Source organism: Cynocephalus volans, chromosome 1, assembly GCF_027409185.1.
Source record: "Cynocephalus volans isolate mCynVol1 chromosome 1, mCynVol1.pri, whole genome shotgun sequence".
NCBI lineage: Eukaryota > Metazoa > Chordata > Mammalia > Dermoptera > Cynocephalidae > Cynocephalus > Cynocephalus volans.
This window is the reverse complement of record NC_084460.1, coordinates 113,387,038-113,459,126: the sequence shown is the minus strand read 5'-3', so window position 1 is coordinate 113,459,126 and position 72,089 is coordinate 113,387,038. Positions and strand designations below refer to the sequence as shown.

At 37.3% G+C, this 72,089-nt stretch overlaps 1 protein-coding gene across 1 annotated transcript; it reads left to right on the top strand.

Moving 5' to 3' along the window:
* Positions 1 to 29,945: 29,945 nt before the first annotated feature.
* On the top strand, positions 29,946 to 43,933 carry CLDN1 (claudin 1). The gene is made up of 4 exons (XM_063098041.1): positions 29,946 to 30,379; positions 39,075 to 39,239; positions 41,653 to 41,737; positions 43,420 to 43,933. The coding sequence occupies exons 1-4, from the start codon at positions 30,157 to 30,159 to the stop codon at positions 43,580 to 43,582; spliced, it is 636 nt and encodes a 211-aa protein (XP_062954111.1). The 5' UTR covers positions 29,946 to 30,156; the 3' UTR covers positions 43,583 to 43,933.
* The last annotated feature ends 28,156 nt before the right edge of the window (positions 43,934 to 72,089 follow it).

Sequence of the window (72,089 nt, the reverse complement as noted above, 5' to 3'; positions counted from 1 at the left end):
TTTCTTACAAAGTAAATCATGTTGTATATGTTAGTATTAACATTGGGTTTTAAATAAGACTGGGGAAGGGCTATCTAATCATTTTGGATAAACATGCCTTTGGTTTACCACAGGTCGGTAATTTGCCAAAGTGTTATTTGTGCCTGGCAGTTCAAAAGTTTTCCATCAGCACACACATTACTCTGAAAATCTACAGATTCGTCCAGACATGAGGTACCAATGCTCCATGAATACATACATTTTGTTACAAACAGGAATCATGTAAATTTGAAGGCTATTATTAAAGTATTTAGATCTTATCATGCTTATTATAGCAGTATTTTACCAGCAATTAAAGCAGGACAGCCTGAAAAAAAAAAAAAAAGAGAGAGAGAGAGACATATTCAAGCTTGTCGTTTGTTAACCCCATAAAATGCAGTTATACAAATAACCTAAAGACATAATTATTAATACATGGTTTATACTTGTTTGCTATAAGAACCTGAAAAGAAAATAGATTACGCATGTTCAGCCCACCAAAACAATGGTTTTTATTCTTTACAGCAAAAATATTGATTTTCCTTTTGATTTCTTTTAGACTCAGTTCAGTTTTTAATGACCCTGAATCTCTTCATGTGAAAGCCCCTACAAGCCAAAAATTAAGCACTCTTCACATATACGTTAGATAGAAAAGTAAAAAACAAACAAACAAACAAACAAACAAACAAACAAAACCCCACAAATGAGAAATCTAAGCATGGACTTGGAAATTGCTCCGTATTTTTTTCTATACCTAGGCTACAGCAATAGTTATGTTACTATTTACCTTTAATATGGGTGATCTGGCATTGACAGTGTGCGTATCATTGGAACCTTAATGAAGGTGAACATTGCATTAAAATGCTCTATAGTAGTTCTCACAGGATTGTGAGAAAATTTTTCTTTTTAAGAATTATAACGACATAAACATTTATTATTAGAATTACTAAAGAATGACATGTAAAGCCCATAAATTACATGTTTTTCTAATCTGAGAACTGATGTTTTCTCTTAAATGCTTAAGTTTAAATCATCCTAGAAAAAAGGTGGAACTTTCTTCAAAATTATTTCTCAAGTAGTTTTTATTAGAAAGTTTTCAATAAATAAATAAATAAACAGAGCCCATACATAACATATTGCTTTTATATTTTCAAATCAAAAGTTTAAAGAGAAAGGACTAGGACTTGGAGATTTTCAACAAGTCAATAATTGCTAAGCATTTGGCTAAAGTGAGGATAAAGAAGGATCACAGAAATCAATATTTTGGTAGAAATTAAAATATCAAAACAACAAAGTTAAAGGTGTCAACAACTAAAAACAAATGATTCTTAGTCTAGCCATGACAAACCCTATTTATCACAGACATTTAATTATCTCTGAAAGTGCATAATGACAGTGTGAGAAAGACCAGATTACTAGGAGTTTATTGTGTGTAAGTAAATCTAACACAAAGGAGTTCTAAAAATAACTTCGTAATGTTTTATATATGCTTGAGATTCTTTTAGTTTCCTTTCTTTAGGTAAATATAATAGTGCCAAAAAAGACCTTTAGAACCATGTGGATTTATTTAACAACTACTGTGACATCTTCTGTGAGCCAGACCGCTTGTTAGGCACCTGTTGTGTTAAGCAGATCTCTTTAAGGTGTATAGAAACCCAATTATTCTGAGCAAAAGAGATTTTATGAGCTCTCACGAAAAGGTAGAGATATCAGAAATGGACAGGGAGAGGATAGCTTTATCTCAGGGACATCAAAAGTCAGAATATTAAACCTTTTAGGATTTTCAATCTCTTCTCTCTGCTTCTCCCTATCTATTGTATTCATTCTCTAATGGCAGAAAATCCAAAAGCCTGACACGTGGTTTCAAGCAGTCCTATGCTTACATTCCCCACAATCTCACAAGCAAAGAGAACCAAATTCTTTTCTGTTGGCACTACTTGAAAAGAGTAGAAAGGACTCTTATGGGCAGTTCTGATCATGTCTCATCCCAGACAGTGGCCCGGGCATCTAGATATGATGGCTGGTCACCTGTCTTGCCATCAGGGGAATGAGAAAATCTGTGATGGTCAACAAAAAACAAATGGAGAAAGAATAGTGTCTTAAAGAAAAGATTGTCTTATCAGAAAAAGAGAGAATGATACCCGGGGTAAACTAATTAGCAGATGCCCACTGTAATGGGGAAAGGAGACATGAATACAATTTAGCTCTTGGCCCCCAGATATTCACAATTTAGCAGTAAATGCAATAAAAACTAACCGTAACACCGATATGAGTGCTATATCACAGATATGTACAAAGGCCTAATGGGCAAAGAGATGACAATACGAATTTTAGCTGTACAGAAAAATGGTATTTGTGGGAAAAACAGAAGATGAGTAGAAAAAAAAAAATGTTTTTCCTCTGCTCTCACACCACAATCAGCACAGAAGACTTCTGTGGCCAAATGTGTGGGAATGTCTCCCCACCAGCAGGCAAGCAGCAGAGGACAGTTCTGCAGAGGAATCCCAGCTGGTGTCCTCTAATTCAAATCTATTCTGACACTATCCACCTGGAGATAGCGTCCAGGCCCCTGGAACTTCTGACCAACCAGCTATAAATTGGTAATCCTATGACCCCCTCATTAGGTTTGACTGATTTGCTAGAGTGGCTCTCAGAACTCAGGGACACTTACTTACATTTACCAGTTTATTACAAAGGATATTGTAAAAGATACAAATAAACAGCCAGATGCAGAGATACACAGGGCAAGGTCTGGAAGGGTCTCTAGTGCAGGAGCTTCTGTCCCTGTGGAGTCATGGTGTGCCTCCCTCCTAGTAAGTGGATGTATAAACCCCAACGTATTCACTATCTGGAAGCTCTCTGAATGTAGTCCTTGGGTTTTTATGAAAGCTTCATTACACAGGCATGACTGATTAAATCATTGGCCATTGGTGATCAACTTAAACTTCAGCCCCTCTACCCTCCTAGGAGGTTGGGGAGCTAGACTGAAAGTCCCAGCCCTCTAATCTTGCCTTTCTTGTCTAATCCTGGTCTTTCCTATGACCAGCCCCAATCCTGAAGCCAGCCATCACTCAACTCATTAGCATACAAAAAGTCACCTCTTTAGAGATTCTAGGGATTTTAGGAGTTGTATGCCAGGGACAGGAAAAGGATGAAGACCAAATTTATACTGTACTTCAAAATATCACAGTAGTTGACTGGGATGGATTCCCAAAGAGGTCATATTTAAACTGGGTCTTAATAATGAAAGGGATTTACCAAGTAAAGGGAAACAAAGGCATTTTTAGTGAAGCTATTGAAATGGAGTTTCTAAAAAGGTATAAAACAACACTTCACATTTGGAGATCAGTTAATGCTCCAGCACTGTTTTAAAAAATGAGTCACGAGGATGGGAGGTGGATCAAGGGAAAGGAACAACAAAAAAAAAGAGGTTAAAGTCAGGTTGTGGAAGCCCTTAAATATCATGGTAATGATCTCAAATACTGTTAGACTAGCCAGATACTCTGGCTTTCGTCAACTAGTCATATGGCAAGTATGTGGTAAGCCAAGTATCCTGAGGTGAATAAATGGAGAGGCCCACAAGGCTGAGGGGTTAATAGTAGCACTTTCTCTGATTTACTCACATTCAGAGCATAGCCACATGTTCCAGTAGCTTAAAACAACATGCATTTATGTAGAGGGTTAGAAATCTTGATTCTCATTTGATTTTAGAATAGGGTTTTTAGGTAAACGCATATATAGGACAAAAGTCTTTGGGTAGGAGGCGATGGCCTACAGATAGTGTGGCAACAGCCCATCTAATCAACTCTAATCACTGCTTATGTATGGGATTGTATACTTTAATGATTTTAGAGCTAACAGGTCACTGTCATACTGATCCTGTTAAGAGATTTTAAGAATTGCTGAAGGGAAAGATGTGAAAAAATGTTTGCTAGAGGCAAACTTTCCATTGGGGGAAACTTTAGAGATAATTATACTTAGATTTTATCATAAGAACACAACTTTTGCTTATATCATTTAAGGAGAGGTTATACTTTAGATAATGATTGCAGTTTGACCAACTAAGCTTTTCACAAATTGTAGTTTGGAATGTCACATTGTTAATTTTACTGATGTTACTAGTTTCCATTGTTTAAGCTATGCTTAGAAATAAATAACTTTTGTAACACTGCTCCTGTCTTTGTGTCCTTTTGTAATGATTGAATCAACTGATTTTTCTTGTGAAACTTCCTTGTCTTTACAATAAAAAAAGAAGCTAACTTTGAATCGGGACTGTACCCAGTTTTGTCCTCCTAACAGGAATTGCTGAGGTACAGTCCCTTTGGGCTTCTCATTGCATTCATGGTGCTTTGAGTAATCCTTTTTTCATCTCTGTTACACAGAGAGAAGGGTAACACATTTATTATCTCATGTTTTTATGGATCCAGAGTTTTCACATAGATTAGTTGGATCCTCTGCTCAGGTTTCACATGGCTGCAAACAAAGTGGTGGCTGGGGCTTCCCTCCCATCTGAGACTAGCAGTCCTCTTCCAGAGTCATTCAAGTTGGCAGTATTCAGTTTCTTTCAGCTCTAGAATTTATGGTGGTTTCCATCTTCTTCAAGACCAGCGAAAGAAAAATCTCTCTCATGCTTCAAATCTCTTCTTTTCTCTGTTTATAATAGCCAAGACATGGAATCAACTTAAATGTCCATCAATGGGTGACTGGATAAGGAAAATGTGGTATATATACACTATGGAATACTACTCTGCCATAAAAAGGAATGAAATTCTCCCATTTGCAACAACATGGATGAGCTTGGAGAAACTTATGTTGAATGAAATAAGCAAAGCACAGAGGGATAAATACCACATGTCCTCAGTCATAAGTGGAAGCTAAGAGAGAAAGAAGGAAGGAAAGACCACAGTGGTGCATTGGACTTGCAGAGGAAGAGAACATACCTAGGGATACCAAGTGAAGTGGGGGTAATGGGGTTGGGGAGGGAGGTCAGGGATAATTGGATGTGGAACACAGGGTATAATCACAATTTGTGGTAATGAGCATGCTACCAGTATGGATCTGGCCATCACATCTTGGGTACAAGTGGTGACAATCAGCTTTGTAGCTTTGTATCCCATTAATATTCATAAGCAATAAAAACAAACAAAACAAAAAAAACAACAGCAAAAAACTCTTCTCTTTTTAAGGGCTCTTGCCTTCTTAAGTCAGACCCACCCAGATAATCTTCCCTTTAATTAACCCAAGAATAAACTACTTTGGGACCTTAATTGAGTCTTCAAAATTCATTTTTACATGTAACATAACATAATTACAGGAATGAAATCTATTATATGATACTTCCACCCAGGGCAGGTTTGTATACAGTTGTTCGCAGGTATCCACGGGTATTGGTTCCAGGACCTCCTTCAGATACAAAAATCCATGGATGTTCAAGTCCCTTATATATAATGGCATAGTGTTTGCATATAACCTATGCACATCCTCCTCTATTCTTCAAATCATCTCTAGATTACTTGTAATACCTCAACCAATGTAAATTCTATCTAAATAGTTATTATACTGTATTGTTTGAGAAATAATGACAAGAAAAAAAGGCTGTGCTTGTTCAGTACAGATATGCTATGGTCTGAATGTTTGCCCCTCCAAAGGTCATGTGGAAGCTTGATCCCCAATGTGGCAGTGTGGAAAGGTGGGACCTTTAGGAGGTGATGGGATCATGAAGGCCCTTTCCTCATAAATGAATTAATCCATTAATGGGCTATTAAATGAATGGGTTATCATGGGTATGGACTGGTGGCTTTATAAGGAGAGCAAGTGTGCACATTAATACATGCTCTTGTTTAGTTCTTGCTCTTCATGTGACACCCTGCATCACTATGGGACTCTGCAGAGAGTTCCCTTTAAAAAGACCTTCACCTGATGCACCCCTCAACCTTGGACTTCCTAGCCTCCAAACTGTAAGAAATTCTCTTCCTTTATAAATTACCCAGTTGCAAGAATTATGTTATAAGCAACAGAAAACAGACTAATATAAGACACTATTTAAAAAAAAATATTTTCCATCTGTGGTTGCTTGAATTTACTGATGTAGAATCCATGGGTACAGAGGGCTGACTATACAAAGCTATGCACACCAGGGAGTGGGAATCTTAGGAGTAATTTCAGAATTCTGCCTATTACAGCCTTATGAAACATTCCTGCAAAGAGACTGTGGTTGGCTAAATAATGGCCTCCCAGGAGATATTGATGATCCTATCCCTGAAACCTGTGATGTTACAATATACGGAAAAAAAGGATTTTGCAGTTATGATTAAGATAAGGATCTTGAGATAGAGAGATTATCCTGGATTATCTGAGCTGGCCCTAAATGCAGTCACCTGCATCCTTATAAAAGGGAGGTAGATGGATATTGAATAGAGACAGAAGAGAAGGCAATGTAACCACAGAGGCAGAGACAGGAGTGATGCAGTCACAAGCCAAGGAACGCTGACAACCACCATTAGACAGAAGAGGCGAAGAAAGGGTTTTCCTCTAGATGCTCCAGAGGGAGGGTGGCCCTGCCGACACCTTGATTTCAGCCCAGTGAAACTAATTTCAGACTTCTGGCCTCCAGAATTGTGAGAAAATAAATGTTTGTTCCACCACCATGTTTGCAGTATGGTTATAACAGCCACAGGAAACTAATACAGAACTAAGATGAATAGTGTAAGAACAGGCAAACTCCATGAGAAGAGGAGGGCTGTCTACTTTTGCTACTAAACCCAATTCCTTGTCGGCACTGTTACTAATAAAAATGATACAAGCAGATCTGGTAAAGTCAGCAATAAATAAATAGGTAAGTAAATAAATAAATATCAAAAGGATATTTGATAGCTCAGTTGTTAAAGTGAACCTTATCCTAAGTGTATATTGTGCCTTGAGTATTAAAATAGAGCTACCATGCTCAATAAAACTTTTTAAAGTAGTAGTGTTTATTTCACCTTGATCTATTTTTAGGTGTTTATAGTGTAATTAATATAACAACTTTGTGGTACATGGAAATAATCAAATAATTAAATATACATTTCTCTGGGGTACATGCTTTTATTATTATTATTATTATTACTATTATTATTATTATTATTTTTTAACTGTTAGGACTGAGTGACCAAAAATTTTGAAGGCCATATCTATAAAAAATGGAAAGCAATTGGAGGTATGGGGTCATTACTTATCAGGATAAAATTTATATTTTAGAAATAATTACTTTAGAAGTAATATGGAAAGTAGGCTGGTGATAAGAGACTTAAAGCAGGGAGATCAGTTAAGAAGTTGTTGGAGTAGATGACTCACACTAGGTCACTCAGACTGAATTTTGGATGAAGGTAGCAGAGTCATATAGTAAATATAGTTATAATAATAAGCAACATATAGGATCGCCAACTGGGTGGCAATCTCTGTGACTTCTTATTAACACTTATAGTTGGGTTAGGTACTATTTTGATCCCATTTTACAAAATCATTTATTCAACAAATATCATTGAGCATTTACTATAGTTTTAGTACTCTTTTTATGGGCTGAGGAAGAAATTAAGTTGAAGTTCTGGTCAAGGGTCTTTCTGGGGCCACACAACTTATAAATACTGAGTTGGCACCACTTTCAGGTCTGTTTGACACCTACTTTTGAAGGACAGAACAAAAAGCAAAATGTGAAATAATTCAGCACTATCATAACTGCTTAAAATCAGTGATCTATCCATTGCCCAGAGGAAGGTGATATAAGAAAAGAGTGTGTTTTTTTTTTCGGTGTGATCTCAACCTAAGGAAAATGTAGTATATGCAATTATTAAGATTATTCAAGCTAGTAAAAAACATTTTGCTGCACTTGCTAGAGCTCTCCCTGACATTTTGATTTATATTAGCGAGAAGATGGTCCAGTTTAACCTGAATATTCTTGACTTTTCTACAATCCAGAGAACTTAATACCCAATGACCCTGTAATATCAAGACCAGGTTACTTAGCCCTGGATCAATATCACTTTTTACTTTAGTTGGCTGATAGATAAAAATAACCTTAAGCCCTTGTGACTTTTTTGACTACTATATTTGCATTAATTATTTATATAGTGTGGTTCTTCATTATTTTGTTTTCCATTTACTTTACCCCTATTTCTTCCAAGCAACAGACAGTTTTCAGCCCAGGATCTGCTGTGTTGCATGCTTTTTACCTAAAAAAAAAAAAAAAAAAAAAGCCTTAAGAATTAATAACAACAATACAAGGTTCCATTAATTAACTCAACCTTCACCAAATAGCAGTCATAATTTTGCTTTAAATTCACTGCTTTGTTTAAATGTTACTACAATCCTATGGAGTAGGTTCTATTTTACACGTGAGGAAATTGAGACTAAGAGAGGTTATGTGTTGATCTGGGTTTTCAAGAAGCAGTTCCCAAGATGGGATTAAATTTGTAAGAATTTAATGAGAGGAAACAGCTGTGTAGAAGAAAATAGGACGGGAGCTGGAGAAGGCTAGGAGGGAAGCCAGAACACTGTACAAGTCTGGCCCAGAATGAAGGAGCCAGGGAGAGAAGATTAGGTGAAAGCATCCTAGACCACCTGCAGTCTCAGCGAGTTTGGGCAAAATTACAGGGAACTCTCGACCCAAAGTCACTAAGAGTGACCTGACTCTGAGTAATATGTCAGCCTAGTATCTCTGCCACACTCAGACTCTGACTGGATCAGCCCATGGAAGGCATGGCCTCAACTCAAACACAGTAATGGATTGCAAAGCCAGCAGTCACAGCTGTAAATCTGGGAGGTGCATTCTCCTAGCTGCCACAGCTGGTTAAGTTCTGAGGGTGAAATTCAGCCCTGACTCCAGAGGTCTTTCCCTTTACTTATATTTTTTATGACCTTTTCATGTTTTCTTGATTTTTGGTATAAAATACTTTTTTCAACATTTAAAAATCAAAATTAGTAATTCTTAGTAGCTTTTAAAAATATGTTTTGACATTTTTCTTTTTTAGCATTTAGCATTGAGTAAATTATTTTCAATATCTTTAAGATGGTAAAGAAATTAATAATGTAATCCAACATCTATAATGAAGTTTTATGTCATCATAAATTCTGATTCTTAAACACCAAGCACTGGCTCTCATGTAGAAAAACTTTATTGTTTTATACTAGGCTTTGAGTCAATTTGACGAGCTTATACAGGGAATAATATGAATCATGTCTCAAAAACCTGTTCCTTTCTAAACCACATCTGCAAATACTTCTACTGGATTCTACTGGGTTCTTAGAGCTTTCATGGAATATCGGGATGTACTTAGATGTGGGAGATGACTAATTGCTTTCCTCCATGCCCTGGCATGACACATTCGTCAATTCCTCACTGTCCCTTAGCTCGGTCAACTAGGTCGTCTTCTTAAAAGACAGGTGAATCAGTTAGCTGTTACTGTGTACCAAATCACCCCAAAACTCAATGGCTTTAATACCAGTCTTCACTATTCTAGCTTCATGCTTGTGAATTGACTGGGCTTACCTAGGCTGATCCTTAGCTGGACACACTTACATATTTATAGGTCAGCTGGGGTCTCTGCTCTAGGCTTGGGTTGGCTGAGGCGCATAGCTAGACAGCTCCATTAGACACATCCTGCATCCTCCTTTTTCATCTTGGGTCTAGCCCAGGCATGGCTTCTCATGGGGATGGCAGAAGTGCAAGTGTACAAGAGGAAACACACAAGGGCCTTGGAGGCCTGCATCTATAAAGGCACACTGTCACTTCCACCTCATGCTACTGGCCAAAGCAAGTCACACAGTCACACCCTACACACATCAGGAGTTGGGAAACTACACTATATTCCTTTTGTAGAAAAAAGCAATAAAATCACATAGCAAATAATGTGGACTCAGGAAAAATAAAGAGTTGGTGCTATTGATGAAAAATACCACAAATAGGCATCTTACCTCACTATTTCCTTTCATTTATTTGAAATCAATTTGTTAAGTGTTTATTGACAGTTTTGTATAAGACATTTTGTTTAGTAATGGGGGATCAACTTTCATTTTAGTGGACAAAACAGACATGAAAGCATATTATTTTCCTCCTTCTGGTCTGACCACCTCTTCTCCATGAGACTTAAGTATCAGCAGGCCTGTGCTGTAGACTTTTGTTTTTCATCACTCTGCTCTGTCTCCTAGGTGATATCTTCCATTCCCATGGTTTAAAATAAAACAAAAATCAGTGTGTGTGTGTTTGCATGTGTGCATGTGTATGTATCTTTGTAAGAAACATAGTCTTCCAAAGACACACATACATACACACACACATATACACACATTCAAGGCTTCCTTGGCATTCCAGCCTCTTCCTCTACTACTTTCCCCCTTCCCTAGTTTCTCTATGCTCCAGCCTCATTGGCTTTTTTTCTGTTCTTTATAAACTACAAGGACATCCCTGTCTCTGGGCTTTTGTACACTTAGATCCATGAGGTTAGCTCCTCTTACTATGCAAGTTTCAGTTCAACTGTCACGTCCTCAAACAAGCCTACTCTTACCATTCAGATTGAAGAATGTAATCTCGACCCACCATTCACTTTCATATCACTCCTTTTCATCGTCTACACAGGGCTTATCTCTATTGGAAATGATCTTATTTTTGTTGTTTCATGTCTGTCTTCCCCATGAAGAGTGACATTTGCATGGAGCAGGAACTTTGCCTGCCTTGTTCACAGCTGTGTTCCTGATGACTGTCCTGGTAACTGGCACGTGTTAGGCACTCATAGATATTTGGTGAATAATGAACGAATGATTCAGTTTTCTGATGGTGTAGCTCAGACCTTTCTCTTGAGTTCTAGAACATTACATCCTTTCCAATTAGATGTTCTAAAGACACCTCAGTCTCTACATTGACAACCCTGAATTTTTCCCCTTTCTCTCCAAACCTGTCCTTTGTCCAGTGCTCTCTATTGCTACAAATGGTAGAACTTCCATCCAGTGGTCAGGTCAGAAACGTGGTGGTTTCTCTTGACTCCTCCTCATACTTATCCTTCACGTCAAAATTATTAACAAATTCCAGTCTAAAAATATTTATCAGAACCATATGCATTTTTCCACCCCTACTGCCACCATCGCTGTTGCTCTGCAATAGTTTTCTAACAGGTCTCCCTGCTAATCCAGCTCTGCCATTTGTTCACTTCATGATCATGGATATATTTTTTAACTTCAAGTGCCTTGGTTTCCTCACCTCTCAAATTGGATTAACTTCTTAAGGCTATTATCCTAGGTTAAATATTATTCTCCAAAATTTGTGTCCCCTCAGAATGTGACCTTATTTGAAAATAGGGTTTTTCTAGATATAAAAATGAAGTTATACTAGATTAGGGTGGGCCATAATCCAGTGATTGTTGTCCTTATAAGAAGGTTGAAATTTGGACATAGAGACATGGGAAGACAATGTGAGACAGGGGAGAACACCACATGAAGACGGAGGCAGAGATTGGGCTGGTGCATCTATAAGCCAAGGAACACCAAGGGTTGCTGGCAACCCACAGAAGCTGGAAAAAAGCAAGGAAGGATATTCCCTCTCCTCTTTTTGTCAGAGAAAGCTTAACCCTGCCAGCACCTTGATTTCAGACTTAGGCTCCAGAACTGTAAGAAAATAAATTGCTTTTATTTTAAGCCATCCAGTTTGTTGCAACAGCCCTAGGAAACTAATACAGGTGCTGTGGTGATTAAGTAGGACAACATATGTAAAGAATTTACAGTTTTACCTACAGTAAACATGAAATAAAATTTAGTTATTATTTTATTTTCATTATCATTATTAATGCAGATTGAAACTCTTAAAATGCAAATATGACCAGGTCACTTTCTTGTTTGGAACTTTCCAGAGGCTTTTTATTGTCCATAGAATAAAGTTCAAAACCTTCAGATAGCTCAAAATGGCCTGTAACAAAATCTGGCCACACACCCATCTCTGCATACTGAGTTATTCTTCTTTCTTTCTTCTCCAGCTAAACAGTTCTTTCAGATCTTTGCTCTATCCCATCTCCAGGCATTCTAAGTGCTGTCCCCTCTGTCTGAAGCATTCTTTCTTTCCTTTCACAGGTAACTCTCATCCTTTAAGTCTCTGCATAAAGTATTTATTTAAGGGAGCACTTTCTTGTTGAGGAGAGATTCCTCTGTCTTATCTTACCTTCCATAGTCCCTGCCACATCTGTCTTCTGCTACTTTCATCACGTATGTGAACATTCATTTGTATTACCAGTTACACTGTAAGCCCTAAAAGGACTGGCCACGATTGTTCTGTTCTTCGTGTTTAGCCTAGTACCTGTCACGTAGTCAGCACTAGCTTGATAAATATATATTACGTAAATAAATAAGATTATTTAAATGCAATGTAGTAAATACGATAATAAACATACAATTCTGACTTTATGGGAAAACAGATGGATAGGCTAGCATTTCACCTGGGACAAACTAAGAGTCATAGAATTTTATGGGAAGGAAAGCTGCTAAAGTGTATTTATTTCAGCCCCTTCCTGTATTTTGTGAATGAGTAACTGGAAGCCCAGTGAGGCAAAGCATTAAAACAAAACTGAACAGCCATCAACAGCAAAACTAGAACCGTAATTCCTTTTCCTCATCAGAGTCTTTCCATAGCCTTATCCTGGTTCCACTAAAGAGAGATGGAGCCAGAATCTTTAAAAGATAAATGAGTAGGAGGTTCTACGACTGAAGGAATGGACCTGAGGAAAACACTAGACTTGTTTACAGAGAACCAAAATAATGCAGATGGAATGAGGGCATTTTCAAATGATTCCAGGATTGCCAAATAGGATGATTCAAACCTGATAGGAAGTAACTCAAATTCCTTAAGTGCAATGAGAGAATGTGTAACTAAGGGAGGAGAAATCAAATTCCTGAAGTGCAGCAAGTGTGTGATCTGGCTAGGAGAAGAGAAATTCCCTAAATTGAGATATATACCACAGAAGGAACAGAGAGTTCACGAAAGACCTCTTAGCTAGTAATATCCATCCAAGCCAAAATCCTGACTGCCTGCCCCTAGAAGCTCTCACCAGCTCTCTATCTCCTGGTTGCCATCCAAGTTGGTAAGACAACAAGAACTAGGAACAGAAATGCAGCTTAATACAGATAACAGTAGCAGCACTGTGTGTGTGTGTGTCAGCGTGAAGAGGGGGTCTTTAGTCAGATTCCTTTACCCCTTAACTGGACAAATTGTAGCATTAACACTGGGATTAGGTGAACTCTTCTGTCCCTGAATTCTGCCTGTTTTTCTCATATTCTTTGCTGAGTAAAAGCCCAGTCTTCTTATTCTCTCTACTTACACTTCTCAGTAAATAAAACCACATCCAGTCAATCAGCCAATCTGGAAAGCTCACAGCTATCTGACCGTCCTCTTTCAATATTCAATCAGTACCCAAATCTGAACAAAATTCCTAGCCCGATTGAGAACACCCCCCTCACATCTTGGCCTCAGCTAACTTTTACCCTCTGTCCAGACATTTATCTTCATATACCCTATATCTTAAGACTGTTTTCTGAAATATTTGGTCATTTTTTAATATTTTCATGCCTTTGCTTATGTTATTTATTTATATAGGCCAAGGAATAACTTAGTAAATTAATTCTGAATGTTTTGCCAAACTAAAAATTTTGGCTAAAATTATACATTGTTATATAATTTTTATTAATTTTAATATAAATACAAATACATATGGGATACAGTATGTACCATTTATAATTATGAAATCTACAAATAACATAGACATTATTCATTACTCCACTATACTTATATGAAAATTAAGAGTTAGCAATTTATATGCACATTAAATCCACAAAATGCTAATAACTGTTTAAATATTTAACAGTAATTTCTTTGTAGTACTTTTAATAGCAATAGTGAATACAACTAAGATAATTAAATATAGCTCCTGGGAGATGATACATGCCTAAAAATTCACATACGGCCTATTTGGGAAATTTAAGAAGTTACTCTGAGATGTTTAGGTAATACTCATATAAGCAATTTCTTTGAAGAAGTGGTTAGTTAGAGAAATTAGGCAATTCTGTACTTTATCATCATAGACTGATGGTTATTCTTTATTATGTGCTTTTGTAATCTTTTGCTTATAATTCCAGCATAACATTTACTTTGTTTTGCCTTTTATAACATCTGTCAAAATAGGCACGGTTCACTATTAAGACTACAAGTTCCTCAAGAAGAGTGGTACATTTTTTTACATCTGTAGGAAAATAATCATTGTTTAATGAATTTATATGTGGTTTCAGTTCTCTTAGGAAGCAAGCACATTTTAATCCTTAAATCAGTTTTACTGCTTTCTTATCTTTCAAACTCCCCCTAACATACTATCTCCATGGATATTGCAATTTAAGCTTTTTCAACTATTTTCTGGATTATTGCAATAACCTATCAAATGTTGTCTTTGCAGCTAGACGTGCCTGTCTCACAATCTCTCCTCCACACTGCTGCCAGATTGATCTTTCTAAAAGTAAATCTGATCATATCACTCCCTGCTTGCCACTGCTTGATTAGTGAGGACTGTGACAGGAAACCAATGTCGCAGGCAAAGAGGGAATTGAGAAGAGTTAAATGAAGGAACTATTTTCAAAGATGTGAGCAAAATTGAAGGAACGGTAAAGCTCCCAGGACTGTAACAGAAGAAAAACACTACTACAAATCATCTTAAAAGGGAAAACCTTTACTAGCAGCACACAAGAAAGGCATAAATAGAGGAAATGAGACTGTGGTCCTCAGCAGAGCGACACAGCTATTGCCACACTCTATTGATTTAGGTCAGGGAACCTAGAAGAAGAATGTTAGACAGGGAGTCTTGTGCAAGTGATCAATTGAGGGAGTGCTTTTAACAGAATCTGTAAGAGGAGGAGAAGAACAGAAAAGGCAGAGGACAGAGTTAGGCAAGAATGCGATTTCAGGAGAGGTTTAGCCTCAATCTAATCCCATAGGAGGTCTAGAACATAGTGTGTAACCAGAGGTTTCCCACCCAGAGAAAAGAGGGCTAACATGTCATATCCCTGCCTCAGTCAGTCATTGGCTAAAAGCTGACCCCACTGGGAGGCAACAGTTTAACTTCTCAAGCATCTCTGGGTGAGGTAGCTTAAATCAGCTTAGGGCAATCCTACAGAGAAAAATACCAGCTTGAGCAGTGATCATGCAAGACCTGTAGCCACTGGGGGATGGGCCCACCAACCCAACCAAGGGGATCTGGAGAGGTACACAGAGCTTCTGCCAAGTCAACCATTTGCACTTTTTGGGTCTATTTGCTTTTCACAATGAGCTCTTCCCAGCTGGTCTCAGCTTCTTCAGAATTTGGGATGGTCTCAATGTCTGGGAAAACTTGTAAAAGAAGCATTAGTAGGATGAATTACAGCCTTCTCTGTTGCAATTGGTCTCTAGGCTGTAAATGTAAAATCTGTCATCATCTCCTTCACCTACAATTCTAGATTCCTCTAACCCTCAACGAGAACTTCAGATGATCTAGGTGGCTTGACTGGTGAGGTGACTCAGACTCTCATCCCTGAGAAGCTTATTCCCCAGTTGCTATGCCCTTACCAGGCAAGGATTGCTATCCTTGCTAGTTTATAATTAAAGTTGGGCATAGGATTACCAAGAGATATCCTGTAGTTCACCTGAGTACCAAAATATTCTTCTGTGCCCCTATAAAGTAGCAGCAACCCTGTATAGGCCAAAATATCCCAGTGCATATTAAAACATCCCAGTATACACAATACTGGCAGTATGCTAATTTCTTTCTTTGCTTGCTGGTCCATTTAAAGAACTTGAAATCATCAGTATCAGCCACAGCTTTAAGTTTATTGAGACTCTTGCTATGTCCCTGAGTGGAAGCATCCCTGCTTTGGGAAACAGTACCTTAAGACTCAAAGGGTTTTAAGTTGAGGGGATGGGAAACACAAATTCTCCCAGTCGGGCCCTGGAGTAATGGTAAACTAGGGCCACTATTTCCTCCATTTCTTGGTTTCTGAACTCATGGATTCTACCTATTGGGGACCCAGCATCACATATTGGCCCTCAGTTTAAAATAAATGTGCTGCTTCCTTAAGGATAGTGTTCCCATTACAGAGTGTGCTCTCCAAGTCAGTACCGCAGCTGCAGCTTAAAAGGGGCATGCTCTATCAGATGAGCAGCCTACAAATGATTTAATATAACATAGGAGCAGAAGATCCCTTTGCCATGTTCCTACCACCATGCCTCCCTCACCATAAAGGGGTCTCTTGGTCTGAGGTGATATCAGTGGGATCCCATCCAATAGGTCTCTCTGTGAGCCCTTTCATGTGATGCTAACTGAGATTCTTCTGGTAGGAAAGGCAAACACATAATTGCAATATGTGTCACTAGAACTCGATATGAATTGTTGCCTTTGTCAGGATGAGAGAAGTCTTGTTTTGTCAACTTTCCACCAACTGGCTGGCTTCCTCAAAGGATGGTATCATATCAGGGGCCTAGCACAGGCATTTGTTTCTGGGTAGGTTGGACATTTAGCCATGGCATTAGCTACATCAGCTTCAGTGAGAGAAGAACCCATGCTTTTGTGTTTACAGATTGTCTCCTTCTCTGTCTCTATTCATGAGCCCATTTAACTAGCAAAGAGGTTGGCTTGTAATCTACTGGAACAGTCATACTTGGTTGGTTTGTGTCTGACAGCAGATGCTCTCTGACGGGAGTTAACATATAACAGCAAGTTCCTCTTACTTTGTGTCCATCCCCGTATGTCCATCCATATTCTCCTCTGGACCTCCTTGTTCCTAATTTGCCAATTTTGCTCCTTTCATGTCAAATGAGCAATGAGGGAAGCCATCCACCACTGCCCATGCATTAATTTATACCCTTATTTTGAGCTACCTGCCTCTCAACAAAATTGGATGATGAGTAGCACTGACCAGAGCCCTTCCTACTGTTTGTATTTTGCCGTCACTGCTGTCTTTCAGGGCTACCCTGACTGAGACTGTATTGTAATAGCAGTCCATGTTTCACCCACACCAACATACTGAGATGAATCATCCATGGGCCAACCTGGGCTCCAGTAGCAGGTCATCAGGAATTGTCCATAAGGCCCCAAGTGTGAGCTGAGTGAGTAGTGTCTGGTGAGACTGTGCTGGTGACACGAGAGCCTGGGATACTTATTCATCCAGCTTACTTATGCCCTTTGGACCTGCTTAAGGGTGATCCAATATATAACCTTTCCATTTTATAAATAATTGCTGCTGGGGCTGCTCTAGTTTGTGACTTGGTGGGTCTGCCAGGCCCCAGCTCATTATGAACAGCTTTATCTCATGGTTACTTGATGTCCCTTGGTCAGATATTTACTCTCCATGTCCAGTAGCATTCCAGCAGCTGCATTTTGAATGGTGTTTTCTGCTGTAGATGACATGGCCTTGCTCCAGAATCTCAGCAGTGTGCTTTGAAACTCTTTTGTTGGGACTTGCTAAATACTCCACACAACATCTTTATCTCCTAGAGATGATTCTTGGAACCACAAGAGGATCTGCTGGGTCACATAAGCCATGAGGTAGGACAGCTTGTACTATATAGCCTGAATGTGCCCTTTCTTGCTCAGGACCCCTCTGAAACTGGCAGTGTTTCACATCACTGGGTAAATCACTCAGTGTAGTATTCCCAAGTGTGGTATTTGCTGCACTTTGCTTCTTTTTTAATGGTAGGATGCACGAGATGCAATAACTGTGCCCTTCATCTTGAAGGTGATGTCACAGTATGCACCAAACTACTAGACCCCTAAAATTACCACAGATGTGGTAAGCCACTGACTCTTCACATGGCTTATTTCCTAGTCTCTGCAGCACATATGTCTTATCATGGCATCCAGTCTCACCTAGGCTGTGAATTTAGCCTTCTCTGAAGTTCTACTGTTCTCACAATTAAGTCCTGTGCCTGCTCACCAGCTCAGTATGCCCCCCATCTGCAAGTGATAGAAATTTTTTTAAAGACTGCCGAGGAGGATCTCCAAATTTTGCACTTAGTTTTTAATGATTATTTTCTCTCAAGAATGCACAAAAAAAGTATTCACCAATAGCCACTTAAATCCACATTTCTTAATCTTATTATTTTCTCTGTTTTTCTCAAATGCCAAAGACACTGTATCAGCTAATGCACCTCTGTCACCTTAGTGATTGTTCTGGTACAACAACCTAGGACCTATTAATACCCCACTTACTGCTAGGAATGAGGCTTCATTGCCATATAGCTGGGGTATGATTATATAATCCAATTTCAGAATTAAATCATTAGAGTCTGCTTTCTGGCAAGGCCATTTCTGGCAAAAACAATCTTAAATTGGGTTCCCTAGAAGCAGATACCAAGACAAAGAATCTTATGCATGTCATTTACTCAGGGACTGCTCTCAGGATAAACCTTTAAAGGAGCAATGAATGTAGGACAGGGCAAAGAAAGAAGCTAGACAACAATGTGGTTTCAGAAATAATTCATCCACAGCCTGTATCCATGAAGAGCTCTGGAGTGTCAATTGTTTACAGAGGTTGTACCGCCTAGATGCAAGGAGACTGAACTGCTACACCCTTGCATGGGTCAATCACTGGTTACCAGCCACTGCTGAAGTGGAGAGTTGCAAACCTCCCCAGGCATCTCCTGGTGAGATAGCACTTGCTAGCCAAGGGCTCTCCTCATCAGTTGTTAGCAGCCAACAGCTGCAGCACCTGGGGGATGGGTGTACCATTCTAGCAAAGAAGATGTGGTGTGGTTCCAACAGCATCTACCACAACAGCCTCACTCTCCCTGCCCTCTGATTTCCTAAGAGTGTTTCTCTTTGGCCAAAGCCAGAGGGCAAGAGAGACTGAGGATGCAAGTATAATGATTTGCTTCCTGGGGCACAGAGCAGGTTGGAGAAGATTGCAGAATGGATGTAGTGGAGCACACAGAAAACATCCAGTGCTTGTACATAAACTCATTCAGGGTTTCCATGTAAACTATGAGATAAAATCCAGTTGTTAGCATAGTGGGCTCTTCACAGTCTCTATTCCTTGTCTGCCTTGCAGCTTCACATTTCATGGCTCCCAACCTGATATAACACATACTCTGGCCCAAACTTCCCAGACTTCTGTTTCTGAAATACTTTTTTTTTTTTTTTTTTTTGCCTGCTGCTCCCTTCTCCAATCTCAGTACATCCTTCTGCAACTCCACACAACTTCCATTCACTGTACCAAAAACACACACACAGTTTCATCATCAGAACAATCACTCTGTACTCTAGCTCCATATATGTTATTTCTCAAATAGAGTTTGAATTACTTGAGAACAGAGATGGCTTTGTTTTGCATTGTTTTGGCACAGAGTAGCAATGAGTAAATAAATAGAAGAAATAATGAATGATTCATTCATGTCCTCCAATACTCAGTTTTCAGCAACATTTTTTTATTGCCAATTCTGGCCTCTTCTCCCTCCCTCAAATTTTAGGTGCCCCTCAACTCTGTCTCTGTAGTACTCCTTACCCACATTTTTCATAGAACTTACATGGTTCTACTACGATGGTTCAGTCAGGGGCCTTTACCGCCACTGGAATATGCCCCTTTTATCACTGTATTTTTAGTACGTTGCAAATCACAGGTCTTTGAAAAATATGAAGATAAGTAAATGATTGAACGAGTGTAACAGGAGGGGAAGCATATTTTTCTTTATCAGTGTCAGAGAAAGAACTCCAAATTTTAGGGGGATTTTAATGTATGGCATGCTCAATGGGCTGCACAGCATTAGGCAGAATATCATAGATAGATGATAGCTCGAAAGGTAGGTGGATAGATAGATTGAGATAGACAGACAAATAGATCAGATTGGGTAGGTGTGATAAATATAAAGTAGTTTTATGTAATTCATTTTTAATTCCTATAAGGAAAAAATTCAAATTGATTTTATATGTAATTTTATCCCTAGTTTTTGAATAAGGAAACATACACTTAGAGTATTTTAAGGTATTCAACACTGCTAATTTGTTAGTATATTTAGAGTATTATCAGTCCAAAGATTTATAAGAATCTGATTTAGTCTTAGAATTAATACGCATAAAGAGAAAATACATTATTTTAAAACATGTTGATCCGAAAGTTGTGGCTCCTCAGAGTTCTTAACCTAAGGTTTATTTTATTGAAAAAGCTTCTCCTTGCCTAATTTTATGGAGAAAAATCCTTTATCTGATTTTTCAGGATGGCCTTTCATTGAGCTACTGCATAACACATATACATGTCTAAAGCAAAGAACATCTAAGTTGTTTATGAACCTTGTTGGATGCAAAGGTCCCAGTCTGATAGCTTTTGACAAAATTGCAGCTCTTCTAATGTCAATAATTTTTTTTTTCTAAACACCTTACTAAAATAAAGCAGGGAGATGAAAAGTCACTTAAACGTGTTTATGACTAGTAATTAACGTCAATCTAAACCAACTGGAAATACAAGCATTCCCTCAGAATTTCTCCTTCAATTTTGATCCTTAGCAAAGCAAAGTGTGTGCCATCACAGTTTTTCGGCTGAGTTTGAATATTTTTACCCAGTTTCTTACCTCTTTGCCACAATATGTCTTGTAACAAAATAAAAACTTGCTCTGCTTTGTCCGATTGAATGATCTCTTCTTAGTCTTCTAGTACTGTCTTGTTTTATTTTGAAGTAATACAGGGAAATTCTGTACTGCTTTGTGTTATCTTACAATCTTATCTTTTCTGCTACCTTAATTCAAAATGGAAACTTTTAAGAGTTGCAAGGGATCTTAGAAATAATTTTATCTGGTCTCCTTTTATCTACATGAGAAACTGAAATCCAGAGAGATTGCACAAGTGAGTAAGTAAGTAGTTATGGCAGGAACAGAACCCCATTTTCCTGATTAATATTCCCCCTGTCTTCCTTCCTTCATCCCACACTACTACTTAAGGTGCTACTAATGTCTGTTCACTCACTAGGTCATGTGTTTATTCATGTAAGCTCTTGAAATCCAGGCATTTACTGTCTGGTGCATATTAAGTATACGCTATAATCTTATTTTTCTTATAGTTAATTAATTTAAATTATTTTATTAAAAGTAATAAGAATTTTTGTTAAATCAGAAATTTATGAATAATTATCTGTAATATATTTATATAGCTTCTCTCCTTAAGAAAAATCACTGTACTTTATAAAATATTTGCTCAACATGGTAGATAGAATAATAACCCTCCTCTCCAAAGATGTTCATGTTTTAAATCCTCAAACCTGGGAATATGTTATATTACATAGCAAAGGGAGAATTAAGGTTGTAGATGGAATTAAAGTTGCTCATCAATTGCCCTTGAAATGTGGAGATTATCCTGGATTACCTGGGTGGGTGTGATGTTATCACAAGCACCCTTATAAGTGTAAGAGGGAGGCAAAAGAGAGGGAACAAGAGATGTGACTTCATGAAAAGGATTTGGCACAAAGGTGCTGGCTTTGAAGATGGAGGAAGACGGTCATGAGCCAAGGAATGCAGCCAGCCTCTAGAATCTGCAAGGAAAGGAACAGAGCCTCCAGAAAAGGATATAGCCCTGCTGGCATGGTAATTTTATGCGATCTGAAGAGAAACCAGAGTATGGCATGGTAATTTTAGTTCAGCAAGATCCACTTCAGTTTTCTGAAGCACAGAACTGCATAATAATAAATTGGCTATTTTAAGCTACTAAATTTATGTCAATTTGTTATGGTTGCCTTAGAAAACTAATAACTCATTTTTAGAGGGATTAAAATAAAACTTCAAAACATGTGGAACCAACGTATTTGATCAAATCAATTTTAGAATTTTCAAAAAGTAATGCTGTAGCAAGTCAGAAACAAGTCTTTGCTTGTTCTAAGTACTGGAGCTGTGTTTAGGAAACAATGAACTCAGTAAATATTTAATGAAGCTCAGGGGAATGTGGTGGCAGCCACCACGGACATCTAGTCAGTAGAGGAAAACAGTTACCGGAAAGAAGATAACTGCAGCCAAATTCCAACCGGCTTAACCTCTCCAGCGGTAGTAAGAGCTGGCCTAACCAGCCAGCAAAACGCTCCCATCTATTGTCCCTGACCTGTACGTGTGTGGTATCACAGGTCAGAGAAACAATGTTTCAAATTGACTCCTAACTGTAGGACTTTTGCAACTTGTGTTCTTTGCCCTTTTTCTATTTCTCACATTTACTTATTGATTCTGGTTCTACCCAGTTTAACCTCTGCCTTTTGCAGCTTTCATAGAATAAGTAGTCTTTTCTAAGGCTGTATCAGGTGGGAGAAAAAACAGGATGGGAAGAGGGCTGAAAAAACGGCAGATTTTATTTCTAGAGGTTAGCTTTTAATTAGAAGGTAAAATGCATGCCTTTGAAAAATTAGTCTTGGTTACTTTTGATTATTTTTCTAGTGGTTATGAAATCTGAATTATTTATACTTCATCTTATGGTACGAGAAGGCAGTTTCTCCAATTGCAAAATCTCTCATCTCTACCCCTTCTTCATTGTCACCAGTATGTACTGGTTCAGATCATCACATCTTCCTCTTACACCAATCATTATAAGAGCTAAGATTTATTGATCAGTTAACACGTGCTAGGCCCTTTTCTAAACAAATGTATTGTAGGTAATAACCTACTCCCTACCACCACCAGATAGATGATGGTAGTAATACTAGTATTCCTACTTTGCAGATGAAGAAAAGGAGGCATCCAGAGGATAGTAAGTAACTTGTGTAATATCACACAGCTTAGCAACCAGTCAAGCCAAAATTAAAATGCAAGAAATATGGAGAGACAACCCATGGTCCTAGCCATTTTTACCATATCAATGTTCAACAGCTTTATTATGACACATAGCCATGAGCATCAGTTACAGAATGGATCACAATTTATTTGTTACTATTATTACACAATAGTGTAGTTAATTTAATGATGTAAAAGCTAGTTTATTCCTCAGAAGTGACATTTGGCAATGAAATAATACTTCTTCAGTAAACAAAAGAATTGAAGTTTCTACCTCCAAAATCTTAGGCAGAGCACTTAGAATAGTGAGTGTACAGTTAGAATTCAATAAATGTTATGCATTATATTCTCAAATTGGGAAATATTTATAGCTAGTGCACCTGGAATTGCACATAATCTTGCATTCTTCCATGCATATGATAAAGTGTCGGGGCAAAAGGCTGGGATCTCTATCCTACAATATTTCAATAGTCTTTTAATGAGACAACTAACTGGTCTCCAGCATACTAGAAATCTAATCTCACCATATTTTTCAGCTGTTTTTTCTCAGTTTGGACTCTAGTCTTGGCCTCCATCTCTCACCCAGATGATACCAACATCATCATAGCTGGAATTCACTGTACCTCTCCACAAACCCCCTCCCAATCCATTCTTCATTCTTCGAAATAATGTTGTTAGAATGCATATCTTATCAGGTCTTTCTCCTACATAAAACCTTTTAATGTCTTCCTATTGCCCTTGAGGAAAAAAAAAATACAAATAACCTCAGGTTAATGTAATCACCTGCATCAAAATGTTACTTGGAAATAGTCTCTAATACCCATTTTTCCTCATCAGTACTCCCTGTCCCAAGTCTCACTGTTCCTACTAATGTAATACAACAGCGTTGCATCTTATAGACTAAAATCATGCCTAACGTAATTCCCCCTGAAAATCCCTTAGGAAGAAGACTTATTAAAGACTGACATACTGTGTAAGTCCAAAAGGTCCCTCTTCTCCTCCATCTTTGAAATAGTTGAAACTGAGAGAGGGAATCAGAGTTGTGTTTCCTATCCAATGCTTCCCTTAGGGACACATATAATGTTTCTGACCCATGTTGGTGGACAAAAATCACCTGGCATTTTTTAAAATTGTTATTGCTCTTGGCTTAGCATAAATGTTTAAAATCACATAAAGACACACATGATCATCTCCACCCATCTCCGGCAGGTGCATTCTTCTCTCTATCTCCAATGTTCCTGCCTTTGACATCATTCAAGCCCTCTGACCAACCCATTCCTACATTTTTTTCACAGCTTCTTCATTAAACTAACTTCAATCTCTGCCTCCTGCAGGCCAGAAAAAATCTTTCTAAAACAAATCCGCTCAACATCCTGCTTAAAATTCTGTGATCCCTCCTTATTAAATACTACATGATAAAGTCCACACTCCTTAGCATGGCAGGCAAGTCCTGTCCATTCAGCTACTTCCATCTTGCACTACCATGAATACATTGGCACTAAATGCCTACAGGGCCCAGAGAAGTAACATAAATAAAGAAAGAGAAATAGCAAACACTGTGGAGGAACTAGAGCTAGAGCTGCACAGTCTTGCCATCTGTTTTGATTATTCTGGACAAACCAGAATCTAGATTTTTAGGGAAATCTTTCAATTTTTCAAAGTTAACGGCTAATTTAGTTTTTGGAAAATTGCTGGCAGTTCAAACAAAACACACATATTCAGGGTGAATTTGAGATGCAGCTTGTCAGTTTGTAACACTGTGAGTTAAAAATATTTATTTTATTTTACAGATAGGGAAAATGAATCACAGAGAGATCAACTAACTTGTCTAACATCATGTCTAATGCATATCCCAGATTCTTCCTTCTCAAAGACCAAGGTATTAAAAATTGTGATCTTTATCACATTGCTACTTCTTTTTCTTTTGGTCTTTTCTTCCCCACAGAAAACAGGATCTTCTTGAGGGCCAAAACTGTTTTCACTCACCATTGTGTTCCCAGTGCTTCAGATTCTTCATGATAAAGATTAGAGATTCTCCCTCCATCAGTCCATCCATCTGTTCACTCATTCACTTAGTTATTCAACACTCACTGAATACCTGCTATTCACTCTGATAGGACTCTGATTAGAGGGCTTGGGGAGGAGTCAGTTTGTGGACATCACTATACTAGGTGGTTTGGAGAGTCACAAAGAAGGCAGCAGATAAACATTTGCCTCAGGTATAGTACAGTGTACTGCATAAGCTATCTGGCTCAGGAGCCAGATCAGCTGAGTTTGGATGCCAACTCTGCTATGTAATTAGGGATAAACTACTTTACTTACAAGAGCCTTAGTTTCTTCATCTGTAGTGATCGTTACCTAACTTACTGGCTTTTTAATAGTAAGTGAGTTCATGCAAGAAAAACCCTTAGAATCTCAGTGATCGGTAAATATTAGTATAACGGTTAATTTTGTGCGTGCACTTGGGTAGGCTATGGGGTCCACTTGTTTGGTCAACATCAGCCTAGACATGGTTGTAAAAGTATTTTTTACATATGATTAACATTTAAACCAGTAGAATTTGAACAAAGCAGATTACCCTCCATCATGTGGAGGGCTTCATTCAATCAGGAAAAGACAGAGGCTTTCCAAAAAAGAAGTAATTCTCGAGTCTGCAAGATTTCAGACTCAAGCTTGCAAGATCAACTCTTACCTGAGCCTTCAGCCTGCTAGGATGCTCTACGAATTTCACTATTGGTTCTGTTTCTCTGAAGAACTCTGACTAACACAGGTAGTGTTACATTAAGGAGACCAAACATAAAATATTATGGATTTGACCTTGACTCTTGACGGTCAAATAAATTGGGTGGTTCTAGCATCTCTGATGATTAAAAAGAAATCTTTCCCCGAACAACACAATCAACGGGATAAAGAGAACAGTCATTCACCAACTTGCTTCAAAGTAGGCAGACTTTTATGACTAAAATAGTAGATTTTATGGCTGAAATTCTACCCATTTTTCTGAAAAGATAGATCTGCTTGCTAGTCTAGAAGTTGAGAGGAGAGCTCAAGGGGGGAGTTTTATGTCCATATGATAACAAGGCAAATACTTGGTAATAAAAATCTCAAACTAAGGATTTTTTCTTACTCAAGCCTCTGAAGAGCCTCTGTGATCTGCAAGAAAGAGTCACATGGTGTTACATCATTCCCCTTCTACTCCTGGACTGACCCTTGTTAGAAAGAGCCCTTCAGACTTTAGTTCTAGCCACAAAAACTCTACAGGACTTGATGGGCAAACCTATGCAGGGTCTGGAGAGGGAGCCTGAACATATTCTCTAAAGCCCACATCCTTCTCATAGCTGCCTTTTCTATTTCTGAACACAAAATTGTATCTTCCTGCTAGAGAAATTGCACATCTTGTCATCATGATTTAACTGCGACATTAAGTGGGAATGCATTAGAATCAAGGTAAGAAAGGGTCTTTCTGAACAAACATGAGGATCACTTGTAAATAGCAGCATTAGCAAATAAAATGTATCTGATCTGTTTGAAATAATAATAGTTACCATTTCATGTGTGCTTGTTATATATCAACTACTATTCTAAGTAATGCACATGTATTAACATATTCAATGCCCACAACAACACTAGGGTTTGACTCATTTGAAAGAGAAACAAGATTAAGGCACAAGGATGTTGTCCAAATTTTTAACGTTGCTCTCCTAGTAAGTGCCAGAACTAGAATTTAAAAAGTTAGTTTTCAACCACTAACCCTCACTAGCCTCTCACTACTCTCCAAGGAGTTTCAAAGGGCTGTTTACAGAATTTAGGTCAGGCAGCAAAAACGGTTTTTAGTATTAGTAACCTGCATATTCTAATGTTAAAATTCATGTTAAATTTTCACATTTATGTGCTGATCCCTCTCTTAAGCCCTAAATAATTACAAATCAGATTGTTTACTTAGTGATGTGTCCATTCATCCTGCTTTTACTACCTGAGAAGCCCTGAAAAGTCAATATTAGCATGTATTATCAAGAAGTGAAAAATTTACATCCCTAAATCTTTCTTACTTTGATCATTGACCGTTCCTGAGACTCTACCATGCTGTCTCTTGTCTTCTTTGCTTACACTCTTCTTCCATCTCTTTGGATCTTGGCTAAGCCCAAGCATCAGTCACGTATGCACATAGTCAGTAGGCTACTTGCTATTTTCACACATACCTCCCTCCTTGGTGGCAACATCTCTTCACCTTATGATCCTAGATCACCAAGGTATAGAATCTCAGTGGGCTGCAACAGAGATTGAGAAGGGATAGTCACAGAGTGGAACAGCTCACCACTGCCTGGAGCTAGAGACACATGATAAGAATGTCTAAGCCCATCCAAAAAGCCAATTATTCTCAATTGATATGTTTCACACAAAGAAATACTGTAGGATAGTGATTAAAGGCATGGGCTCTAGCATAAAACTCTGTAGCCTGGAATCCCAGAGCTGCCATTTACTAAATATGTCCCTGGGTAAGCAACTTGACCTCTCTATGTCTCTGTCACCTTCACAAAAAGATAGCATATAAAACTCCGAGTTCAGCTCTTGGTGAGAATATATTACCAACATGTGTCACTTATTATTATTTAGAGTCATAAAGCTTTAGACTTGAGTGACCTTTTAAAAGTCAACCCCTAACTTTTATTGATTGGGAAACTGAGGCAGAGAAAGAATTTTTCAAAGGGTACATAGCATATCTTCCTACTCAACAGGCCAGGACGTTTACCACACCATGGCCAGCCTTTCTAAAACCTTCTTAGTTGCAGTACTCTCTTAATTGTTTATGCTTCATATATGAAAGGTCAGTGTTTGTAAGTTGTTTTTCCTTTTGAGTGGATGGATTTATGCTGAGCCATTATCTCACTTGTCCTCTGCTCTGAGGCTAAGGACAGCAAACTAGACAGGATTAAGGATGCCAGAGAAGGGCATGGATCATAGGGAAACAACAGCATTCACCTCAGCCTCACAAACACCACTGTGGGCAGTGAAGTAATCAGCCTCACACAGACCTGGGATTAAAAAAGGGGGGTGTGTATTGACCACAGAATTCATTTCTCCGATTCCCTGCCAAATGCAGGTTGATAGAAACAGGTCTTAATGCAGATTAAAGAGGCCAATGTACAAGTATATTCACTGAACTCAAAGCTTACCTTTTAAAAATAGTTTTAATTCTGCAATGACTAGAACAAAAAAACAGGTAAGATTATATGATTCACATGGTACTGGTCTAGTTCAAGAGCACATTCTGAGTACCTCCTCTGATCTGGGGGCTAAATGATTCAGATGTGATTGATACCTCTTTATGCACACTGACAGGCACCCACAGAACATCCACCTAGACCTAGAAAGTAATACTGACTGCAGGACCAGACTCTGCAGATACAACATGGATATCATCTTGCCCTACAGAGCTTATTTTAGAGCCTTCCTGGGATCTGGGGAAGCCGATAGAAGAAAGACAACACTCACTTGTTTTCATTTTGCTTGCCTGAAATTAAATCTCTTCATTACTAGTCCCCAAATCCCTGTGCAGACCAGTCCTTTAGCCTTAAAATCTTTTCACAGGGTATCTGGAGACAGCCAGGTGGATGTGAGGGTGACAGGGCTTTTGTCATTTCTCTCTTTCTCATAGTGAACGTTTTTACCATTCCTTCCTTGTCACAAACTGGCAGTTCCCACAGTGTATATGGGCGTATCTTGTTCTCTCCTTAATATGTTTATTTCTGCCTCCAAAATTCTTCTGTTTTTACTAAAACCATAGAAGCTTCTCCTCCCATTACACTCACACCACACACAAAAAGCAGTTGGAAAAACATTGTAATTATTCCCAACCACAACACTACTTCTAAGTAACTACAAAGAAGGAAGCTTCAGAGACCCATGGCTCAACTAGACCAACACCTGAGGGGGTGGCATAGCCAGTTACTGCAAAAGCCAGAGCCAGAACCCAGACTTCCTAAATTCCAGCCCAGTCCTTTCTACTGGGGAAAGACTGTTTAGATGCCCTCACCTTTGATGAGTAACATTTGATAATTCATTAATGAAACACCCTTGAGGGGGAGTGGGGACACTGACCATGTCCCTCTGATATGGAATTGTTGCTCTAAGACAAACTGCTGTGGGGCAGAGGTTGGTGTGTGTGCTGCATGTGGGGGGAGGGGGGGGAGGGGTCGGCTACATTTTCATAAGGATAATCATAGACCAAAGGACATACGTACGAGCGGGTCTTCAAAGACTTCATGTGAAGATTTGCATTATCTTTTTTTTTTTTTTTTTTTTTTTTGGCTTTTTGTGACCAGCCGCACCGCGCTCAGCCAGTGAGCGCACCGGCCATCCTTATGTAGGATCCGAACCCGCGGCGGGAGAACTGCTGCGCTCCCAGCGCAGCATGCTCCCGAGTGCGTCACGGGGTTGGCCCTTGCATTATCTTTTAATTCCATTTTTCCATGAACTTGTTGAAGTACCCTCCTACATTTCGGTCAACTTGAGATAAAATGGAAAGCAGATTAGGCTGGGAACCAAGTACCATACAGGATACTCACTTGCTGTGCGATTTTATGAAAACCGTATTTCCTCTCTGGGTCTCAGTTTCCTAATCTACGAAGAGCAGAGATCTCTGAGAGCCTTGCAGAGACGCCTGACAGAAAGACCCTGAAGAGAAGAAAGGGACAGAGGGAGGGGAGAAGGGGGAGGAAGCTGAACCAAGGAGAGAGAAGTGTACGAGGGAGGGGAGGAGGAGCGAGGTGAACAGAAAAGGCTTTTTAATAAATAAAACGAGCTCTCCAGGGCTCCAGTTTTCACCTTTATGGATTTAAAACACTAGAGTGTTTACACATACATAGTAATTTTTGAATAACTGTGAAATGAATCAATGAAAAGCCTGCGAAGCCTGACAAGAGCGAGGAGGGAAATGGGAGGGAGAGAGCACGGACATACTCCTCGGTGTCCCCACATCGCGGGCGGGGACATCCCCCCCGGGGCGCCGCGGTGGCCTGCGCGGACTCGCGCGCTCCCTGTCGCCCTCCCCGTGAGCCGCCCTGAAACCGCCAGGGGGCGCTGCGTGGCCGCCGGGGCTGGGGCCCGGGGCGGAGCTGCTTTAAATTGCGGCGCCGGGCGGGTCGTGTCTCAGTCCTTCAGCCGGGGAGCAGCGGCAGCGTCAAGCGTTCCACTCCAGCGCCGACCCGGACTCGGACCCGGACCCACAGCCTCTCCAGCGGCGACGCGGCCAGCAGGGCTCCCCGCAAGAACTTCCCGGGCGTGGTCCCGCCGCCTTCAGGAGCCCCAGGGGCGCACCTGCAACCTCTCCGCCGTCTGCACCTGCCGCCTCTCAACCAGCGCGGGAGCCCGAGCGAGCCATGGCCAACGCAGGGCTGCAGTTGCTGGGCTTCATCCTGGCCTTCCTAGGCTGGATCGGTTCCATCGTGAGCACTGCCATGCCCCAATGGAAGATTTACTCCTACGCCGGCGACAATATCGTGACTGCACAGGCCATCTACGAGGGGCTGTGGATGTCGTGCGTGTCGCAGAGCACCGGGCAGATCCAGTGCAAAGTCTTCGACTCCTTGCTGAATCTGAGCAGTGAGTGCATCCCAGAACCCACAGCCACTGCCCAGTGGCCCCAGTCCCCCATGGGCTCCGTGGTGGAATGGAGCTCTCGGCTCCTTCTGTCGTGCGACTGCATGGTTACCAGTCTGAAGTTGATCAAATCTTCTGATCATGTGCTCTGTCCTGAGGAAGTGGGGGAATCCAGGAATGGGAAAAGGGAGGCCCAGGCTTAAGCTCTAGTTTCGCCTCTAACTCTCTGGGTGACACTTTCCTCCCCTTCTAGGTGTGGTTCCATTTTAAATTCCGATGAAGGTGGGTGGAGATTGAGAGACTGAAGGCCAAACTTGAACTTGAGCTCTTAAGCCTCTCTGTACATTTTAAGATTCTATGTAAATTGAGTATTGGTAGGGTTTGGACAAGAAAATGGGATGTCTTGAAAAGTTTGGAGCCTGGTAGCTTCTCAAGTGTGCAAGATTAAGATAATTCCAGAGTATTAGATAAGGAAGTTTTGTTGTTGCGTTTTTCTTTTTAAATTTTTACTATGACTTTTCCTAGTAAAAGTCACATTCCTACATGATATGTTCCATCTCAGTGTCTTCTACTCAGGTTTGAGGTTGAATCCTTTGATTCTTTTGATTTTCAAGATCCAGTAAGTGAAGGGAGGTCCCTTCCAAGACTCCTTGAAGAAGCCTCTTGAGATTCCTCCAAAGCTTTAGCTTTCAAGCCTGGGGTCTTCAGAAGAGGCAAATTATATAGTGTTATTTTGGAAAGAGAACATTGGTGGCAGGTGGAAAAAGGATGACAAGAAAGAAAGGTTCTAAATAACCTCCCTAACAGAATAGGAAGGGAAGAGTGAAGGCGCTGGAGGAAAACGCAGCCAGACCGACACAGCCGGGAAGCTGGGGGCTGAGAGAGAGAGTGAGAATCGGGGGACTTCTCCAAGTCTCTGTCCTCCGGGAAGGAATTTCTGTGTGATGGATGTTTGCTTCTCACTTGTCAAGTTGAAAAGGATTATGTAGACAGAGATATTTCTAAGGGTGGTAAGGAGAAGGATAGGATGGCTTCCCCCCTTTTTTAAAATAAAAAGTTTTGAGTGCCTTGTCAAGAAGTCATTAAATTCCCTCACACTTTGGTAATAATGATTCATGGCTGGAGTTTCTTCCTTGAGAAATCCCATTAGTGGCCAGGTACTGTGTGTCTTCTAGCCCTTTAAACAACTTGAAGAAAAGCTTCCTTAGTCTTTGCCTAGATAAACAAGACTACCCACCAGCTGCCCTGTGTGCCGAGATGGTCACTGTCCACACGGCTCCAGTTTACTGCACTTGCTCTGTCCACCTCCGAGTGAGCAATGACTTTTAATAGTGCATGTCAAAAGCCATAGGGTTTAGAGTTATTAAACCTGGTCCGAATCTGTTTAACTCTTTGAACACCTGTGGGATTTGGTTAGTCAATGTGCTTGGTGGTTTTGAGTGTTGTCATTTCAACTTTTCAAGGTTATCATATTAGGATTCCTATATACCAAAACTAATCTGTAAGTTCAGTGATTATGTGTTGTTTGTTTCCGTCCTGAGTTATATTTATGTTTTCAAAGTGAACAATTGGGAAATAATCATTGACTATTCCTATGGTAAGATAAATATGTTTAAGAACACTGTGTCAGGCATTTTAGGCACTATGTTGAGGAATTGGCAGATGAGGAATTGGCAGATGGAGAGGGTTCTAAGGGCAGTTCCGGGGAGGCCTCTTGTCAATGTTATTCCTTTGATCAAAATAGTTCATTTTCACATTTTCAACATCTTTAAGTAGGTTTACTTTTAACTTTCTTAAATGGCCAAATGTAATCAGATTGATCCGTGTTGTAAACACTCAAACAGATCATTCTTACATGTGGTAATATGTTAAAATGTTTTATTTTCATTTATTCCTAATATAGTTATTAAAGTTTTTTAAATTGTGGTAGAACCAATTAATAACTCTGCCCGCCCCCCAACCCCAGACACACACACATACTGTCACACACATTTTGGAGATTTCTTTCCAAACTTCAAATCAGATTCCTCTTTTTGTTTTGGTTAAGGCCATAGTTTATCCAAGGTAGGGCTGAGACCTTTCTCTCAAAACCAATTCCCAGAAGAGGGACCCAGAAGAGGGACCCTTGACTCACAAGCAGTCTCTCCCAACCTGCCAGTGACTCACAGGATGTCCTTGAATGGAGCCCAAGAAACCTGTCTCCATTTCTCTACTTGAGCAGTGGTGCTTAGTAGAGATCTGGGGTGGTGATTCATTACCTGGTTTTGGTATAGTTCTGTGACATCTAGAGATGAGAAGGATTATCTGTCTGTACATAAGTAGTGTTTCTCATAAGAGGTTATCTTTCATAAAGTGCTTTAAGGTTTTGAAAAGCTTGGCTGCAGGTTTTCTGAAATTGTACCTTGCTCTCTTTGCTAGAGAGCCCACTTGGCATCTTGGAGTCCAGATGCAGGGAGTTATCAAGGTTTTGCATTCGACATATTAAAATCCCATGTTCTCCTGCATTAACTAATGTCAGCTGTAAAAAGCACCATGACCTTTACAAAGTATCTAAAGGGATACATGTGCTTACACTGTATACAGTATACACTGTATACAATATAAGAAGTGGGATACACCAGGGCTTCTTTTACATAGTTCTTGTCAAGCGCTTTATAAAAATGTAGCTGAGAAACTCACTGGAGAAACAAATATTACACTGTGCATTGTGGTTTTATAATGGCTGAGACAATTTCCATTCTATCCAAGGTATGTGATGTTTATAGACATTTGATGATTCTTGCAGGTGAAAGCTGGCATATATAAAAGAAAGTGCCAGAATGGCAAAAGTCACAGTTGCAGCAGATTTTTCTTGATTAACGTATACATCTTGCCTTGTTTTGATCAATTCTTGAACTTTCAGAAAGCTAGTACCTATTTTATATGCTTAGCTAATTGCTTCTTCTTGTTTGACTTTAATAGCTAGAGCTATCCAAAGTTTGGGCTGCCCCGGGAGGCTGCACAGTGGGAGGGGTGCAAGCAGAGAATAAGTAAGCATTTTGTAGGAATGTTATAGGGAAGATCCAAGCACCAGACAAATGGGAGGTTAGGCTAGACTCTCTCTCCAAGTCTCATCTAACCCTGAGATTCTGTAATTTGTTTATAAGCTCCTCTAGCCTGTTTAACCTGCTCTGCATGAATCCACATGTGCGTAGGTGTGCTTAATGAGTATTGGTTGTCGGAAGGTTTCCCAGCACTCTCACCATGATGTCAGGCTCAATCAGAGAGAAAAAAAATCACTGACTTGAATAGTCTTTGAAGCATAGACAGAGAGGGGGGCACCCATGTATTTTTCTCCAGACTGCTTTATGCCTGCTAAGCCAAGGGCAGTCAAAGGGCCACTGATGTTCAGACCCATTTCAAGAATTAGTTCTGACTTTTGGAATGATGGAAGTTGAAACAAAAATCCAGGCTTGAGATCAGAAATTCCCAACTCTTACCCTGGCTTTGCACGAGGTAGCCATGTGTGTAATGGTGAGCCACTTGATTTCTCTGGGCTCAAGTAGTTTTCTCACAGATGAAACAGGGCAGAGTGGGAGGAATGGGGAGATGAACGCATAATCCATTCATCCATTCAACAAACATGAGCCAGGCCCTGTACTTGCTTCTAGGGACGCACGTAAGATGATTTCTAAGATTCCCTCCAATGCCAACTTTCATTATTACTAACTTCAGTCACTGAAGCTGAAAAAGGCAAGGGGCATGGCTTAGGTTTCCTTGATTGGAGTGTTGAGTAAGTGTCATGGAGGTAATACAGAAGCACAAACTTAATCAGGAGGCAGTTTCTCTAAGAAACAAACAAAAAGAAAGGTAGCAAAACTTCTCAGGACATTCTGAAAAGTGGTAAGTCCTGCCTCTTCCCAGACCACTTCAATTACTGACTGTGCTTATGTTCTGAGGTCACATCCAGTGGCCACCAGCTAATGCAGCAATAAAATGGAAATGCTAACAATGAGGACTCTTGAGAGACTTTGAACTCCAGTAAAAGTGAAAGATTTAAGAAGTGAAAAAGCCATGGGAGTATAGTTCTGTGACAGTTGGTGATGAGCTCTTTTAATTACAGGAGAGAAGAGAGCAGTTTCGTTCTAGTCACCCAATGATTAGTTCATTCATTCACCTAATATTTATTAAGCAACTGCTTATTCAAAGAGGGAATATGTGAAGGTGGGTATAGAATTGAGATCTACTTTGGTTATGATATATAATACATAAGGTGATAATTTGGTAATATGGCTAGTAAATAGCATAAATAAATATCAGATATTTATGGGAGATTCTGATGCTTGTGTAGCAAGACTTTAAGGCTTTAGAAAAAAAAAAATTCACACTTCTGTCTGTGCTTGTCTTTCTACGCTTATGTTGATTTGACCTAACTGTAGTACATCAGTAACTTCTGAATAATTTCTTGTCTTAGAAGTAGAGATCTTTGTAAGTATTTTTTTTTTTTTTATGTATAATTATACTTTCAGGTTGAAAGTGGTGAGAACTCCTTAGGGGGTCTTTAATCTCAAGATTATCGGTTTAGCTAAATATAATTAAAAGACTGCCTTCTTCGTTTACTGCTGAATAATGATGAGAAACAATAGTGCAACTTTTTGAATGTTTGCTAACCAGATTCTCCACAGACAACTTTAGTCAGCGATCATAATATTGTAGAGGCATCTGCAAATTTAAGAGGCCGGGAAAGGAATACATTTACTCCTAGATTTGATCCCGTCAGGCCAGCTCGTAGTTAATACTACAAGGCTATATACTATGTCTCTCTGGTCCACAATTTTATTTTATAGCTTTCAAACATCACTTTCAACTTCTCTGCCCTGCTGCATGTCATTGGGAGCACATTAGATGCATAATTTTGAAAATAGATCAAATTAAGCAAAAAAGTACAATTTTTTCCTCTCTGCATGAGTTTCTGATTTTTAATGACCTAAATCAAGCCTGGCTTTATGAAGCAAGATTTTAACATTCCCAGGCTCTCTAAAGAGGTGTTTCTCAGTATTATTTCAAAGATTAAGCTAAACACAAGAGTAAGTGTTTTTACATATCTTGTTAAAATGAGTTTTAAAAGATAAAGATGTGTTCTAATTTAAATTAGTTGAACATAGATTGAATAATCCGTGGTGACTTGCCAGGTACTGTGCTTAGTGTTTTGGATGGAAAGATGAATAAATATCTGGCTCTAGTCATCCAGGAGCTCACAATTATATATTTTAGATCTCTAACTTAAAAGGCTTCTATAAGACCCTAATTTGAAAGGATTCATCTAGTTCCAACTTAAAACCGTGCAATTTAGATTTGATCTGCACATAAAACCCTCATGACTTGTAACACAATAGTTGCTTACTTTGACTTGTAATTACAAGTCATCATTATATATGCCTGACTTATGAATTTTCATGCTGTTATGATTCTCAGCCTTTTTTGTTATGTGCATGTGTCTATTATTTCTACATTTCCCCACATATCACTAGAGTTAAAAATTTATCCAAATGTCTCCAGTGAAGCAAGGTGAGATTTTGTGTTTGATGCCAACCTAATATTGCAAAATACAAAGAAATTTTGTGAGTCAATAGATGGCAGGATGTAAACAAAAAATACTGCTTTGCAAAACAACATTCTTACACTACTACATTACCACATTTTAAAATGAAATATGATCCCCTTGCTCTCTGAGGTTTATGTTATTCCTAAGGATTTTTTTCTATTTTCTTCATTATTTTTTATGCATTATACAAATAATACATTATTCCAAAAAAAAAAAAAAAGAAATATTGTAGAGTTACTAGCAAACATAGAATATTTGTCCCCTATCTCTTAGAAACTTTGTAAAAGAAGAGATAAATTAGTTGTGACATAATCAAATGTGGTTATGTGGTTTTCTTGGAGAACTTAAAGGGGAAAAAACTTAGAGATTAAAAATGTGAATATTAGATCATTCCAGGTTGATGCATATAGAGCCCTGGAGTAGTTTACACATGTGTGCTCCTTGCCTGGGAGACCAGTGGTTTTATCTAAGCCTGACTCATGTGAGTGATGCCCAGTAGACTCCTCATGAAGAATACCCTGTGATTCAAGTGCTCAGACCTGCTGGACTAGTGGCCAGCTGTTTTTGCTTGAAGAACAGATCAGTATGATTATTATATAAGCTGGATCCAGTTTGGGGACCTACAACTCAAACACAGTGGAAAACTTGGACAGAGATCAGATAAAGCATGAAAAGTGAATAATAAAGGGTTGGAAGAATATTTATGAGAACATAAAGTGGAGGTGGTTGTGAGATGTAAGAGGCTATGTATATTTGAAGGGCTGTCATAGGAAGAAAGTTTAATTTTGTAATCTATGTGCTGAGAGTAAAAATCATGTCACTTCTTCCTTAAGACCCTCCAGTCAGTTCTGATTACACTTAGAATAAACTCCAAACCCTTTACCCTAGCTTGCAAAGCTCTGCATGATGTATTTGCCTTCTGCTCACCTTACTAAACCTCCCTTTACTTTCCACATCCTACCTCCTACAGTAGGGTGACTAGCTCTCCCAGTTTTCCCAGGATTGAGGGACTTCTCAGGATGCAGGACTTTTAGGTTTAAAACCAGGACAGTCTCAAGCAAACTGAGATGTGTGGTCACCCTGCCATCCGGGCACATGATTATATTTGTTACTTTCACTATCTCCTCTTTCAGCATTTCTTTTTTTTTTTTTTTTTGGTCTTTTTCATGACTGGCACTCAGCCAGTGAGTGCACCAGCCATTCCTATATAGGATCCGAACCCGCGGAGGGAGCGTCGCTGTGCTCCCAGCGCCGCACTCTCCCGAGTGCGCCACGGGCTCGGCCCTCTGTCAGCATTTCTATGCCTGAAATGTTTTCCTTCTGAGTAGAATCTTAGGACCAAATCTGAAATCTGTGTTATGTGTAAGAGTTTAGTTATTTTATTTTATTTTCCTTCTAAGTAATGACTGTCTTTGCAAAAACTGCTGGTAAATTAGAAGGAAGGACACACCTTGAACATGGAGTTCTTGGTACATTCCTAGTCATACCACAGTATGGTTTGTGATTCCAAGGAAAAAGTTTTATTTTAATCTTGTAAGCAGCTTCAGTTCCTGGTAAACCTGTGGTCTATGAAACATGTGCTACCAACCTGGAATCTCGAAATTAGTGTGTAGGTGGGTGTGCATATGTGCCCACACATGCTTATGAGGAGTGGATATATAAGGGGAGATGGGGAGTCTCTCTGTTTTGTTTTTTAATGAAATCAAGTAAGAAGGTATCTTGACTTCCAAAATAATTCTAAAATAATGTAAAAAAATACCTTTGATACTTCTTGGAAAGAAATTAGTATGATTTTATCATAGATTGTCTGATAATGTCAAGGATAAAAAAAAATCAGTAAATTAAAATTCAATGATATTTTAGAATTTTTTAGTTTTCATTATGATTGGTTAACCTAAGTTCACAACCCTGAAGATACCAAGACTGAGCCTAGGTCTAAATTGGATATTGAGATATAAAACCTTTTTATCATCTCAGCCACTTTTGAAGACTATCAAGGAAGGACTCAATTGTTCCAACTCCCTGGATAGAGTTATTATCATTCACATTTTACATAATGAAAACATTGACCCAAAGAATACTAAGTAGATTACTCAAGATGATATAGTTTGTTACAATGTAAATTATACTTATATATTCAAAAATATTTGTCATATATTAACACTGTCAATGAGATAGTGATCTTTACTCTACTGAAGGAGGCAGTAAGTCTAGAATTGAAACAAAATCTTCTAACCAGTGTAGTTTCAGCTAATATTTTTTTGGTCTGTACCTTTATGCCACAATGATGGTGTAAAGCTTTTATTATTTAAGAAATATACTAGCATAATCTCTCACACCTGGCTCTATTTGATCATTACTTAGTACACTAAAGACAATAACAGGAAATTAGAAAATTAATAGAATCCTGAGAAAACTACATTGAAATGTTATATCTATTTTACAGTATAGCAGTGTAAATAGTTATAAAAACAGGTAATGTCTCTGAATATGAATCTACTACTGCGTTCTAAAGGAACATCTCAAAATGTTTTTGCTTTAAGAAGTGGTTTTCATATCCTTTCTCTCCCCATCCCACCACTGGGATACAAATGTTGCTTATCCAGCCATGATCATCTATGAAAAATTCATTTTTTTTTATATTCCAGATTCACCCAGTTTTGAAGCTTGATGATTGGGGTATAAAGCAGGTGACCAATACCAAAAATATATTGTAAACCGTTTTAGTTACAAAAGTTAACATCAAAGATATTACCTATGATTGCTATTTTAGAATTAAAATACTCCATTAATTAGCATTAAATATGTATCAGTTCAGCTAAGCCTATCCAACTAGACCGTTAATTATTTTTCCACTTGATTTTGAATTTAATGTTGAAAACATAAAATGTTAGAGCTGGAGGGCCTCGAATTCATTATCCAGCCCAGGCATTTGTTTTTCTGGAGAAGGTACTGTGTTGGTTACCAGCAGAAACCTCACTAGAAGTGGGGTCTCCTGACTCCTAGTTCACTTTTCTGTCTTCCATAAAACATTGAAATATACTTGGTTTTCTCCCACTCTTCCTTTGTTGATCTAGGCATAATTTTTACATGTTCTAAAATGTTTTCTGCCAGGTACTTTGCAAGCAACCCGCGCCTTGATGGTCATTGGTATCCTGCTGGGACTGATAGCAATCTTTGTGGCCACCATTGGCATGAAGTGTATGAAGTGCATGGAAGATGATGAGGTGCAGAAGATGCGGATGGCTGTCACTGGGGGTGTGATATTTCTTATTGCAGGTAAGAGAGGCCCTGCTCCCCTTTCACCTTACTACCCTGTGTCCCTCATATGATTTGAGGTCTAGTTTTCAGTTTCCTTAGATTATATTGCATTCGTGCAAATATGGGCCTTAAGTCAGGTTGACTTTCATGCTCTCACAAAGGAACCAAATGAAAATTTGAGACCTATGCTCACAGTGAGGTGGTTTCAGGTGCCAAATGGTTTGTTAGAACCAATCTCTGCAGGTGAAGAGAGATTTTGGCTACCTAGCAAACACTGAGGAACAATTTAATGTAATTCAGGAAATGTCTGTGGTGTCTCCAAAGATACTATGTGAAAAAGATGGGGAGAGTGAGAGAAAACAGAAAGAATATGTAAATCGTACAGGTACAGGAGGGGTGAATGGGGTTGGAATTATTGGAGAAAAATGAGGACAACATTCCACATAGGAAAATCTAATTCCAGAATAAACAGGATATACCCGTAGATCAATGTACACAAAAGCCAAACAGAGTGGAGGTGAAACATTGTAATGGTAGAAACTTAGGTCAAATGAGTTAGGAAAGAAAACAGTGTAGAAACGCCTTGAAAAATCCTTGATAAAATAATGAGATTATATTTTTCATGGAAAATAAATATGCATTTGTTACTTTATTTAAGTGTTGATTGATAAATTATGAGTCTTTGGAGAAAATGAGAGCCAGAGGACATGGACCATACTATTTCGAAGCTTTATAATAAGGCTTATTTTAGCTATGATATACCATAAATATATAATGTATCTATAGTTATAAATGTAGATACATTATATTTCTATACATATTATGTATATACTTTATATCTATATGAGAGTTCTTCAAAAAGTTCATGGAAAATAGAATTAAAAGACAATCAAACTTTCTGAAGTACCCTCATATATACTATATGCTACCTGTAAATCTATCTATATGTCTATCTGTATATGCTATCTAGATATATACTACATATACTATCTATATATATCTATATACTATTAACTATATATAATATCTATATATAACTACATATACACTACATGTAGTATATATAGTGGCCTATTGTTATATATACATATACTACATTCTATCTATTGTATAGTAGTTTATTGTTTTTGAAAATAGTACCATTGATATAAACTTACTGCTAGGAAAAACTAGAATTAAACTTCCTTTTCTTTTCTTTTGACAGAAGACTTGTAGGAGCATAACATGTGGGTTTAACATGTGGATTTAAATGATAATGGAGAGAGAGTGTCTGTGGCTTTGCTAAAGTTGTGGTTAGTTAAAATGGCCAGTTGTTTGGTTTATCGAGACACAAATTGGCTCTTGTTTGAAAAGGCATGGGTGGTGTTTTATTCCCAACAATTTAATCTTACATCAAAGGCTGTGAATAAACTTATCACAAAGCACTCCTCTTTTGCTTGCCTCCTTGTAACTCCCATAAGTGACTGCATCACTCCCACTTCAGTTTCAGGGCTTTCCTTGGGAGAGAGGGTCACATGTTCAAGAGCATTGACGTGGTCTATTTGAGCAGCCAAAAGCAATAGTGTTTTCTGTCAAGTATTAGAGGCAAATAGATGGGACCACTTTTTTGGAGGGGAAGGGAGTAGCATAGGAATATTTAATCTGTTTATATTGATGTATTCTTAAAATTACTATAAAAAGAAATTATTTAGTTTGATTGGATAAGGAAAATTGAGATATTTTATACTTATATAAAAATGAGGTATTTTATGTTTTTTATAAATGATGGATTTTGACTAAGTGGTTTCTCTGGTATTACTGAATATAAAATGCTATGGAAAATTGAGATAGTGTCACATAAACTGATCTGATGTAGCACCCTCAGCAATGTCAGGTATTGCCTTGGCTAGTAGGGCAACAGAAATTTGGGTGTTCTCATCCATTCTAAGACAGGTATTGTTCTCCCTGATATCTATCTGCTTGTTTTCCTGTTGATCCTGCAGAAATGTAGATTTTGAGTTTGGGCAAGAAGAACATGGAAAGGCATTCATCTTTCCTTTTGCAAGCAGCTCTATGCTAATAAGGACAATGGTTTTATCAAAAGTAGTTTAGTACACTAATGTATAAAAGCATCTTTGAAGGAGATCTTGAACATGAACCTGCTTAATTGTTTCCAAAAAAGCATTATTTGTGCCAGTGACCTTGAAATATAGTGAATAAGATGTCATGAAGAGCATAAATTTTGCCTAACTCCAACCTGATATTTTTGTGTCTTGACAGAATACTTGAAACAAATCATATCTGAACTTCTAATCTCCCTAATACTAAAATAAAAATGTCAACATTACTGATGAGATTTAACTCTTGTAAAATACATTTAGGTTTAATGGGCTGTATATTTGTACTCAGTGTTCCATACTGATTAATGGACTTTTGTTTTGAATTTCTGTAGGTCTGGCTATTTTAGTTGCCACAGCATGGTATGGCAATAGAATCGTTCAAGAATTCTATGACCCCATGACCCCAGTCAATGCCAGGTAATGCTATTCACACATAAAATAGTTTGTTCTATGAGAAAATACTCTTTTTATGTGCTGTTAAGTCCTGCTTGTACTGTAGTTTCCTAGATTTGCTTTTAAGAATTTTATGGAATTTTACGTCAAACTTGCAAACAATTTAAATGACCTGTGACTCATGTTAAAATGAGTTTCATAATTGTTCTAACAGCCTGTTAGAAAATGACAAAATGCACTTCAAAGTAGGAAAGGTTCAACCTCTATACTTTACAACTGTATGCTGGACCTTTCCCCAAGTATTAATAAAGATGTCAATATATTTGAAATTTTGAAATTTTCTTCTTGAAGTGTATTCTGATGTTTATTTGAAATTACACAGTTTATTATTTATTAAAAAAAATATATAGCCCTATTGCAGGAGTTAACTTTACTCCCAACGGTTCATTTATACATGTAAAGCTATGCTGAGCTTTTTAGTACATTGAGATACCACTTTGAAATTTTATGTTCCGTCACAGCTATAAAATTGACTTTACAAAGGTCATCTTTCTTAATGTTGCAAGTTGTGTAAGTTGAAGAGCCAACTCTTGGTTCTCACTTAACAACACTCTTTGATCAGGAACAAGGCTCTTCGTCTCACTGTCTCCACATCTTTAAAGCCTAATAACTATATTCAGAGTCAGGATATTAAGATGTAATTATTTTCTAAGAGCTAGGATGAATGGATGAAAAATCTCAGTGTTTGGATAGATAAGGTGCACTGCTTTTTGTATCACCCACATGCAGAAGAGCACATACTGCAATGATTATCTTGGAGCTTATCCCATAAGATTTATGATGTAGGGACAGAAACTGCTGGAGGTCAATAGGCTAAAATTTTACCAGGGTGATAATAGCAGTAATGCACATGAAGCATTTTATAAATTGCTAGGCACTATGCATTTGTTATCTACATTATCATACATGATCCTGAAAGCAGTCGGGTGAGGCAGGTGGGACTATCCTGCTTTAAGAAAAGAAGAAACTGAGGTTGAGAGGTGAAGTTACTACCCCAGAATTGCAGCAGTTGACAGTTTGCATCATGATTCAAACCCAGGCCTTGCAAATTCTAGATCCAGCCCTTCTCTACCCTGTTGTCCATAGTCAGTCACAGCTATCTCATCCCAAGAGTGTTGGCTTAATATGTCCACCTGGGTCAGCTTAATCCAAAATGGTTCGTGGCTTGCTCCAAAGTCTTTTCTACAAAACCATAAAATTTGAATGTCAGTTTATATAGTTGCCTAGGATAAACTATTCAAAACCCTGATAATCTCAATCGCACCCTAGCAGTTTCTTTGTAGAATATGATTGCTACTTGTAATGGCATAACTTGTTAAACTTTAGCCTAGGAGCCATGATCCAAACATCACTTCTAAAATATGTAAGCATGCTATACAAGTCTTCTATACATGGAAAAGTCTTTGGAAATATTTGTGTAATTAACCTGGTATCTCAGTCATATTGCCTGATCTACTATGGCAACTTGTCAACAATAGCAATGTAAACATTTATGAACCTTAAAGTACTTTCCCAAGGGCTCGTGGCAGGTTATTTTTAATGAAAAAAAAATAGAATGAGCACGATCTTGATTTTCTTCTTTCATTACATTTGAAAATTTGTCATTGATTTATTGATTCACAGATAGCATTATCTCTTCTTTCTAGGTATGAGTTTGGTCAGGCTCTCTTCACTGGCTGGGCTGCTGCTTCTCTGTGCCTTCTGGGAGGTGGCCTACTTTGCTGTTCCTGTCCCCGAAAAACAACCTCTTACCCAACACCACGGCCCTATCCAAAACCTACACCTTCCAGTGGGAAAGACTACGTGTGATACAGAGGCAGATGGAGAGGATCCTGCTGGAACAAACAGAAAAAGGACATTGAAATACTATCATTGACAATAGGACTTTAGACTTTCAACTATTATAATCTGAACTATGGCATTACCAAAAAAAAAAAAAAAGAAAAGAAACAAACCAAGAAACCCATATTTTTTTAAATACCTATTGCTAGAAATGGCTTAGTTGTATTTTATCTCTTTTCCTCAATACAAGAGGGAAGCCCTTCCATTTGTATTACTGCTTCCCACTGAGTAATCACACTCAAAGGGTGGGGGTACTCCTTAAGTATATATAGATATGTATATATTCATGTTTTTCTATTAAAAACGTAGACAGTAAAATACTCATATTTTCATTATGTTGGCAAGTGCACTTAAAATATCTCTAAAATAGAAAAATATTAAATCCATTTGTATATTTTTCTTCTTTATATATATATACATATAAATAGGTCAAATACCATTTACCTTCCTTCATCAGCTTTAAATGTCTTTGCCATAAGACCTAACCTACTTTTATCAAATCTGTATTCTTCCAGTTCTTCACGTGAGCCTCTTCATATACTTATTTTATTTTTTAAGCATAATCTTATAGTACCTGCTTCTTCGTTAGGTCCTTATTTGTTTTTTATTAGGTTGGTCTCTAAGTCCTGAATATAACACATTTCATCGTCTACATTTGAATTCCTAAAGCCAATAAGAATCTTTGCACATCAGAGTTTTGGGAGCAGATTTTTGCATGGCCAAAATGATATACTCCTGTTGATCTTCCCACACAGTCCCTGTACTCTGACCTATAGCACTCTTGTTTGCTTTGAAAATATTTGTCCCTTTGAGTAGCTGCGTGCTGCTCACCCAGGTGTTGTAACACACTTTTATAGATTGAATTTTTTAAGCAACTCATTCACAGCTGTATTTCTCCTCAAACTACCTTTTTCTTTCTCCCTCTTCAACTATCTGTTTTCCCATATGTGATTATCATACAGTTTACCTCTTCCCAAAGAGGTGTGGTCTGTTTGCCTGAACAAAGTGCTACACTTTCTGGAATAATAATCTGGTGACAAACATTCTCTCTGTAGTTGTAAGCAAGTCACTTAATCTTTCTACCTCTTTTCCCATCTGTGAAATTGAGATAATGATACTTAACCAGTTGGTAGAGGTAGTGTGAGTATTAATTAGTGGATATCATTCTCATTCTTTGAACATGAAATATGCCTAAGTAGTATTTTTATTTGCTGAATGGGCTGTTTAGAAGTCACTGAACAAAACCTACACACACAACTTCACATCTGCCAGTATCTTCCTCTCTCCACTGATTTGTTTCCTTTTCTCCAGCTGTGCCTAGCAGGTTGTTGGTGCTCTTTCACATTTTAACAACTGCTCTTACTTTTAAAGTCTGTACAAAATGCTACTTCACTTGAGCTAGATGGTATAATGGCAAGGGTGTTGGCTTTGATGTCTGGAGACCTGCATTTGAGTCCTGGTGCTATCGATTACTGTCTGAGTTTGGGCAAGGCACTTGGCTGCCCTAGATTTATTGCTTCATCTGTAAAAAGGGGTGTGTATTTCCTGACCTGCCTACCTCGCTGGGATGTTGTGGGGATCCAGTGAGATGGAATACTTGTAAATGAGGTTCTGTAAGGTGAAAAGTGCTCTACTAGGGGAAAGAATTATGGAATTTAAGTGTGTAGTTTTGGGGGTTACTTTTTAAGCAACTGAAAAGAGAAATTTTAAGAAATGGGTTTCTTGCCTTAATCAGTCTCTCAAGTGATGAGACATTAAAGTGGAATTCAACTCACTTAATGAAAGGAATTCTAATAAGTCTTAGTTTCTTCAGTCAGTATGGCCTGATGCTTTCTGTGGCAAAGCAGATGTAAGGGGGGAAACAAAAGCCTAAGAATTAGCAAAACCAACAGTATGGGATTTATTTTTTTTAATTATAATAATCTTGTAAGGGTATAAGAGGTACTGTCTGTTAAGGGATGCCCTCAGAGCTCTTGCTTTTACAGGCAGCCAAGACCACAAGGATAGTTAGTTTGGGAATGGTACCTCATGGTGAAACCACATATGAAATTATCCAAAGGACTGTGCTGTATGAGGATTTGGGCCTAGTAAACTTGAGTGTGTTTTCCAGATCTGGAAGTCTATGCTTCTAGAAGTTATGATTCAACGAGAATTTTGCCACATACATAGATTCTAATGATGTAAGAGTAAAAGTATGTGGATACCTGTTGTTCTACAAAAGAAATCTATAATCCAAAATGAGCAACAGAATTTGTTACCCCAGAACTTATCTAATTTTGATAGTTTTATACTCTGCTACCACATCTAGAAACAGACTAACAGATATTTTGGGGTTTTGTAATGGGAATTTGTATAAAGCATTATTCTTTTTCAAAAAAATTGTTTTTTAATAAAACAAAAAACAACCTTGGCATGTTTTCTAATTATTTATTTGAAGATTGCCATGCCTAGAAGAGGAGGTGGCTTAGGATAGGACCTGACTCATTATGTGTTCCTGGGAAAGAGCTGCGATGCCTCTGGGCCATCTATCAAGTATTTGAGCAGCTCCACCCACTAGAATGCCCCATTTTTCTCAACCCAAGCTCCTGGTATGCCAGAAGACATTACTTAATTTTCCTCATTTATGAAAAGGTGACGTACAACAATGACTGACTAAATGATAAGTTATGAAGGTATTTTGTCAACTGTAAAGCACGATGCAAGCTTAAGTGGCTGCGTTCCTCACAAAGGTGGAAGAGTGAAAAACACCAGGCTAGAAATCCGTTGTTTTTCTTATGATTATGATCAAAACTACCTCTTAGGAAAGCAAGTGATGAAACTCATTTACTCATTATCTTAAAGTACCAATAATTGATAAAACCTTACATGTGTGGCCTCTCCCTGAGCAATTTTCATATTAATGAGACCAGGCTTGTAAGCAAAGGATTGCACCTCTGATGTGGAATTTCAGATATTAGCATGGTGGGTGAGAGACCAACATCATTGCCAGTCAATTGGATTTGAATTCCCCTTAAATTAAGCAGCTGTGTCAGAATTTCCACTCTGTTTCTTTGGAATTTAAATCTCTGAGGGTGGAGCTCAGGCCCAAGAAGTTTTAGAGAAAATAAAATTCCTTGGTGCTCCTGAGAAGAACTGAAAGAAAACCTGGATTGTAAATCATACCAAGTAGACATCCACTTCTGTGTGAGCTAGTCCTTATCTGAATGCTGTTCTGCAAACCAATCACTTTCCCTCCCCCTTAATTAGTACTTTCACGGTATACCAAGGTCAAAGGAAAACTCTAACTTCCCATATTTTTTAGCTTGTGGTTAATCCTAGTGTGATCTGGTTGTGGATTTTTCCTTCTTCTATTTGCATGTGGCTCAGGTGTTAGACTTCCGCATTATCTTCCTCTCCCACCCTACACATACCTATTTATATCCAGCCTACCCTAATTTAGTTGGCACCATGGAAACTCTGAAAAAAGTCATTGCAGGTTCTAGGGTTATGTGAGGGCAGCTTGTTGAATCCTAAAAACAGGCAGTCAGAGACTGTCCCAATGCTGAACATCTGCATGCCTCATGGCATTTCTCATACTAAGCTTCTACTGACAGGTTTTTTCAAATATGGCTGATATTGGCATTTGGAAACTGGATATGAATTCACTAAGCGAATATTTACTGAACACTAACCATAGACCCAGCCCCATTAAATGCAGACAGGCTATAGGAGCTATGAAATTAATAAGACACTATCCTGGGCCCAAGGAGTATGAAGAATGTTAACTGGGAAGTGAAGTAAACTTGAAATCTAGTACTGGTTCTGCCCTTTTTCATCCATGTGAATTATGGAGATCTCTATTCACTGATTCTTCATTTGTAAAATAAAGGGATCAGACACAATCGTTTTTATCTACAACAGCATGTTAGAATCACATGGCAGTTTTTGTAAACTTCCTGATTCCAGGGCCCTATTCCAAATGAGGGAAGTCAGAACCTCTGAGAGTCCCAGAAGATTCCAAACCACCAGACTTTGTCATTTCTCAGGACCAATCCTGCCCCAAACATTTTCTGAGTAAACACACATCCAGGCACTTAATAGATTACATTGCTGTGTGTACACCTTTTCTCTAATGTAACTGTTTTATTTTCTGGTTTTTCGGTTTGAGTTTTTTGTTTGTTTGTGTTTAGTGGGGAAAGGGAAGAGTTAAAGAAGGTGGTCTTCAGAAGCTTTTGTCATATTTCTGTGGTAAGTAATCTCCTTTTTTGTCATTCTCTATTATTTTTAATTTACCTACCAAGAATGGCCATTAATATAAAGCAAACTCTGTTTTAAGAAGCAGCTCTCTGTTTAACAAGCAATGTGAACTTTGAGAGGATAAGTGATTATATATAAACTGGAGCCTGAGTTATTTTTCTTTTTTAAATAAAAATTTTGGGAAAGTCCTTAGTTTAACCTTAACCTTGCTTCACTTATTTTTAATTGAATAGCATTTTTTAAATTTTAGTTTACTTATTTCATCATTTCTGTGATTTATTACTTCAATCCACCTTCCCCTCTTCAAAAAAAAAAAAAAAAAAGTAAACACGGACACACTCACACAAACCAATTATGAAAAGCTAAAGTTTGAAAACAAGATGAGTATTTCTTAACTGAGTTGACCTGGACTAAAGCACATTGGTATCCCAAAGCGGCTCTTTTGTTTTTATTTTTAATCATTTTTGTCAATTAAATTTTCTGTTTCCATTAATGCTGTGCTTTCCCCAACTTTCTACTGCTGCTGCCTGACTCTATAAGAAATCCAACAGCCTACAAGTGATTTGAGTCAAGCAGACATCTGGTTCAAGGGTAAGGGGTAGCAGAGAATATTTCCTGGAAGATATGAGTGGAATATAAGAAAGACATATAAGCTCCGATACAGCAAGGGATTTTCTTTATTTCTGATGATGATTTTTTCTCACAATATTTATTTTTCCTGATAATAAATTAAACTCAATAATGAAGAAAGTACAAAAATTTAGAAAACTAGAAATAATTATTTTAAAGACTATGATAGTTATATTACCCAAAAGCAAAACTTAATAATTTGATGTGATCTCTAACATTTTTTTCTTTCCCAAAGATTAGCTTTGGGGCTTATTCTTGTTTGATTTTTACATAGTATGATGTAAAAATAATTTTGATTTCTGCTTTAGTTTCCATTCAAATATGTGATAATATACTGTCACCATGCAGACTTCCTATTTTTAAGAATCTAACATTTGTCAGGTATTTTCTGCCACAATGGAAATGAAGCTGCTGAGTTGTGCAACATAGCAGCTATGAATAAAAGACAAAATCCACTTTCCTCCAGGAAGTTACATTCTAGATAGGGAAATACAGACAATAAACGAAATAAATATGATAAACTTATAGTATATAAAATGGTGATAAGCCAGATGTATAAAAACTAAGGTAGGCAAGGAATATTTGGAAGATTGGAGGAGGGTAACAATTTAAAATAATCTGGTAATGGAAGTCCGCAATGAGAAGGCGACGTGTAAGAAATAATGGAGATGAAGAAGCTAATTAAGTGGTCATTTGGTGGGAAAGAACATTCCAGAAATAGGAGGCACAAATGCCCTAAGGTGGAGTCACGTATAAAATGTTCAAGAAAGAGCAAAGAGGCCAGTGTTGCTGGAATGGATTAAGCAAGGAAGATGGTAATACAAGATTTGTTTTTGTCTGCCTCATTAGTTATGTGGCCTTGACCAACTTATTAATATCTCTCATCCTCAGTAATAATAATATGTGTCCAACTTAACTCACAGGGTTTTAGTGGAAGTCAAATGACGTAATCGAAGTGAATGTCCTTTGTAAACCAAAAACAATGCACAAATGTAAGGAATTATGGTTCTTAGGTATCATTTTTAAGTGAAATGAGAACCTTTATCTTGACAATTTCAAGCACACAGTTGGTTAGATAGAGTCCCTTCCTCCATTTCAGATATCATTTTGCCACAGTGTCTTCTAGAATAACACATAGACTCAGCATTTAGAGTCCCATGTTATAGAATTAAGAAGCCAGGTATCATAATACATCATATACACAAGCACATTTTCCGATATGACTTTTAAAAAAAAGGATAAAACAGAAAAAGAAGATACAATAAAAATAATCTCTAGAGACAGCCATTTTACTATTTTACTTCTTCATGAGATGTTGGAAGCAAAGCAATTTTACTAAAATGTTATCAGAGAAAACTACTAGCTCTTCAATTCAACATTTACTCAGCGCTTACTATGTGCCAAATCCTGATCTAAACAGAATTGGTATAGAGAGATGAGTAAGACATACTCTGTGCCTCATGTTCACCTTGTTGCAAAAGCCTGGAGTGGCACCGCTCTCACAGTTGTCTGTATGAACGATGTCCCCTAGAGGCTGTGCAGTGTATAACTCAGAAGACCATACAGGGGACCGCAATAACAGAAATTCTGTGAAAGATATAAATATAAATCAAATAGGATACAAAGCAGATGTGTCAGAAAAAACTTGAATGACCATGAGTAATCAAGGAAAAACAAAAACAATAATTTTACATTCTTCAGTCTGGCAGAAATCTTAAAATCTAAAAATAGCAAGGAGTGGTTAGGATATGAAGAAGTGTGTCATCCTCATTTAAAAGTGTAAATTGATAATCACAACAGAGAGCAAATTTCAAAACACCTAGTAAAATTGAAAATGTCCTTTCATTGTGATCCAGCAGCATTAACTCGAAATATATGTACTTGAGAAACTAATGCATGTGCGTGTTGGAATGGTGTTGTCATGGAGGTGAAAAAATTGATGTTAAGTGTTCAAGGGATTCCAGAGGCATGGAGCAATTAATAGCCTCAGAATGTCTATTAGATATCTGATATCTGATAGACAGGAAAGCATTGAGGGATTTTCAAGAATCTGCCAGTTAAATAAAAGAAAGGCATTCCACCTGCAGAGGTGTGGGGTTCACAGCAGGGCAGTGAATGAAACCTGTAAGTTATGGTAAGTGACTCAGTATACTTTAAGCAAAGGTGGAAGAGAAATATAACAGGGAAGAGACAAATGCAAAGATTCAAATTTCAGATCAAGGAGTTTGGGTATCTGCTTTGCTTTCTACAAAGACTAAAACAACTTGTCTGAGAATAATGAGAAGATGTGACAATTGCAATCCCTGTTTGTCTACTATGTGGGCTTTTGTTATTGGAAAAAAAATTGAGTTCGTAAATCAAATGATTCAAATATAAAGAGGCTTTTTACTCAGAAAGACTATAGTCAATAATAGAAATGAGTCTCTTGACAAATAGTAATTATTTATTGTGTTAGATAAATGCATGTTGAAAAATAGAAGAGACTATTAAAAGACATAGTGATGAGCTAGATTTTAAAATACAGTAAAATCCCCCTTAGAAAAATCACCAGACTCTTCTAAATATTATTTTTAGTTACTTCCTTCCTAAGTAAGCTTAATGACGCATTGCATTGTGGCATCTGAGCATCAAACCTTTTTCACAGGCCTTCAAAAATTACCTTTTCTTTGAAGGCTGAAATTCTTTCCAAATAAAGAATAGAGCAATTAAAGAGTATAACTCAGGCCAAACTCTGAGGCTTATAGTAGATAAGATCTGCACTACAAATAAAGGTACTAACCTTTAAGTATCTTTTTTATGGATTTCACACTTGTGTATTCACACTGCTTCCTCTAACATAGTATTTAGAATAAAGTCTAACCATCATGTCAGCATATTATCTACTACTAAACAATTTTATGTTTAGAGAAACTATAAGTCAGAGGGAGAAACTGCTATTCTGTGCCCTTGATCTTCCACAATCCTTCCTTAAAAATGGTGCATTTAATTGTAATAAGGATTGCAGAGAAAAGGTAAATATTGATATATCCCAAAGCTCAAAATTGTGCTGTGGAGAAGACAGGTTGAAAGGGTGCTAACTTTGACAGGCATCTCTCTAGGGTACACTGGACCCACAAATAAGGGAGTAGGCGGCTATACGTGGAACATTCAGAAGAGGATGCAAAGAGAAACTGGTGTTTGACCTACATCTTAGAAGACTTGAAGATGTAGGGATGGATACAAGAAAGAAACTTCCAGGCAGAAGAAGCAGTTTGAGAACATGAGACTCTTCCTGTATTATGGTTCTTGGTCTTCCTCTCGAAAGACAATATTTAATACATCAGCAAACCCTGTGAACTCTACCTTCAAAATTTGTCCTGAATCTGATCATTTGTCTCCACTTGCTCCTGGGGACTATGCCACAATCATCTGCCACCTAGACCAGTGAGATAATCTCCTAACTGATCCCTCTACCTCCAATCTTGTGTCCTACCATCTATTTTCCATGTAGTGGCAAGAGTGATTCTTTGAAGACGTAAGTTAAATAATTCTCTTGTCACTCTACCATTCACAACCCCAAAGGATTTAAACTCACTTAAAATCTGACACTAGCTGCTTTCCCATGCTTATACCTTATCACTTCCTCCTAGTTCATCCTGCTTCAGCCACTCTGGTGTCCTTGATATCTCTGCGACACAACAAGCCAGCTTCTTGAACTTACTGCTTTCCTCCCAGCACTACTCTTGGACCAGAAGACTCTCAAATATCACTGTATCAGAAAAGACTTGTCTCATCACCCTACATGAAATAGCTCTTCATCGCTCTCTATTTTCTTTCCTGCTTTACTTTTCTTTCTAATGTGACAAGAACGACAGAACAATATGTTTTTATTTATGTGCCAGTATATTGCCAAACCATTTCACCAGAATAACTTATAAAGGCAAGGACTTTATATGTTTATGTATTTTTTTTATGTTTGTTCATCATTGTATCACGGACTCTAGAACAATGCCTATCACATAGTAGAGCTCAAATAATCATTAGGAAGTAACTTATTAAACTAATGAATAGTGATGACTTTAAGGCAGAACATGTGACTCCATTCCATACCTTTTATTACAACTATAAGGGGAGAAAACTCACTTTCTCTAGAAGTTGCTAACTGAAAAGAAAAAAAAAAAAAAAGCCTAGAGCCAAAAACCAAAATAAATCCAACTCTATGAAGAAATCAGAGCCACGAGATAGAGAGGAGCAGAGCCTGACAACATGATCTGACCCCTTTATCCAGCCATACCTAAAGGTAGTTGTAACCCTGGGATTTTCAGTTATGTGCACATATACATCTCATATGTCCTTAATTCCTTTTACTTGCATTTTTCTCATTTTCTTATAATCACAAACTTCTCCTACACAGACAGGTAAATCAAGACCTGGAAAAAGGAAGTGTTTTGCGCGATCTCACAAAATTAACGATGGAGCCAAGACCTAAGCTTGGATCTTCTGAATTCAAGCGCTGATCTTTTTCCACACTATCGCTTAGTTGGCTGCACCAGTCTATTCAAACTCTCTCGTGATCTCAAGTTGTACATTTACAAAACAGCTTAGTATTCCAGCCAGGAATCCTAGGAAATTAAGTAGATTGAGATGAAGTTCCCTGTACTATTTAATCTTTTAAAATCTAAACTGCTACCTCACTGTGGGGGTATCTAGCTCAGGAAAAAAAAAAAAAATCCTTCAAAAAAAATATCAGGGTTAATCCTCTGAGTCTAACTTAAGCTACAGGTTTGTTAGGGAAAGAAAAATTGCTTTTATAAAGATGTGTTTTTCCTCTGAAACTTGTAACATTCATGCTTTTTTATCTGGGTTTATTGCAGGACATAACTCTTTAAATCCCTGCAGCCTGATGAACATAACCTCATCATTGTTTCCATGTACTACTGTGAGCCTGACAATCCTACAGGCTCGTCTTGAGACTATTAGAGAATTATGAGACAGTGTCTTGCTCAGTACCTGGCACATAGTAGGCAGCTGATACCTTATATTCTTTAAATATGAAAATAATGTGTCTTGTCTATTGTACTGTAAAAGTTTGTAAGGAAGTTTTCTTCATTTTTAAAATTTTCAAGCTCTGAGATAATCCCTCTATTGGATTTCCACGTTTTCAATATGTTCTATATTAGAAGTTGATTAAAATAAAGCTAGAAAATACTGCAGTCTCCATGTTGTATTTTGAGTTTAGTAGAGAAGAGAAAACATAAAATTTTGTGATAGACTTTATGTTTTAATCCTCATACTTATTACTTTCTTACTGAGTTTTTACAAAATTTTCAAAAACTCTACTTAATTCGATTTTAATAAGCACTGTGGTCTATATTTTTATTAAACTATTTAATACAGTCGAAAAGATGTAAGTAAAGCCTGAATCTGTCAGAACCAATGACTTGGTTCTTGGGACAAGATTAGGGTAAAAAATGTTGTTCTTCACATGAAATTGTTCTTAAATTAAGAGATTAAAAAATAATGTTTATTGAGTATATCAATCATTTATATGAAAATTATATTTTTAAACTCTTAAAGCTTATTTAGTTAACTGTTTAGACAGGGTGTGTTGAAACTTGTTTTATTATTAATGGCTTTTTAAACTCTATTTTTTAAAAAAAGTAAGTTAAAATCATGCATTATCCAGAAAATTAATAAATTAAATTAATTTACATTCCATATTGAAATTTTGTTACACACTCATTATCTTTGACTGTTAATATATTGTCCTTCTATAGCAATCAGCATTTCATTCAGTCAAAATTATGAATTAATTGCCCAGAGCAATTAACTATGTATGGTGTGCTCGAGCACTTATCTAACACTTGCAACTTAAATTATTTATCTTTTTAATTGAACTGAGTGCTCCCTCTGACATAGTCATAAGGCCAGCACTTTGCTGTCTTAAGATGATGAGACATGACTGAGATTTTAAGTAGTTTACAAATGAATGCTTTCAGTTGAAAACACCTGCCCTAGCTGAAAAATGCCCCCGACCAGGGTAAATTCTAATAGAAAGCAATCCCCAGAATAAACAGCCTCCTTTAGTTTCTCCTTCCTGATTTTCTGTCAGTTTCTCTCAAGTAAAACTCATCTAAAAGCATCCCAAATTTAAAAATCCAGTCTCAATTTGTTCCCTAAACTCCATACCTGACATACAGCTACTCACTTAATATCTCTGCTGGGAATGTCTAATAGGAACCTCCAACCAGGAATAAGCAAAGACAAAGTATTCATACCATCTCTCCCTCTCTTGTCCCCACCCTCCACTCCCTGAAAAATATCAAACAAAACAACAGCCTGAGGTCCATCTCTTCTCAGTTTAACTGTATCTCTGTTTCTTTAGTCTCTGGGCCAAAGTCTTGGCAATATTCTTGACTACATTCTTTCTCTTATACACTACGACCAATCCACTATCAAATCCTGTTAGCTATATTTTAGAATTTATCTCAAATCTGATCACTTCTCACCACATTAGTCTAATCCCCATGGTCTTTCATTTAGACGCTTGATATTTTATTGGACCTTTTCATTGGTCTCTAAGCTCTAATCCTTGTCCCCTCATGTTCTTATTTCCAGACAGCAGCATGATTATCTTAAAACTCAGTTTATCTTGTGTCACTCTTCTGCTCAAAACTATTGAAGCCTTTTGCACTCAGAATAGAATTCAAATTCAATACTTTGGACCATGGTCTACAATGTCCTGTGTATTATATGGCCCTTTATCTCCTCTCTAATTTTACCTCCTTTCATTTGCTTATTTTTCACCAACTACATTGATCTCCTTTTTCTTTCCCAGATACCAAATGCATATTCCAGTGGCAGGCCATTTACATTTGCTGTACTTTCTGCCTAAACAGCTCTTCCCCCAGATATCAACATGATACAGGCCCTTATTGCACTCAGCTTTATGCTCAAATGTCACCTTATCCAAGAAGGTGACTGCCACGTATAAAATAGCACATAACCCAGCCCCTCATCACTCTCTAACATCTTACCTGTTTTTTATTCATAATTCTTACCACCAACTGACACATATTTACTGGTTTATGTGCACATTTTTCATATTTCCTTAGGAATTTGAAATTTTTTTTCTGTTTTGTTCACTGCTTTATCTCCAGTTTCTAGAACTGTGCCTAGCCCAAAGCAGGCATTTAATAAATAAACAAGCATTTAATTTTTCCTCTTTTCCTTTAACACTTGTGGTATGATTTTTTTTTCACAGATCCCGGATAAACAAGAACTGTAACAATTATTTAATTTTCCCACATCCTCTGTATAAGACAGAAGTAGTGTTACTCCTCTGTTTGAAGATACTCATTGCTGAGGAGGTGGAATAGTAGGCATAAAAGGCAAAAAGGCAAAATAATTGTAGGGATGAACTGATGTAAGGAGGGCAACTTCTGGAAATGAAAACAGTAAGGAGTAAAAGAGTAGGGTTTGGGGGGGTTTTGTTTTGTGCTCAAAATTCTCTTCTACCTGGAGCTGAAAGAGATCCTGGAGGTCAAATGGTACAATTTAGATTAAGTTTAATTCTTTTTTCAATATCGTAGACGAATGGTTGTTCCTTCTACCTCTAAAGACAAGAAATTCACTGAAATGCAGGGCCACAGAGACCCTGTCAAACCTTTTCCCAAGTAAGCTCTGACCTTTGAAGAATCTTTGGGAATATCACAAGGTTTTATCACTAGAGGATTTTTCCTGTCAAGTCCTCAAAGAATCACCTTTCAGATCCTCTGTCAGTCTGATACTAAGCAAGTGTAAAAACTATCACAGCTTTTAAAGTTCAACATCAAGCCCTGCTCTCTCTGCCCAGTCTCAGGGCCCCACAGCAAGATCGTCAGTCTTTCTGTAACCTTCACTCAGCTCACAGATCCCAGCAAAGAGACACCTGTGTCTGAGAACCTCTTTTGTCATGAATTTATAACAGGGCTAGATTATTTTGTCATAAAAGACTTTTTTGTCATGACCTCATACTAGGGATAGATTATGTGACAGGCTTGTCAGCGCCAATGAATAGTAATGGCAGTTACAGTTCTAAAAATGGGAAGCCACCAACTTTGACATAAGCAATCTCAACCCTTTCTTTACCAGTTCTAGAATTCACACTGATGCTTGAATAGCCTCATGATTAAGTTCTCTTCCACTTACTACCTGTGTGACCTTAGTGGGGTCATTAATCCTCTCTAAGCCTCAATTTCCTCAGCTTTAATTGGTAATAGTAATAAGCACCTTATTATTTCCATGATTAGTTTTGAATTATTTATCTTACTGATCATTCAAATTGAATTTTTAGAAAACATTTTAAACATATTGTTCTGATAAATATAATCAGATGCTTGAATACATTCCACTTAACAAATAATAACATAAACAGATAAAACATTTGATTCAGTTACATAGACAATTTGATAGTATCAATTTGCATTACTCTTTTTTGGTGTTATTTTCAACATATACCCTCCGTGGTAACACTGGGTCTCTCAGATACAATGAGATAGGATTTGCTGGACAACTGAAATGGTCTTGTCAATGTGATAAAGGAAATCATAAAATTAAAAAGTATTTTCAGGGACAGCTGCATAATCAACCCAATTCAGTGGTTTTCAAAATTTGATGCTCAGTCCTGGGGACTCTGAGACTTGTTTACAGATTTTGTGAAGTCAAAACTATTTTCACAGTAATACTCATGTTAGTACAGATGAGTGCAAAAGCACTTGCAGGTGAAACTGCTGGCATCTAAACGGGGATCAATGAAGTGGCTCCAACTTATGTTCACAGTCATCTTCACCCACATCAGTGTCATTCACTCATTAAAGAATGCCATTCATGAAGCCGTAAAAACTATTAATTTTATAAAATGTTAACCCTTGACTACAAGCAGCATAAGGCACTTTTGCTGCATACTGAAATATGGACAGCTTTCTCAAGGAAAAGCACTTGCATGAGTGTTTGAATTACAAACTGAACCAGCTGCTTTTTAAATGGAAGACCATATTTACTTGAAAGAATGATTGAAAGATAAACTATGGTTATTCAAACCTGGATATTAGGTAAACCTTTTCTTGAAAATAAAGTAAGGCTGCTGCTTCGACGAAAACAAAGTGGTAAAATTAGGATTTTCAAATGAAAATGTGTATCTGTACACAGTTTGGAATCCATATGCACCATCATGAGCTTGATAGCTACCCAATACTTAAGACTTTTCTGGTGAGATTGAATGAAATGTACTATCATTTAGAAGGTCTGCATAAATTTAGTGAACTAATATTTTACATATGACCAATGCATCTTGTTACAAAATCATGTGCTGGTAAAATATCCATTCAAAGTGTAAGATAAGCTAAAGGATTTTATCCAAAGTGTAAGATAAGCTTAAAGGATATACTTATCAATAAAATATTTCAATAGCCATAATTCGTATGCACAATTGTGAATCATAATTCACAATTCATATTTCAATTAATCTTTAGGAAGCTACTATTTGTCAAGTTATTGATATAGTATAAAAGAATAATATCCACGATAATCTATTATACACTTTTTTTCTTAAAAAATGAAATGTAGCTGATAAACTACATTTCTGGGTGAGGATGGATTTTTTTTTATATACTCAAAACAATATATTGCAACAGATTGAATTTACAAGCATCTATGAGAATCTAGCTGTCTTCTATTAAAGAGATTTGCATATTAAAAAACAATGCTAGTCCTCTCATAAATTACTTTTTATTTTGTGAAATACAATTTTTCAAAAATAGAATTATGTTATTTATGTTAACGTGCAAGGAGTTCAATATTGTTGCTTTTGAATATATTAATAAATATTTCAATTTTTTTCAGTTGTTTTAAAAATACAGTAGATATTGGTAGATCTTTAGGGTCCCTTTTAAGATTACAAGGGGATTGTGAAGCAAAAAAGTTTGAGAACAGCTGCCTAATTAATTGAAGACTGAGGAGAAAGCTCTTCTCACACGTATGCAGATCTTCTGTCCAAGGAGAAGTCCATGGCTTTTCTATGCAACTCATATCTTTCTACAGTGTGAAGGTGAAGGAATATAGAACAATTTAAGGACATCAGGATCTCAAAGACATATTAACACTCCTATGTTTATTGCTGCACTATTCATGATAGCCAAAATGTGAAAGCAACCACTCACTGACAGATGAATGACTAAAGTAAATGTGGCGTGTACATACAATGGAATATTATTCAGTCTTAAAAAAGAAAAAATTCTGCCATGCATTACAACATGGATGAGATTTGAGGACATTAAGCAAAGTGAAATAAGCCAGCCACACAAAGACAAATACTGCATTACATTTACCTATTGAAGGACATCTGAATCATTTCCAGCGTTTGACTATTAATAATAAAGCTGCTATAAACATACATGTACATAGATTTTTATTTCTTTGGGGAAAATGCCAGGAGTGCAATTTGTGGGCCATATTATAGTTGCATGGTTACATTTTTAAGAAGCTGCCAAGCTGTTCTCCAGAGTGGCTGTACCATTGTGTATTCTCACCCGCAATGCATGAATGGTTCAGTTTCTCTCATCATCACCAGCATTTGATGTTGTTATTATTTTTTATTTGAGCCATTCTGATAAGTGTGTAGGGATATCCCACTGTGTTTTGATTGCATTTCTATAATGGCTAGTGATTTTGAACATATTTCCATATGCTTATTTGACATTTATATCTTCTTCAGTGAAATATCTTCATGTCTTTTGCACATTTTCTAACTAAATGTTGCGGTTTTTTTACTACTGAGTTTTGAGAGTTTTTTAATATATTCTACATACTAGTCCTTTGTCAGATTTGTGGTTTGCAAGTAGTTTTTCTCATCTTGTAGCTCGTGTTTTGATTCTTTTAACAGGGTCTTTCTCAGAGTAAAAGTTACTAATTTTGATAAAGTTCAATTTACATTTTTTTCTTTTATTAGCTGTGCTTTTGGTATTAAGCCTAAGAACATTTTCCCTAGCCCTAGACCCCAAATAATTTTCTCCTATGCTTTCTTCTAAAAGTTTTATACTTTCATATTTTACATTTAAGTTAGTGATTTGTTCTGAGTTACTTTTGTATGAGGTGTGAGACTTGTGTCGAAGATGATTTGTTTACTTACCGATGTTCAGTTGCTCCAGCACCACTGAATTACTTTTGCTACCTTGTCAAAAATCACTTGGGTATATTTGTGTGGATCTGTATCTATTCCATTGACCTATGAATCTATCCCACCACCAGTGCTTCAGTATCTTGAGCACTATTGCTCTATATTAATTCTCAAAATTAAGTAGATTGATTCCATTTTTTTAAAAAATTGTTTTAGCTAATTTAGTTTTTTTGTCTTTCTATATACATTTTAGAATAATCTTGGCCAAATCTATAAAAAAAAAAAATTGCTAGGATTTTAAAAGAAATTATTTAAAAACTGTATATCCATTTGTGGAAAATGGACATCTTTACTATTGAGTCTTCCAATCCATTAATATTTATTTCGATCTTCTTTCACTTCTTTCATCAGTATTGGGTGGTTTTCATCCTACAAGTTCTATACATATTTAGTTAGATTTATACCACAGTATTTCACTTTATTCCAAGTGATTTTAAAAAGTATTATATTTTTAATTTTGGTATTCATGTGTTCATTGCAAGAATATAGAAATAAAATTGATTTTTCTATTTTTCTTATATATTACAATTTTTATGAATTTATTCACTTATAGTTCTGGAAAAGTTTTGTAAATTCCTTGGGATTTTCTATGTAGACAACATGTCATTTGCAAACAGAAACACTTGTATTACTTCTTTCTGATCTGTATGCAGCCCTCTATCCCTCCCCACTTTTCTTGTTTGTTGCCATTAACTAGAACTTTCATCACTATATTAAAAAGAAGTGGTGAGAATAAATATCCTAATTTTCCTAATTTTAGGAGGAAATCATTTAGTCATTTTCCATTAAGTATAACGTTAGCTGTAGGTTTTTTATAGATGCTATTTGAGAGTTTTTATCATAAATAAGTGTTGAATTTTGTCAAATGCTTTTTCTGCATCAATTGACATAATCATGTGATGTTTCTTCTTTAGCCTGTTAAAATGGTGGATTAAATTGCTGAATTTTCAAATATTAAACCAGCTTCCATCACTGTAATAAATTCCACTTGGTCATAATGTATAATTCTTTTTATATATTGCTAAATTCTATTTGTTAATCTATTGTTAAGGATTTTTGTGTCTATATTCATGAGAGATATCAATCTGAAATTTTCTTTTTTGTACCTTGTCTGATTTTGGTATCAGAGTAATGTTAGCTTCATAAAATAAATTGGGGCATGTTTTTTTTTTTTTTCTTTCAATTTTTTGAAAGATATTGTGTAAAATTGGTGGTAATTCTTTAAAAATTCAGTAGAATTCATTGGTGAATCCATTTGGTCCTGCGGATTTTGCTTTTGTGAGTTTTTAACTTATGAATTAAATTTTCTTAATGTTATGGAGCTATTCAAATTATTCATTTCCTGGTGAGTTATAGTACTTTGTACATTGTATCTAGATTGTCAAATTTAGTTGCGGTGGCGTTGTTCCTAGAATTTTCTTACTTTCCTTTTGATATCTAAAGTGTCAGTAGTGATATTCCATGTATCATTCTTAATGTTGGTAATTTGTGTCTTTTCTCTTGGTTTGTCAGTCTTGCTAGAGGCTAAACTTTACGGAACTTTTTAAAGAACCATTTTTTTGCTTTATTGAATTTTTTTGTTACTGATTTCTCGTGGCCAGACAACACACTGTATGATTTAATTTTTCTACATTTATTGAGGATTGTTTTACGGCCTACGATATAATCTATCTTGATATATGTTCAGTAAGTACTTGAAAATAATGTGTATTGTGCTGTTATTGGGCAAAATGATCTAGCCATCCTGTTTGCTGATGGCTGTGGTATAATTAAAAAATATATCTGGCCTTCGTTCCCATTTTCTGGCACAGAGCTCCAAAAACCTTTAGAATTTTCTAAATGATAGGAGTGTCTTTATTGTGCTAATGAGGATATTTTTGTTGGGCCCTTAGATAGCTTCTTAATGGAGGCTGATTATCAAAATTACCAGCTCATGATTAGAGGGTTAGAACTTTAGGGTAGCCTCTCTCCAGGGAAGGGGAGAAGAGCTGGATATGGAGTTCAATCATGTGACCAATGATTTAATCAATCATGTCTACATAATTAAACCTCAATAAGAACTCTGGACACCAAAGTCTGGTGTAACTACCTGGTTGGTGAACACATTGAGGCACGAGGAGGTTTGCTTTGCCATTACTTCAATGGGAGAGAGCATGGGAGATCTGCACCCAGGACCCTTGCCCATGAGTCTCTTCCATTGGCCGTTCCTGAATTGTATTCTTTATAATAAAACTCTAATAGTAAGTACAGTGCTTTCTTTGAGTCATCCTAGTAAATTATCCAACCCGAGGAGGTCATGGGAATACCCAAATTTATAGCCAGTTGGTTGGATGCGGGGGTGGCCTCAAGACTTACATCTGGCACCTGAAATAAGGGCAAGCATGTGGAGAATTTTGCCCTTAAACTTGTGGAGTCTCATACTAACTCCTGGTAGTGTCAGAGATAAATTGAATTGACCCCAGTGGTGTCAGAGAATTTGTGTCAGAGCAACGGCATTGTTAAGTTTTTCCATATTCTTGCTGAATTTCTCTCTAATTCTTCTATCATTATTGAGAAAAAAATGTTGAATTTCCAACTATAACTGGAGATTTGTGTTTGTTTTATTTTTTCATCCACTAACTTAAATTTCACATATTTTGCAGCTCTCTTGTTTGGTGCAAACACATTTAGGATTGCTATGCCTTCTTGTTGGATAAAATCTTGTATCATAATGCCAGGTTCTCTTTGTTTCTGGTATTCTTTGCTCTGAAGTCTACATTATCTGCTATTAATGTAGCCATTCCTACTTTCTTTTGACTCTTTTTTACCTTCAAGTTGCCTATATCCTTATATTTGAAGTGAGATTCTTGTAGACAGCATACCATTGGGTCATGCTGTTTGATCTGTTTAAGCAATTTGTCTCTTTAAAAATTGAGATATAATTCATATAGCACAAAATTCATCCTTTATAAGTGTGCACTTCAGTGCTTTTAGAATATGGACAAGATTGTGCAACTATCATCACTAAATAATTCCATGACATTTTCATCACCCCATTAGCAGTCACTCCTTTTATTCCCTTTTCCCAGTCCCTGGCAACCACTATTTTCTGTCTCTCTGGATTTGTCTATTCTGAATGTTCATGTAAATGGTATCATACAAAATGTGGCCTTTGTGTCTGGCTTTTTTTACTTACCATGCTATTTTCAATGTTTACTCACAATGGAGCATGTATCATAAATTCATTTCTTTTCATGGTTAAATAATATTTCATTTATGGATATACCACATTTTGTTTATTCATTTACCAGTTGACGGACGTTTGGGTTGTTTCCACTTTTTTGGCTTTTTTGGGGAATGAAGGTGGCAATCATACCCTCGTTCACCCAAATCTGAACAAATTAAGTAATATCCCTGTCCTCTAGTAGAACTCAAAGTATCAGACTCACGATGTAAAGCTCGATTAGAAAATACCTAATTAAAAACATCTTGAGCTCAAAAGAATATCCTATTCCTGCCCCCATGGAATTGATTTATGTACCCAGTCATAGTCAGTGGAGTTGAAAAGTGTCATGAGTCCTCTTCAGGGGCAAAGCTGTCCCAAAGGGCTTACCCATTGGAGGATGCTGGAGCAACAGCAAAGAAATGCCTGCAGCCTGAGCCCTCACCAGGCTCCCCAAAGAGAAAAGGCCTGTACATGCACAATGACCTCTTCCCCCAAACTCACCAATCAAACAAGTCACTGCTCCTCCTATGGGTAGGAATGAGTAAGGAAAATGGAGAGGAGGTAGTCTTTTTTCAGACAAAATTCAAAAAGAGTTGATGCAGAAATGTAAGACAACAGAAAAATAGCAACTCATCTTTCAGTGTCTCTTCACATACAGATACATTTTTTATTGCTATAACCAGAATATATCCTCAATTTAGCGTTTTGTTTTTCTCATTCAATCCTTATTATATTAACATTTTCTATGGTGCTACTTAGTCTCCATAATTATTATTTTATTACCTAGGAAGTAGTACATTAGGTACAAGAGGCATATCTTACTTTAATATTTTCTTATAATTGTACATTTTAATTATTTCCTATTTTCAATTTGATAACAATCTTCTTGAATGTAGCCCTTTTTCTTCTTTTAAATTTCTTTGGTACATTTCCATAAATGAGATTACTGAATATTTTTATAGCACTTCATGCATATTGCCCAATTGCCATCCAAAAGATGATACCCAATGACTGCGTACACAATAATAGAAACAGTATTGTAGTATTGTAGTAGTGTAACTTTGTTTTGTTAATTTCATCATTTAAAATTTTTCTATTTTTTTTAACTTCTCAATATACATTGTAGTTGATTTTCATGTCCCTTTACCCGTTCCTCTTTCCCCCCTCTATCTCTCCCTTCCTTCCCACTACATCATATCTGTTCACTTGTCTTAACAAGTTCAAGGATGAAATTTCATATATTTAAATTTAACATTAACATTTCATTTCTCCAAAAAGGTGACCTTGTTTCTCTCTGGAATACATGTATTTCTTAGGAGAGTTTTTGGCAATTTGTAAACTTGTGAACCAATAAGTTATCTTTATTCAGAAAGACAATTTTGTACCCTCCCCTTCAGAATTCTGAATTTTCACTTATTAATGCAGTCATCAAGTAGCTGATGCACACAATGCAAGGTGATAGTCTACTTTGTACAACCCATAGAGCTAAGAGTCTAATAAGACACCTAACACCTGTAATGACCATGTGTCCAGCACTCTCAGTGAAATTAAGTTGGTTTTGTTCTGATGCTTTTCCAGGGGTCAAGATACCACTCAGTCATCCATGATTACAACTTATTTGTGGGCACGAAAAGCCACTCTTCAACACAAATTAAACAGAAGTTTAATTACTACTGCACACGCCAGACTTTGATTTAACACTAGAAGTTAGAGGGCTCCAAATGTGAAAATAATTATTTTTAAAGATAGTAGGCATTTTAAGCTCCCTTCCTTCCCTTCTGCCATTCCTCTTTTCTTGTTGACTAGCTGGCCAAATCTCCAGAACAGACCACTTCTTTTGGTAGTTTATGAAGTTAAATGGAGTTGAGGACCCAAGGTCAAGGTTATAGAACTTTCTAATGAGAAAGAAGTGTGCAATACTCTCAATATGCTCAGGAACCCCACCACTCCCTTCCTCTGCTCCTGCCTCACTGTCCAAAAAACTCTTTCAATTTTGGGACCTGCTTCTTGCTTGTTTAGCTGCCAACATCCCTGATTGAACCCTGAAAGTAGATATCAAGTATTTAAGTCAAGGGCATGGTTCTATCTGTAAATCTTTCAATTGTCCTCAATGTGGCTCTGTTGTTTCTGTATATGAAGAATAAAAGTTGAATGTTAATATCTCCACAAAATCAAAGATCTCAATCTTGACAGTTTGGTCTACTTGCCCTTTATACATTTTCTATCAAGACATTTGCATCCTGTTCTAGTTTCCCACCTCTGGTAAGTCACCTAATTTTTTTCTGGCTATTTTTAAATTACTTCTTCTGTAGAACATTTGATTATTTTCTAAATCCCGGCACAGGATGTATCTCCTAGAATTATCTTCTTGGTCTTCAAAAATTGTGTGCTGGTTGGGATGGCATTTTGCTGCTTTTCTGACACAACCTACTTGTTTAACATCTCTTTTGTTTGTCTCAAACTCTTCATTCTAGTTTGATAATATCCACATAACATGATCTTTTCAAATCCTGTAGCCTATATAGATATATATTAACTTTTTCTGATTCATAAAATAGATTTTTTCCCGATAAATTTAGATGGAGGTTTTTAGTATATGTGAAATATCAATATGTACTAGGAAGGTGAATTTGCTGGGAATTCAGTGTCTTTAGAGCTAATAAATTGTGTTACTGAAATTAAAAGTGAAAAGATACTGGTGTAACTGTGTTGAAGTGTGCCCTATATTTCTTTGTAGTCCTTTCAGGATGTAGCACAAAGCCATGGATGTAATGGGCACTTAATGCCTTTTTATTGAGCCATAGGGGTATTTTATCATTATATAGTTGGGTTATTATTAATAAAATTGCTTTAGCTATCTTTTGTTCACATTGTTACTAAAGTTAAAAATATTTTATAAAATATTATTAGTGGAAGTATCTTCTGTGCCCTGAGGACTTACCAGGCAAAAGTTGCTGAGGACACACCTGGTGACTACTGGGCTCTCTTTCCACTGCACTTCACTCCCTTAAATGCAGTCTCAGCTGCATGGGACAAGTCTGTAGCCACATGTGTTAGGCTCATAAATCACTCTAAACCACAGCTTAGTCTCCACCTTTCTTCTGACGCCTTTAATTTAATACCTTATTTTTGGACTACTGACCTGACTCTGTAGAAATTCTCCAAGTACTTTTCAAGTACTTAACACACACACACACACACACACACACCTGGCATTTATTATCTTATCTGTTTGGTATGGTATTCTTCCCATTTCTCTAGTGAGTTGGTTTTTGTAACCAGTAAAACAACACTGCTTTTCAACCTAAAGAATTATCTGGGAGATGTATTATTCTGTAAATCCTCTGTTCCTTGGTTACATAACTTGCTGTTCTCTCCTGTACCTCCTGGTGACAATAGCCAGTGTTGCCACAGCAGCAGCCAATCTCCCTCTTTCTCTGCTGCATGAGGTCTAGCCAATTGCTGGCTACCTTTCCTGCTTGCTAGAAATTGGAAGAGCAATTTGATTAAACATTCAGAGATTATTTTTGAGTGGCAGCCTTATAGTTCTGCAGAAACCACAGAACTAACCCAATCAGAGAAAATGCTTGGAGTTGTTCATAACACTTCCTTTTTGCTTAATTCAGAATCGAATCTGTCACCAAGTCTTGCTGATTTTTTTTCTCCTAAATGTATCTCAAATCATCTACTTCTTTCCATTTTCTCTACCACTACCTTAGTCTAAGCCACTGAACTATTTCAATACCTCCAAATATGCACACTCCCTTGTCCCCATCCACCCCTGCTCTCTCTGCCAGTCCTGGGCCTGTTAGCCTTCAGATTAGTTTCTCACTCTCCCCATGTGCTGCTTTACATTGCAGGCAAGTTAACTCTTGCAGGCTGTGATAACCCAGTTAAGTGTCAGTTGGCGTCCTGCTGGTTCTGCCAGTGGGAGACAGCAGCAGGAGATTGGAGGATAGCAGGAAAGAGGAAACGGGCTATTTCCACCTTCCCTCCCTGCCCTGGGCAGCACATCTTCTGTGATGCAGCTCCCACCTTTTATGTAGCTCCCACCAGCATCTGTTAGTAGACTCTGGACCCTGGGCACTGGTTTACCACCTCCTTCCTTCATCCCTCACTGCGGCCCCCAGCCTCAGTGTGTAAGGGACCTCCAGCTGTTGCTCACTCTGGGTTATCTCACTGCCACCAGTGGACTTTTAATCCACTTCATCAACTAGATAACTAATTCACTGAATTAAGTTTAATTCCCTGAATTAAATACTCAGTCTTTTCTGTATTCTTTGTTGTAACCTGACAATTTATTCTCTACTCTGATTATTTTCCTACACAGGAACCAGAGGGATATTTTCAAAATAGAAATCTGATCAAATATCCTCATCTTTCAAACATTCGATGCCCTTCCATTTCTCTTAGGATAGAGACAAATATCCCTAACATTGTTCTGCATCGCCTGGTTCCCACTTCTCTCTCCAGTGTCACATGCTTCCACGATTCCTCTTTCTTGTTACTTTAGCTTCACTGGCTTTCTCTTAGCTCCTTGAATGTGTCATACATACTCCTGCAAAAAAGTGTTTGCAGATGCTGTTCTCTCTGTTTAAAACCTCTTCTCTTTGTACTTACTTAACTCATATTTTTTCCTTCGGATTTCAGCTCCATCGTTACTGCCAAAGGAGACCTTTCCCTCTATTATATGCTTGCAAAATATCTTACATCTCTTTTCAGAGTATCTATGAAAGCTCTAATGTTATATTTATTTGTATGATTTTGGATGAATTTCTGTCTACCCCACTATACCTAAACGCTATGAGGGCAGAAAATTTGTTTTTCTAATTATTGAGTCCATAGTGCTTAGCACAGTCCCCGAGACAGTGGCATCCTGCCAGCTATATGACTGAATGAATGACTGAGTAAGTAGTGAAAAAAGGAAGGGGGAAAGAAGGAAGGAGACAGTAGAGGAAGACAAGAAGGAAGGAAGGAAACAAAAATGAAGGGAAGGAAGAAAGCCAGTCACAGAGGTTATACCTTTTATATTTATGAATTCATTTTTCAAAACCAGATGTGGTTATGGCATCTCACTGTCCAACCAGCAGCCCTGAGAATCTCTCTTGGCTGCACCCTGCAGATCTTGGGTGGGGCTTTCTCATTCCTGTATAGTTGTGTTAAAAATGGCAGATGTTGTGAGAGATGCTAACATTGCCAAGCTACTTGTGACCTCAGAACCAGTGCTATCTAATGCTGAGCCTTCTTCCAATTATAACAAGTGCCATTTTAGCTATACAGAAATGCATTTTGGTTTTAGTTAAAGATAAAATTATTATTTTGTCAAACACATACAGACAGGTGTGACTTGACTAGGTCAGATTCTAAGGATAAGGTAGAAGTATCCAGACAGGAGATGGAAGGGCAGGAGGCTCAGGAGATTCTGTCGTTGGGTGTGGAGGCTGAGGAGCACAAACACACACTCCTGGTTCTTGGCCTCACTTCATAGTTAATGCCTGGAACACAGTTAATGCCTAGGCATAATTAATGAGTGTGCATCAGGTCCTAATTCATAAGTACTGCAGACTAAATATTTGTGTCCCACCCCAAATTCATATGTTGATACCTAATCCTCATTGTGAGAGTATTTGAAAGTGGAGCCTTTAGAAATTGATTAGGCCATGAGTGCAGAGCCCTTGTGAATGGGATGGGTGCCCTTATAAAAGATACCCCAGAAGCTCCTTGCCACCACATGAGGTTATGGCAAGGAGACAACCATCTATGGACCAGAAAATTGGTGCTCACCAGACACCAAATCTACCAGGGTTTTATCTTGGACTTCCTAAACACTAAAACTGTGAGAAATTAATTTCTGTTTTTACAAGCCACCCTGTTTATGGTATTTTGTTATGGCAGCCTGAATGGACTAAGACACTTGGCAACCTGATTTTTAACTTAGACATCCAGACCAAACCTAGCATCCTGCAGAACTCCTCTGCTGGTATCATCTTGTTAGTTGTATAGGTAGCAACAACAGGTTTTCACTACAGACTTTTCACTACATTTCTAAGCCAAACGGACCCTTTCCAGACTGGAAGTGTCAGGAAGATAAATAAGACAACTATAACCAAGGAACTTTAGGGTCCAGCACTGCTCTCCTACTTTTCAAGACCAGGACTAACTCCAACGATACAAAATAACAAAGCCATTATTGTGCATGAGTTGATGAGTATTCTTTGCAAGAGCTAAAATTATAAGCCTACCACAGAAACTGAATAGGGATACTGTTTAGAAGGAAAAACCAACAATAACATACCAAAAAAAGGTGATCATAAATTATTTACTCCCCACATAGACCACTAATGATTGTTTACCATGTGAATTTTCTTTGGCTGTCTAAGTCTTTCTTTTGGAATATGATGATTATTGGAAGCATCTGTATTCAGCTAGACGGACTACATATGGATGGATGCAGCAATACACAATGGTGTTAAGATGAAAGTCTCCAGTGACGAGGGTCTTTTTTGTTCTGTTGTTTGTGCAATTACTGAGCAAAGTGTATCAGTATGTGCCTAATCTGTAATTTCCAGGTTTCTCTGCAGAATGCATTATTGTATTTCTGTAGACTTAGCACTTTCTCAGCAACGCTGGTGGCCGAAAAGCCCTGCAGAGTACAAATGCTTTGCATAATTGCATAATTTTAAAATATAGTTGCTTTTTTATTTACATCTCAGGAAAAAAATCATATTTTGGACATGGCTAGGTATTCTTTGCTTACAGACAATTTGTTATAAGCTTATTGAAATTAGATCGGTCAGAAGCAAAAGGGCTTCAAACAATATTGAATTAGATTCAACATAATGTTTACAATTTGATATTTATGAAGGGAAAACACAGACTTTTAATTGGGGCTCTGACTATAATATTAACTGTCTTTGTTTCAGCTGGGTTTTTTAGAGAAAGAAACAGTTTTTCCAAAAGGTTCTTCCACCATCACTTTTCTAAGTCAAAGTAAATTTGTCTCCGTGTTTGCCTCTGCTATGGTAATGCAGTGTAGTGGTTAAGAGCATGGACTCTGAATTTGAGAGACTCAGATTCGAGTCCCTGCTTCAGCATTTACCAACAGCATAATCTTGGGTAAATTATTTGAACTCCCAGTGCCTCAGTTTCATCTCTAAAGCAGGGATAATAATAGAATTATTGTGAGGATTAAAGGTATATTTGTGTGAAATGCTTACCACAATGCTTGACCCCTAAGAAATCTGATAAATGTTAGCTATTTCATCTCATTATTATTTATTCTTATAAGCCTACTTATTTTGTATGGATTTTATTAGGAAAAGTCTGCCCCAGATCAAATATATTCCTCCTTCAAATGCAAAGCACTGAATTAAAATTGAGCTTTATAATAATTAACGGAACACCCTTATGTAATTATTTCATTAAGGTCATATACACAGAACTTAATAAAAATTAAGCCATAGCTCCTATTTTACAAATATAGAAACAAAGTTTTCAGGAATGCATGCACTTCAAGCCAAGGTCTTTAGCTACCAAGGTTCAGATTCATTCCAATCCCCTACATGATTTGATATATACGAGAGCAGCCAAAGACAACTTAAGCTTCTTTCTCAGTTGCTCCTATCCACTCCAGGCAAACTCCTGTACCCTCCTCTCAACCAGCCGCATGTATTTTCCAATGCCTGTTTTCCTTCAGCAGTTCCCATTTTGTTATTCCTTATTTCCTATCTCTTTAGTTCCAAACAATTTGATTCAATTCAATTGTAGATAGGGTGATTTTACTCATGACACTATGCAAGAATATAAGTATTTTGAATATACAGTTCAGCCTTTAAAAATTAGGAAATTTTACAAATGATCATGCCCAATTGTTGAAAAAAAAGTCACAAGGAGTATGAGAAAGGTGCTGTCAGGTTAAAAAGAATTGAAAGATGTGAATCTTGTCAAGGGATTTAGAAAAGACTTCATGGAGGAGCCTTGAAAGATGATTATGGTTTCATTATGAAATAAGAACAGCATAAGCAAAGATACCCCAGGGATGTCAGAGATACTTGGGAGAGCATGAAATAGTCTGATTGCCTTAGGGTTCTCATAAGTAGAGGTAAGTAGCTAAGAGTAGAAAAGAGGTTTAGGACCATTTTACAGAATGGCTAGAAAAATGTACACTTGATTTGATAGGCAATAAGGAAACTTAAGGTAGTATAGCAGTGGTTATTATTATATTTTGCTTGCAAGGATCAAATCCTAGAATATTTACACTTGTAATATAATAACACTCAAATTCTAAGCATCAGATCTAGACAATTGCTCTATTTAAAATATAAAATATAAATATAAATATTTGGCTTATTAAAGATTTCAGCCACCAGTGCCTTTGTGCTTTAAATTCTTGGGTATGAAAATAAATATATTCATACTTGTGTCTTTGAATACTTGCTTAGTCTCATTATAAGTCATAAAACATGTCAGAACAAATAACTCAAAGCACATTCTCTTGTCTACCATAAACATAGAGAGAAATTCAAGTGTTTTGGTTTAATTCACTTGATAGAAAGTTGGGGAATTTCTGTCTTATTTTTTTTTTTTAATGCAACTGCAGGGAAAAAGAGACTATGTTCTGTATTATGCTAGAATTCTGTTAGAACATTAAAAGAAGATAAAATACAAATTATTTTTCATTAGCAACCGAGAATTTTATGAGTAGTCTCATAAGGAAAATCTAGCTGGTGTAATAAATACCTGTGGGAAAAAATAGCAGATCATTTAAAAACAACTGCTTTGCACATACGTATACAAGATTTGCTAACCCACATTTGCTGAGAGCTGCTCATTATAACAGTCTCTTCTCTTCGTTGTCTACTTGTGCTCTCTTACAAACCATTAAACTCAAACTAATCTACTTGCCTTCCCACCTTTTTCCCCCTTGATAATATCACCAAAGAGTAACAGTTATATTAATCTTTTCTGACAACCAACATTTGACTTTTTAAATCTTCTCTATAGTATATTTATTTTTATTTCATTGATATCTGTATTATTTATGTATTTCCCTCTATGTTATTTGAATTTAACTGTCTATTCTTTTTTAAAAACAATATCTTGAGATAGATGCTTAGCTAATTAATTTTCTTCCTTGCTCTTTTCTAATTAATTTATAAATTTAAAGATCAAAGTTTTCCCCTAAGCACACATGTAGCTATATCCTCTAG

Excerpts from the sequence above, each read along its gene's own strand:
- CLDN1 (XM_063098041.1), top strand. The coding sequence starts at position 30,157 with ATGGCCAACGCAGGGCTGCAGTTGCTGGGCTTCATCCTGGCCTTCCTA. Across the intron at positions 30,380-39,074 it reads CTCCTTGCTGAATCTGAGCA|GTACTTTGCAAGCAACCCGC; the intron begins GTGAGTGCATCC and ends GTTTTCTGCCAG. Across the intron at positions 39,240-41,652 it reads TGTGATATTTCTTATTGCAG|GTCTGGCTATTTTAGTTGCC; the intron begins GTAAGAGAGGCC and ends GAATTTCTGTAG.